Here is a 72,089-nt window from a genome sequence, read left to right as displayed (position 1 = left end):
GGGATACCCCAATCACTGATCCTTCTGTTGAGCTGACAACATCAGGCTAATATTTCCGCACATATAACCTTCCTTCTGTATGATGAAAACGAACTTGCAGTTCCAAAAGTGTCGTCTTTTCAAACAATATTAGAAGTTCAGCAGCAGAGAACAACAACAGCCCTGCATCAGCTCTTATTTAGCTGCATTTTATGCTAATCAGATAAACTCTGGCACGGCTCATTAATATCGCACTTATGAATACCCAACTAAACTGAAAAATTGCAGTGAAGCAAATTTTCGAATTAGCAATAACAGTAATTTGCACCAGGTTTAGAGTCAAGTTTCTATAACAGCACATCTGAACACTATGTGATCACAGAATCTTAAACTTAAAGAGGTTTAAATAAAAACATTTTTTCTTTATTTATAATTAAAAGTTTTGACCCACTGGGCTTCAGGGAAGAGTTTTAGAGAGACTGCCATGTTTAACTTTAGAACCCTCTCACTGATAATTCCTCTTCGCTCACTGCTCCTGTACCTTCTCTATCACCTCATCTTTCTGGACTGAGCTTGCACATGTAGGTCCATGCTCTCTCCTTCCAGAAGCTTCCTTCTTACTAACACACCCCCATCCCCTCCCCTCCTTGCTCCAGTGGTGGTGAAGGCCCAAACCAGATCACTCTAAGCCAGACCAGTTCCCTGATAGGTCCAGGTGGATGATGATGTAAAGCCAGGCCGACTAGGAGTGAGGGCTCATGAGCTGTAATCCACACTGAGATGTCAGAGAGCATACCCCACATTCCCACAGTTCAGCAGCACTCACCCCAGGACTCTGCCACTGCTACAAAACACCCCACCCCACCTCCCACCCTCCAGACCCCCTCCATGATCTCTCCCCTTGACTCCTTGAGGCTGCATGACTGCAGTAGTGAAACAGTACAGAGGGTTAAGTGCGGGGGGCTGCAGAGGTTTGCTGCATTCAGATTTACATCCGTCCCTGAAGAGAGATCAGTAACCTTTTATGTGGAAACTGTCAGAGATCTGTGACCTCATATTTCAACCTCAATATTGTCTAGTGCCTTTTTGTCACGCTGCAAAAAGTCTTGATAAAACCTCCAGTGGAAGTCAGCATATTACGTTCTGACAGGTGACGTGTGACTGTAGGTGTGTGTGCTGGGGTAAGGAGGTGGCATGTCAAAGAGGCTGAAGGCAGGGATGTGGGCTACAGAAGGATAGCTCAGTAAAAATTCCTCTGGGGAAAACACACACATGCCACTCTGTGTTTTAGCGGTTTTATGGCCCGACTTTAGCGCCGTGCTGCACGAAAGAGATTGATGTACCTCTCAGCAAGGACAATGTGCTATACGACTGTCTGTGTCAGGGAGTCGGGCTATGCACACCATACTGTAGCTGCTCCAAAGTCTGTCTATGTGTGTGTGTGTGTGTGTGTGTCTGCCACACAATACAATACTGTGCAGAGCAATCTGAAATGCACAAATGCATCTTCCAAGTTCTCAGTCTATTTAGGATTACTTTGTTCTTAAATACGCAATATATCCACTCTAAGTGGAGAAAGACTTGTTTTACTGGTATAATGTACTGTTACAAATATCAGAGCCCCCGTAGTGGAATAAGTACTCAGGCCATCTACTTAAAAGTACCTAATAGTGAAAATAGTAATACCACAATGTAAGAATACACATGAAAGCATTTCAAATCATAGTCAAAGCTGCATCAATATATTTCTCTACACTTGGGGGCAGCCCAAAAAGCTGTAAATGTTATCACCTTAAAAGTTTTAACATGAGAGTGGTGTGAGTGAACAAAAAGAGTAAAGTTGTAAATTAATGTAAAACAATGAGCTGAAAGATGCTAAAATGCTCCCTGTAGCTGAATAGATCTGCAGAGTTGAATCACTTCAGGTGAGTACTGTATTTTACTTGAGTTTTTCCATTTCTATTTTACTGCACCACCGTATCAGAGAGAAATATACTTTTTACTTTACTACAATTATTTGACAACTTTATTTACTAGTTACTTTGAAGATTCAGATTATCAATAGACTATTTCTACACTGTGGTATTGCTACTTTTATTTAAATAAAAAGTACTTCTTCCAGTGTTTCACATCACATGTAATCATTTCATTGTTAATATAAACATATGGATTAAAACAATTTATATGGCTCCTTTGAAAAGTGTTGTGTTGTTTTATAATATTGGACTATTACTGGTGCATTAGCATGTAAGCAGCATTTTAATGTTGTATCAGGTTGAGATTGAGCTATTTCTAACTAATGTTTTGGATAGATTCATTTTTAAAATACAGTACTTGCCTCCAAAATGAATTGCAGTAGAAGTATAATGTATTTGAAATGCCTTAAAATTGGGCTAATGTACAGTACTTGAGTAATTGTGTTTAGTTAATTTCCACCGCTGCAGAGATTCATAACTGTGCCCTTGTCCTCCATGAAGTTCAACCTTGTCTTTTAACTCTCTCAAAGTATCCCTCTTTGTTCTAAATGACAGACAAAAACTATATCACAGTAAACCACAATGACACTCAAAAGCAAGTATTTTTACAACCTACAAGCATCAGTGACCAAATCTAAAAGATTGGTTAATTCCGCTGTTGACCTGATTAGGAGCCGGTGGATGTGTCTACGAGAGGCAGCCAAGCCTTTTCAACTCAGCAAGGTGCCGGGGAGAGAGCGTAATGAGCTTTAAGCTGCACTGCTATGCCTCTCCCTGCCTTTGCTTCGCCACCTTTCAAGTCCAAGCTTATTTCGAAGAGGAGGCTCAAAGCTATAAACCCTCATAATAAGTTTTGTGCTCACTTTGCCAAGCGACTCTGAGGGAACTTCTGGATATGAAGTGCCGCATGTGATTTCCCCCCCTCTTGTTCTGTTTTAAGAAGGAAATCTTTTGTTGTTTTTTCTGAATCCCGTCAGAGCTAAAGAAGCCAACATTAGGAACACAGGGATAAAACTCAGGTTGAAACAGGTCACAGGATTTTTATTTAACGCAGAGTTCTTACCATCCTTCATTCTGTCCACATGGGTGTCATAAGTACAAATATGTGTGGCAGTATGTTTATCCATGTGTTTTATGCATATGGGGAGGTTTCCCTGTGTTTTGTATGTGTGTGATGGTGTGTATGACCGGACTCGCTAAAATCATAAACAGAACACGCTCCCTCCTCGCTCGCCAAGCGCGTTCCAAGGAGCCAACAAAACAATTGGGTTCAGTTGAATTTGTCACTCCAAATTGACCCTAAAAACAATTAAGTCATAGGGACCATTAACTATGTATTACCATCATAAAACATGTTCCTGCACTAGAAAAAGAAAAGGGGGTAAAACTGTGGTCACAGGAAATGAGGTAATAAGGACTGCACAGCTAGTCAACCTGTCTTGCCGCTGCACTGCCTCGCTGACCTGAGGGGAGCCAGATGAACTTTTTTTTTGAGGTGGGGAAAGGAAAGGGAAGGGTGGCTTGGAGGGGTGAAGGGGTGGCGGGTCAGTGGGTGGGGGTGAGCAGGGGGATTTGAGCAAAGCACGCTCTCTAATCTTGCACTCAGCCAAGCGATCTCATGATGCAGGAGGCTTAGCCACTGCAGTGAAAGCAATCTAATGGCCAATGAGTAATCAACACTATTGCCTGTCTCGACTAATATCCCTACGGCCTAGTCCGCTGAAGCAGGGAAAGTTCTCCATCCAGGCCCTGCTTTGCAGAAGTAAGGGGAAGAGGGGGTGGGGGGAGGGAGAAAAAGAGTGCGAGGCACACAAAATAGAGACATAAATATGCATTTGATTTACTTTTGGATGCGGCAAAGACTTCCTCTCCGACCATCAGGAGTAACATTTGTTTGGGAGACTCTGAGGAATTTAAAAGCTGTCACATGGTTGATTCATTCCCATAAAGCAGTATGTTTTGCATGCTCAAAGCCCCTTTCCCAGCTTGCTTAAGAATTTCAGCATAACCTGTATGACTATAATCAAGGGATCAACTGAAGGATAACAGAGAACATAATTCTTCAAGTCTCCTCTGAGCAAAAAAGCAAAACATGCACGGTGTCCACGTCTGGTTTTAGAAAAAGTCCTCTTCATTGTTTTTGGATTTCAGGTCCTGATTTTTCAGCTGTCCTGGCATGGCGCGCCGTGCGTGGCATGAGGGAGCACCGCTGAATCAGATGGAGTAATGAGAGAGGGGCTTGTTTGATTAGATTTATGGAATGCATTAAACAGCTTTTATTTAGCTGGACGGGGTTAGGTGCGCCTGGCAGCTGTGAAAGAACTCCTCTCCCCAGTTGTAATTTAACGTGCCAGCCCCACCCCTTCCATAGTGATGGTTGGATCCACCTGCCAGGTCAAACACTGAGCCAAGACCTAAGAATAGGTCGAGGTGGGGGTTAGGGAGGATACCTACTCGTGAATGTGTTTTTTATGGCTCTCAGAATCACTTGTACAGTTTTGTCGTCAAGCCAAAGGAAACTTGCTTCAATCTTAAATGTAACTCTTTTGGCTCCGTTTTTAGGATTGAATCCACACATTTAGCTCTTTGTGGGTTTGGCAAAGCTCAGACAAATGAAATGTTCAATTAAAAACATTTTGTCGGTTGGTATCTCAACCAAATCCAGAGTGATTCCGTTCTGCAGTCAACACTGTTCTACTTTTGACTTAAATGAGCGGAAGAGGCCTCAACAGTGATGGCTATAAACAACTGAAACTTGAGCAGAACCGTCTGCAGAGACCACCATTTCCCCCCCTCAGATCCATTGACTAGGGAATTAGTTGAGTTTATTGTACAATACATTTATACTAATAGACAGGAAAATATTCTCATGCCAGCATAGCAGTGGCTTTTATAATTGGTTCAGTTTGTGCTTTCCCCTCTAAATTCATCTCTCATCGTTACATTCATTAAGATTAGTTGCTAAAAGGTTTGACATGCCCATTTATCCCATACTCCCATAGTGACTTTGGTACCGCATAAAGGAATTTCAATGTGACATTATAACCCAAACTGAGAGAATTATGTTCCAGTCCAGGGTAAATATGTGGGTTCTGTTCCTTGCTAATAGCTCTATTGTTTTGCTTAATTCATGTTTTATTTAATGTTCAGTTAGTAATTTAGCTAAAATTGGCCTTGAGGTTTTGGTCCAGGATGAAGGGATTCAAAGTGGATCACACTACCAAAGCCAGTGACAGGATCCATCTCTCAGAGAGAAGAATAGCAGTGAAAGCGGAAGCCAGCTAACCTCTGTCAAAACTGCCATCCATCACTCGGCGTTTTAACCCCAGCCACACTGAAAGACAGCCAATTACTTGGGCCAGTGGATGAAATAAATACGTCCTCACATTAGGGCCCATTACCAGGCCTCTCTCTCCCATTTCTCCCCCTGGTCTGCGGAGGGACCGAGCGGTGGCTCGGCCCCAGACCATTATGTCTGTCTGAGATCTACCAAACTATACAGCCGTCTGTTGAGAGGTCTCCATCCACACGGCCGCTGTAGAGCACTCTAACCGCCGGGCAAATGGCCGAAACTACTCAATCTGGCACTGACGGAAATATATCCCTGCTACAGTCCCAGACATCAGAGATTTTTTTGTATTTTGTATTCTTTTTTTGGCTTCACTGTTTTGTCTCAATTTAATTTTCAACAATTCAAAATTTTTTATTCATTCATTCCTCATCTCACTATCAGATTTAACAAACTTGTAATTATATTAGTCCACTTGTTCATCGTGTCTCGTAAACTATGGTCTTAGATTCGAAATAGCTTTTACCAGTGTGTTACATTTAGGGGCACTCTATTGGCAAAAATTTAATATAATATTCATAGGTATATTTTCATAAGTGTATAATTACCTTAAAATAAGGATCATTGTAGTTTTGTTACCTTAGAATGAGCTGCATTTATCTACTAAGGGAACAGGTGCTCTTTAACAGTCCACAATGTTTTACCACCATTTTACTACAGTAACCCAGAATGGACAAACCAAACATAGGCTTTAAATAGGGACTTTTGCCTTTTTCAGGCACCGTAGTTTCTCCTACATGCACGGAAGTTCGAACAGTATTCAGTAAGTTGCAATCTGACACATTAATGAAATAACTAGCAAAACTCTTCACAGCATGTGAGCGAAACAGGAATTAAGCGAGAGCCCTGACTTGTCTTGTTGTGCCATGCTTGTTACTGTCGGCCATTATAAAACAGGCGGCAGAGTTCTTTGTCTAATAGACCTTTTTCCCAGCAGCCATTTTGGCATGAAATAGTAGGGTAAACACAGGTGTTATCAATGATACAAATTAAAGTTCTGTTCCATTCAGGTCAAACAGACTCAGGGTGCTGCTATTGTGCATGTTGGCTCACTGGAAAGCCTTTGCTACACTAAATGGAACGGTACCCTAATTAGTGTCATTTGTAACACCCGTGTTTACTGTATTATTTAATGTAAGAAATGTGCCGAGCACCACCTGTGGTCATGATGGTGAGTAATTAAGACTTTAATAGGTAATAGATTATAGAAGTGAACGCTGATGTATCCTGTGAGAGAACATAAAATGCTCTTTTCCTTCATGTCATAACTTTTAAGCTCATCTCTTTTCTTTAGCAGTGAGTACTATTGGACAAAGCATTGTGGCTCTTTTTATAACGGTCATGCTCATCCCCGAAAAAACCCCACAAAAAACGTTGTTGTAGATACCTGTAAGTCTGAATAACATGACAAATGACGTATTTCATGACTGAAAGGGGCTTATATATACCCAGTGTACCCACATATATGTTGACCTGATATTATGATAGATTAGCATTGGAGTGCTGCCTAGCTGCTACCATTAGCTATAATGTCAAGAGAGAACAGCTTTGACACTTCCCTATAGCGGCTTCTATCTTCTCTTCAGAGGGCTTGTGGAGAGGCTCTTCATCAATCCATTCACCACCTACGCTACTTAACTCCTTTTTGGTCCCATGGATCTGTATTTTAGTTGATTCCAGGTGTCCGAAGTTTATGGGCATCTATTTTTTTTCCTCCAGAACAATAAACTCTGAGGGGCTCAAGTAAAGGGGACCGAGTGGGGAAGGATGGGGGGGGGGTGACCGAGGTAGAGGGGCTCCGTTTATTAGACAGCAAATAGCCGGCCAGTGGGTTTATGATGTGGAAGGTCATTGTTGGTTAATAAGTGGCCACATGAGTGCAGGCAGGTGCTGTGTTAACACCTCCTCTTAACTCGCCTTTCCAGCAGAGGCCATTCATCAGCCCAGTGTTAATGAAGGCCATATAATTAATAGGTGGATGGAAGAGAAAGCCCCCTGAGTTAATCAATGCAGGCCTGTTTGAAGAGCAGGGCTAAGATGGGACACTGGGGGTTTCTAAAGGGAGGAGGGGGTTGGAGAGTCTGGGCTTTTTAAGAGACACGCAGGTCACTGAGACAGAGAGTGGGAACTCTGATGGCCTCCACTCCTAAGCTTTGTTCAGGTGTGTGACATCACTGCATCTGCATCCGTTCAAGTGATGTTTACAGAAATGGGTCGGCAGCAACTAACCTACATGGAACGTAAAGTGTTAAACAGTTAAAGACTCTGATAAGGAGTTTTAGAAGAAAGATGGAAGGAGCCGCAGTAACATACACACTGTTTCAATGAAGCAGCACAGCAGTTCAAATGATTTAACCTTTTTTTTTTTCTTAGCCAATATAGCCCAAACCGTTTTCCTGGCCCCATGCTCACTCCTTCACCTGCACCTTATCTCCACAAATGGAGTGTTGACTTTCTGTTCTTCAAAGGAGAAATACTGTCAGGCTGCTGCTAATGGGGATCAGGAGAGGCTACTGTTCTGGGACTTGTCAAGCCCTGTCCAACCTGCCATCCTGCCCTGAAGTGTGGGAGCTATTTAACCTCTCCTCCTCTTTCTTTCTCACATTCTCTCATTTTCTCTCTCCTCCCCTTCTGTGCATTAACTCTTCTTTCTCCCTTTCTTCCCTCACGCGTTATGAATTTCTCCTCTCATACTTGTTGCATGCCATCATATGTCATCTGATTACGCAGGCAATGTGAGTTTCATTTAGATAAGTAACTGTACTGTATGTGATCAGAGGCATGCATTTTTGTGGGATGATGCCACCCCTTTCAGTGCTGATCTGATGGGGAAAGCCGGTGGATTATCACCCCCCTGCAACCCACCTTACCTCAACCGCACACAAACACACACACTCTAGACACACATATTGTTGTTTCTTTAGAATAACCTAAAGCGTTTCCACTGCAACCAAAGTCTTATTTAGATTTTTTTATTTTCGTGTATGTGTGTTCGAGCATGTGTGCAAATGCATGTACATGTGCAATTGTGTGTGCTGCCCTGCTTGCATTCTTGTAATATTTCTATAGTTGTGCATGTATATTAGTGCGGGTATAACTGTCTAAGTGGATGTATATGTCCCTGTGAGTGTGCGTTCTGAATGCGTGCTCATATTTCTGCGCCCGTGCAGTTGTGTGTGTGTGTTTGTGTGTGTGTGTTTGTGTGTGTGTGTTTGTGTGTGAGTGTGTGTGTGTGTGTGTGTATGTGTGTGTGTGTGTGTGTGTGTGTGTGTGTGTGTGTGTGTGTGTGTGTGTGTCGAGGAAAGCTTGGTAGAGGGGTGGGCGAAGCTTTACAATGGTCAACTGAAAAGAACCATTCTTTTATTCAGCAATTAACCCCATCTGGGTAAATAATACGCTGTTGTGCAGCCGAGCCGTCACTGTTATACGCCGAGCCCTGAACCCGAGAGCACTTCAAACAGCAGCCGGTCACCCAAACGATGACAAGATGCTGCAGAAACCGCTTTTCACAAAGTATATAATGCAAAGTATTGTGTTTCACTGTACAGTTTTAGAAAAGCAGGAGATACCCTAGAAAGAGAGAGCGATGGCGAGAGAGAGGGAGAAAGAGAGGGGATAAGGGAGAGAACGAGGGAGCGGGAGGAAGAGGGCTAAAGCACCGGTGATATCACAGATAACAAGTCTGGATGCACTTACCTGCCTGGAAACCTGATCTTATTATTTTAAATTCTGGGGGCTCAGGCAATTATAAACAGAGAGCAGGGGACTCTGCAGCAGCAGGAGGGAGGGAGGGGGGAGTTAGGGGGTGGGTGGCGAGGAGGGAGGGAGGTATGGGCTGTCCCTCTGCGTGGATGTATGGTGTGAGAATTCAATTTGCTCATCTCCTGTTATCGTAACTCAATTTCCCCTTTCACACACACACACACGCTCACGCACACATGCGCAAAAGCTTGACGCACATTAAAGGCCCATCCAGTCATCCGACGAGTGAGTGAACTTCCTCGAGGAGGAGTACAGGTAATTAACGTCGATCAGGGCCGCTGCTCTCCAAATTTACGGTGAGAAGGAAGTGAATCTGATCCGGTGGACGTGATAAAGCGCAAGGAGAGGTAAGTCAACGGCGTGGAGGGGCCCGAAGCCTCATTAAACAGGGGATCTGATCTTTCTGCGGAGATCGGGGTCCATCAGGATCCCCATTACGGTTCTGCTCCTGGGGGCCCCGTTAACTTCACTCCCCCAAGCCTTTTGGAATGAGATTTGGTTTGAGGAGTGAGCCTCTTGTGTAGAACGCACAGCACAGGGACTTATGGACACACGCCAAACCACTTAGGAATGCAATATTGGTGTCAACTGTCACTTTACCTCCTCATATGCCAGCGGAGCTACAGTATGCACATTTCTTCACATGATATGTCTCTGTGTGTGTTCCTGGATCTACAGGTGAACTTATGAGTGAGTTATGGCTAGCAAAGATGCTAATGTACAAGTACGAGTTATTGTAATAAGCAAACAGCAAAGAGCAGAAAGAAAAGAAAGTTAGAAATCCCTGGATCGGTCTCACTTTATTAACATGACAATAGTCTATATGCTGCTTTTGTGAGGCATTGTATTGTATGTAGTATTTTTCTATTTTGGCACAATGTTTCAGACTTGTGCGTTAGACGGCTGTTAAAACACAATCAGAGTGCAGGCTTTACCCTGATCCCATGCACTGACAGTGCCCCCACAGACACACACATACCAGAGAGTTAGACTCACTGAGCCGTTAGCTTAGCTGCAACACAGGTACCACACAGAAGCTTTAACAAAGGGTTGTGACTGTAAACTCCTAGTGATGGTCTCTGTGTTAACAGCATGAATACAGAGAGTCTGACAGCAGCTGTTCATGGCTGGTTAGCTCTGACTACTAACTCGCTGTTCTGCTACACTGCTGTGGCCAGTCTGTCACTCTGAGTCGAGGCCACACCCCCTAAAGTGACTGTCCTTTGTAGGTCTCTGATGCATTTTTTTTACATGCTGAGTGTGAGGGAGCTAGCAGAACTGAGGGGTGTATACTTTGAAGGACCAGTGTGTAAGATATAGTGCCATCTAGCAGTTTAAGTGCAGACTGCAACTCCCTCGCTTCCCCTTCCCCTTCCCCTTTCAAGTGTGTAGGAGAAACTATGGTGGCTGCGAAACACATGAAAAAACGTGAATGGCCCTATCTAAGACCAGTGTTTGGTATGTCCCTTCTGGGCTACTGTGAAAACATGGGGGTTCAACATGGCGGACTCCAAGGAAGGCAACTTACAGCTCATTCTAAGGCTCTGGTGATTATGCACTAATGAAAACATTTGTATGCATATTAAATTTCATTTCTGACAATAGATTCTCCTAAATGTTACACACATAATGTTACATTAAGCTATGTAAACTCTTTGCTTAAAATAAAGTCAGTGTACTATCAATATTCACATCTAACCATTGCATTAAATGTCGAGAAAGATATTTGAACTCAACAGCCATGTTGGGGAGTTATGTTAGCATGTGTTAGATTTACCTTCCCTCACACTCCCACTACCCCATTTCTCATCCTGTTCTCAAGCACAAACGCCCCCTGTTGCTCATTGGCTGGAATAGTGTTGTGTGGCTTGGTCCTGTTTGTTTCCCGTTTACAGAGCCAGGGCTGTGTACAAATACCAGATTGTTTTAGCAAACACAGAATGGACAGCTTGCAGTCGTTCGCTGAATTTGACAAAAAGTGCACTGGATTAGAATTACTGACTGCACCTTTAACTAAGAGCTCCAGTTGTTTCTCTCATGTTTTTCTCCAGGCTTTGTTCTGTTTTTGCCTTTGTACATTCATAAAGTTGAGTCAACTAGAAAAGATGCCATTTTTATTGGCTCAAAAGCTTTCAGCTTCAGCAGACTCGTCTTTGTTTCACTTCATGCCACCCAGAATATACGTATTTCTCCCTCCACTCAAATCTCCTCATTGACTTTTTGTGCAGCCCTCAAATTGCACTTGATCTGTACCATACCTATCAACAGGTTTCAAATTGGCTGTGGGCATTTTGAGAATGAACATGGAGGACAGGGGTCAGCGGCAGTTGCACGATACGCACACACAGACGCACTAGCTCCCAGTTAGCGCACATTTGTCATTTGACAACAAAAATACATCAATTAAATTGAGCGGTGAACACAAAACCAAGAGGAAAGGGAATGGGATTATGTTACATGTGCTGTGGGAAGCGTGGCTGACTCAAACAATAATAACGCTAATTTATTTTTCTTTAATGAAAAATACTTCACACCGCATTTCGACATGGGGGAATAAACAACCGAGGGAGAGCTCTTGTGTTGAGCTCTCAGCTGTGTTTGTGTATTTCTTCTTGCCAAATCATGGTTGGCAGCCTGCTGGGGTTCTGTTATTACGCCGGAACTAATTGTCTTGAATCAGACATCCACAGAGATATCAAACACCAATGATTTGTATGTTTTACTTATCAGGTTGCAAAATCTGCTATCTGCAGCCGGCTCTCAACTTGTGTAATTCCTTATACAAATGGGTAAACATCCTGTGTTTACGAAGCAAGATAAATCCCTTAAAGTAGTTAATTCCATTCTTGAGAAAATAAAATGTCATAGATGAGTTGGCAAAACAGGCTGGATGTCAACACTTTAAAGGTCTTTAAAAAAATGTGTGCAGTGGTGGTTTATATCAGGCATCAAGCTCTTTAGCATCCTGACAGGACGATGCAGCCGCAAAAGCTAAAAAACAATCTCCAGCTAAGAGGCCTTCCCGACTGTTCTGTCCTCTCTCTTCATCCTGTGGTTTATTATCTAATCAGCTCGGCCCTTGGACACACAGCCACGCTCGATGGACCCAGACCACATGGCCAATAGAGTACCCAACAGACTGTGTCATCTCTGCCTGCTGGATCAAAAACAAACACTTGGGCTAGTGCGCTTTTTTGAGACCGGGATTAAGTAAGAAGACTTCCCTCCCTTCTGCGCCGTTTATTTAGCTTTGTTTACACTCCTTAAATCGGATTTATTCTCACACCTTGTCACTGTTTCGAACAAGTCGAGTTAACCACAGAAATTAGGGACTTTTCATGGTGTTTTTGACAGGGCTGGTGTTAGGACTGGACCCAGGAGCAGACACCCAGACAGTATGGAAGGTTTAAAGGGGGTTTTATTCCACGCACACACACACACACGGGGGGATGAGGGGCGGCCACAGCAGGAACGGGTGGGTGAGATGGCGGAAGAGACCGGAGACACTGAGGCACAGGTGAGCGGACACAGGAAGCCAAACTGCACAAAGGGACCCTGGGGCACGGGAGAGAAACGGTTAGACAAGGGGACAGGCACAGGGAAAACACAAGAGAGCTTGAATCGCTTAACTAAATGCTGAAGGGAGCCACGAGAGTTACCACCACATAGGCTGAAACAATCTGGCGAAGAATGGGAGGAAGACCGGGGTTCTTGAAGACTGGAGCATGATGAATGATTGAGAGCAGGTGAGACAGCAGGCAGCAGGTGAGGAGAATGGAGGCCGCACCCTCAGGCACACAGGGAAGGGGGAGGAGCAAAGGGAGCAGGAGGGGAGCAGAGCCATGACAGTACCCCCCCCTCAAAGGACGCCTCCTGGCGGCCTACCAGGCTTGTCAGGATGGGATCGGTAGAAGTCCGAAAGAAGGGAGGGATCCAGGATGAAGTGCCGGGGACCCCAGAACGCTCCTCCGGCCCGTACCCTTCCCAGTCCACCAGGTACTGGAAACCCCGGCCCCGCCGTCGGACGTCCAGGATCTGGCGAACTGTGTAGGCTGGGTGGTCGTCGATGAGCCGGGGGGCGGAGGGGGTCGGCCGGAGGGGCACAGAGGGCTGGAGGAGACAGGCTTCAGGAGAGATACGTGAAACACAGGATGCACATGTAATGACGGGGGAGTTTTAACCTCACCGCCACAGGATTGATGATTCTGTCCACTTCAAAAGGTCCAATAAATCGTGGAGCTAGCTTTCGAGACTCTACCTGCAACGGCAGGTCTCGAGAAGACAGCCATACCTTCTGACCAGGAGCGTAATCGGGGGCAGGGAGTCGGTGGCGGTCCGCCAGGCGTTGGTTTCTAGCCGCTGTCCGTAGCAGGGCTGCACGAGCCTCAGTCCAAATCCGGCGACAGCGGCGCAGGTGGTCCTGTACTGACGGGACCGCCACCTCCCCTTCCTGAGATGGGAACAATGGAGGTTGAAAACCATAAGCTGCCATGAACGGGGACATACCTGTGGCAGCGCAGGTGAGGGAGTTGTGAGCATATTCAATCCACGGAAGAAATGTGCACCAGGAGACCGGATGTCGGGCGGCGACGCAGCGCAAGGCAGCCTCCAACTGCTGGTTAGCCCGTTCTGTCTGGCCGTTGGACTGTGGGTGGTAACCTGAGGAGAGACTGACAGAGGCGCCCAAGGCCTGGCAGAAGGCTCGCCAAACCTGGGAGGCGAATTGTGGACCACGGTCTGAAACAATGTCCTGAGGGATTCCATGTAGGCGGAACACGTGGGTGACCAGGAGTTTGGCAGTTTCCAGAGACGAGGGGAGCTTGGGCAGAGGCACGAAATGGACTGACTTAGAAAAACGATCAACAATGGTGAGAATAGTGTCATTACCTTCAGAGGTAGGCAGTCCGGAAACAAAGTCCACAGCGATGTGGGACCAAGGGCGACGTGGAACGGGCAAGGGGGTGTAATAGTCCGGCTGGAGGCTGGTGGGAGGATTTTCCGCGGGCACAGACAGAACAGGCGGCCACAAAAGCTCTTGTGTCTCTCGCCATCGAAGGCCACCAAAACTTCCGCCGAAGGAAGTCCAGTGTCCGCTGGTAACCAGGATGGCAAGAGATCTTTGAGGCATGAGCCCACTGGAGGACCTGGGACCTGGCAGAGTCTGGAACAAAAAGCCGGTTAGGGGGGCCGTTACCTGGGTCGGGTTGTGGAGTTTAAGCCAGGGAAAACCTAATACTACGGGAGCGTTGGGAGAAGAAATGACCAGCAAACTGATCTCCTCACGGTGATTACCAGAAAGGATAAGAGTGAGAGGAACGGTTTGTCGGGTAATGTTGGCTAGATGTTTTCCGTCTAGGGCATTAACGGGTTGGTTGTCTGGGAGTTTGACAGTGGGGATTCTTGCCTGAAGCACGAATGCTGAGTCAATGAAACTCTCCTCGGCACCCGAGTCGACCAGAGCTGTGAGGGGAATGGAGTTTAACTGCCAGCGAAGGGACGCATTTAATTGCATGCGAGTAAGAGGGGTTGAGGTGGAAGTGGCGACTTGGCTCACAAGAGTACCACCATTCTCTGGTGAGCCTAATCTTTTGGCAGCTGGGGGCAGGCAGCCAAGAAGTGACCGTGCTGGCCACAATAAATGCATAAACCGGACCTAATCCGGCGTTGGCGTTCCGCCTGGGTGAGGCGGGTGCGGCCCAATTGCATCGGCTCCTCTAAGAGCTCGGGGGGTATCTGGCTCGAGGGGTGTTTGGATGGGGCTGCTAACTGGGGACCTACCGAGATGGTGGCTCTGGGTAGAGCAGGGAAAGGAGAGGCTTGAGGGCGCCCCCTCCTCTCACGCTGTCTCTCACGAAGCCGGTTGTCAAGCCTAATCGCTAGTGAGATTAGCTCATCGAGGCTAGCAGCGCTATCCCTAGCCGCTAACTCGTCCTTCATAACCTCAGACAGCCCATGCACGAAAACAGTCTGTAACGCCTCCTCATCCCAACCACTCTCGGCCGCTAAAATCCTAAACTCGACGGAGAACTCAGCAACTGAACCTGATCCCTGACGAAGATTCAGTAAACGCTTGGCTGCCTCCTTGCCTTGCACAGGATGATCAAAAACTTTTCTTAGTTCCTCAGAAAATCGCTGGAAGGAATCACAAATGGGGGAGTGCTTCTCCCACAGGGCGGTTGCCCACTGAGCTGCTTTCCCTGACAGTAGGCTAATCACAAAAGCCACTTGGGCGCTATCAGAGCTGTAGGTAAGCGGCTGTTGTTGGAAAACTAGCGAGCACTGAAGCAGAAACCGCCCACAAGCCCCCAAATCCCCAGCATACCGTTCAGGTGTAGGAACGTGTGGTTCCCGGGGCGGGGGGGGAGGAGAGGCTGCATGCGGCATGGCTGGGGAGGCAGAGGGAGTAGCTGCTTCAGTGGCGGTGGTAGGAGCTGTGGGAGGAGTGGAGACCTGATCGAGCTTGGATCCAAGGGCGGCCACACTACCGCGAAGGTCTTGGATGGCTGCCACGATCTCGTCGAGGACCTTCTCGTGTTGGCCCACTCGTTGTCCCTGGTAGGCCAGTGCGCTTCGGACAGAGTCTGGGTCCGCTGGGTCCATGCTGGCCAGATTGTTCTGACAGGGCTGGTGTTAGGACTGGACCCAGGAGCAGACACCCAGACAGTATGGAAGGTTTAAAGGGGGTTTTATTCCACGCACACACACACACACGGGGGGATGAGGGGCGGCCACAGCAGGAACGGGTGGGTGAGATGGCGGAAGAGACCGGAGACACTGAGGCACAGGTGAGCGGACACAGGAAGCCAAACTGCACAAAGGGACCCTGGGGCACGGGAGAGAAACGGTTAGACAAGGGGACAGGCACAGGGAAAACACAAGAGAGCTTGAATTGCTTAACTAAATACTGAAGGGAGCCACGAGAGTTACCACCACATAGGCTGAAACAATCTGGCGATGAATGGGAGGAAGACCGGGGTTCTTGAAGACTGGAGCATGATGAATGATTGAGAGCAGGTGAGACAGCAGGCAGCAGGTGAGGAGAATGGAGGCCGCACCCTCAGACACACAGGGAAGGGGGAGGAGCAAAGGGAGCAGGAGGGGAGCAGAGCCATGACAGTTTTTGTTTCCTCACTTCACGATAATCTGTGAAATCTGCTAATAGTGAAAATAGAATTGTTTCATTGCATCTCAAACACTTTTACTTTGACTTAAATACTACGTGTGGCATCTGATGCTGCTTTAGATTCCAAATAGCCTGCAGGCAAATCCCCACACATTCACACACACACCTCCAGATTACCTCAGAGCAGAGGGGGGACAGAGCCTGACAACATCACAAAACAAGACAACAGGCACAATTACAGAGCAGCCTGGAGACAATCCCACACTTTAATGAAAGTCCAGTTTCCCCTGCCCCAGGTAAGTGCTCAACGTGATTGTATCTGTGAAACAATTACACTGTCACAATCAAAGGAAGCTGCCTTTAAATGGTCTGTCAAGGCCCTCGGTGGGGCTAATAATCACTCATCTCTTTCCCACTGTGTCACTGAGGTGCTGAATCCTCCCTTTGTTCTGCACGTCACCTGCCTCTCAATAGACTGCTTGGTGTTACACTTCAGGCACTTAGACGGCCACGCTTTCAAAGGGGGGCCGGGGCCCTGAGGGTATGCGAGCTCTGAGTAGATATTCAGCAACTGGCGTTTCAGGATCACCCCTCTTTCTCTCTGAGACCAGCTCAGAATTGTTGAGTAAAGTTTTTCTCTTTTTCTAGCTTGTGTTTTTCTGCTACGCTTCTGTGTCATGTCTTTTCCAAGTTTTTTTTCTTTTTGGCAAGGAGGCCCAGAGGTAAGATGTAATCCTGCGAGCAGTCAGCTGCCGAATGGAGATAATACCCTCCCTAATTTATAGAGTTATCACATATCCTCGTCGGAGCATAAAGTGCATCCACTTACATCCAAATGCCCTGCAGATTTCCATTTTCCTCCTTCCCTTTAAGTTAATACCTGTTTCATGTTTAACATCAATTAAAGGTATAAGGGTAATTAGAGAAGACATGGGAGAAAAAGAGGGTATCCTGCAGTTTCTCTTCCACAGTTTAATGATTCGCCAGCAGCCCCGACATGTGGCATGTCTGGAATGTTTGTCCCTCCATTCAGAGCATGAGAGTTATTGTGTCAGGAGAGGGAAGAAAGGGATCTATGTGGCTATCTGTGTGCACACACACAGGCGCGCACGAGCAAATTGTGTTTGACTGTGTGTTTGTACTGTGTTTGTAGGCTTCGTGCCCACTGATCATTGTAAGAAAGGGTAAAGAGAGGGTTAGATGGTTTTAAATGATCCGCCAGTTGATCCGTGTTGCCATTCTTGTTCACGAGAACTCCTCAATGCAGCTGGTTTTAGTTTCTCTGATTCATCACTGTACAGAAACACACACAGTAATGGGTTCAAATATTATACCTTGTTTTCCCTTCCAGTCTCCTCTCCTGCCTGTCCTCCACTTCAGGGCACCAAATCCAACTTCTCTCTCCCTCTCGTTCCTACTCTTCATTCACTCTGTCCCTGGGACACCCCATTCATTTATTTTTTATTAAATTTCAGCGCTCTCTGAGACTCATTTCCTGCGGTTCCTGGTGGAACAGAGAGCACGCTGGGAGTTTCCCAGAGACTGGCAGGGGTCGGGAGTGATGCCAGAGGAGCAAAGCTGGGGGTTGGTTTGGTTTGGGATGGTGAAAGAGGGAGGGGCCATTTTGGGAGTGCCCTGTCATCGTGGAATTTATTAGGATGGTCGCTTTTGTCCATTAGAGAATGATTGTGTAAAATAAATAATCACCTGCTATTTTGATATTTTTTTTCCAACAAAAATAATGACATCAGTGGGCAGAAGATAATTAAATCAACAAGGTGCAGCATCCTGCCTCAACCATTTAAACCAAAGCTTGGCGGCAAAGTGATGGCTAGAAGGTGAATATGTCTTATGTAAACAGTCAAATGTCAAAACAGATTTATATTTTTGTTCTTCTTTCCCTTATTTAAGTTAAATGACAGTTGGCAAACATGACATAGTAAATTATCGCCGCCACCTGGTAAGAATGTGGTTGGATGAATAAATTAGTTTGACAAACATGGCTGGACGTTTAGCTTCTGTCTGATTTGATCAATTGCTTTGTTCTACAGTAAAGAACAGTACAGTCTAGACCTGCTCTATTTGAAAAGTATCCTGAGATAACTTCTGCTATGATTTGGTGCTATTCAAATAAAACTGAACTGAACTGAAACTGAATACAGCCAGACAGTTGATACAGGTGTTATTCAAATACCTATAAATATATTGATTACCTGCTAACCTGGATGCTGTATTGGTTTGTACCTGTGTAGTTGTCTTACAGAAGGAACACGTCAGTAAAACTTGTATTCTGTGATCCTTGAGTTGAAGGCTACAGGAACTGGCTTCATAGAAAAACTACTAAAAGGATATGTGTGAGAGACGTGCAGTTTTAGTATTCTGTGGTACTTTTCTTTTCTTTTCTTTTCTTTCCTTTTCTTTTTGGCTTTGCTTTGTTTTGCCTGCTTCATTTTATTGTGGATCTAGTGTCAATGTGTTATAATGGTGACTATATTATCAGCTGAAATTGATGTAACCACATTACGCTGCTGCTGTTTTCATGCCTTGAAACCAATAAACAGACTGGAAAGAAATCCATTCCTTAAGGGAGAATAAAACTGAAAATCAATGTAATTATTACTATATATCCTTTTTCAGACAAATAAACTAGATGTTGGGGGGATTTAGCATCTCCAGTATCAGCTTGTGAAACTTGAGGTTTCTACTCAGAAGTAAAAGATTCACACCTGCTCAAGGGAAGCATTGTGTTTAAAAATGTATTTCCTCTTCTCCTTTAAAGAATTACTGTCCATAATGATCTGTCAGATGGCAGGAGGAGGAGGAGGAAGACTGTAGTGGTAACAAAGACCATAGCTTAAGAAGACCTAGACATTTTTATTCAAGTCTTTTATATTTGTAAAAGTCATTTATTTATTGTCATATTTGTATAAGATAATTGGGTTATCTGATGTCTGTCTCATCTGACATTTGTCATTACCTATAATTTATATTTTATTTATCCAGGTTTTTGCCACAAAGTTCAGGATCTACTGTATATGACACATTGCTAACTGCCAAATGGACTATATTGTGGTAACTGCATGAATTATTACTTTTAATGTGAACAAAGTTGCACGTGGCTATATATGAAGCTGAAATACACTTGTGTGTGTGTGTGGGGGGGGTTGTGTGGTATGTGTCTGTGTGCACACGCATGGAGAGCATTAAGGCGTAACCTTAGCAGTTTTATGAAACATGTACAATAAGAAACATATAATGTTGTTTGCATGGTTCTTAAATGAACCATCTGGGTACTTGTTGGCACAGACCCCAGTTTTTATGAGGTTTATTTTCTTTGCTGAAATATTGTACATTGCACACTGGGGCAGAAACCTTTGACACAGGAGACCCAGACAAGCATCTGAGCAATCAAATTATCCCAGAAAATGGTTATATATGAAGTGCTTGGGGTATTGTTTGCAAATTAGTGCAATAACAAATGTATCAGTGTGACAGGCAAGCGGGTTCGGCCTCAACCCCCAATAAAACACTGCTGCTATGGAGTAAAGACTTCCAGGCCGGTTAGTGTTGGGTAAGCCAATTGCAAATAAAATAATTATGTAGTCTCTCGTTTATAATTCTACTCTATCAGGCATGACTCTGTGGTCTGTCACACTGATTGCATAACTATTTCTAAAGGCATCTTGATATTGAAAAGAACATTTCACAATTGTTTTGATGTACCTAATCAGAGGAACAGTTCACAGCATGTGTCCAGCTGTGATGAGTGAGAACTGTGGGTACAAACTTACACATCATTTGAAAATGTCAAATAAATCTTTATCCTTGGGTATGATATTGTACAAAGCCACAAGTGAATTACAAAACCACAAGTAAAGTACAACAATGCCCACCAAGGAGATTGAGATGTTTGAGATTCAGAATTAACAGAAGATAAAAATTACTAAAAAGAAAAAGGTAATATTACTTTGTTTAGGAGTTACATGTTTACAGGTAACTGGGTAAATTGTAAGGGTGTATTAGAAAGAAGAGAGTATGATATTCCAACAACACAATGCACACCCCCCTGCTCCCCCTTTCTGAATACCTCAGTATAACCTCCATCCATGACATGCGGTGCTCACGAGAGCATTCATCATGACACAACATTCTGACTTCCTGTCTCCGTGCTGACGGCAAGCTGTTAACTTAATGAGATGCATGCTAGGACTGAAGGTTTTTTGGGAGACAGATTGGGCCTCCTGCTAACCGGGTCCACCGCGGTCGGACCTCACCCTGGCAGCCCTGCAGGCGAACTGTTTGAGCAACCTGACCCTCTTTGCATAATTTAACTCTCTCAGTTAGCAGGCATACTCTTCGCAGGGCAAAACACAGGCTTATCGTGCAGGGTTCAGTGAAGGAGTGTGTAATAATAAGGTTGATTAAGGCTGATCAGAATATTAGAAAATGGTGTAGCCTATATTTAGGAACCCTTCCTTGATGTGGCTACAAGGGCCCTAAGCAACATGAAATATACTGTTCTTGCAGTATTCGTCCCAGTTTTTTTACCAGCAGTTAAGCTCAGCATGCATTTGTGGGTCTGTGTGGAGCTGGAGACTGTAAAAAGAGTGCTGTGCACACATGTTTAATAATGTATTAATAAATACAAAAGAATATATATTTTTCAGACATCTGTAGACACAGGAAGCATATTAAAAGCAAAAATGATCAGATCTGTGAAGTTGAAGAAATAATTGCGTTTAGTTCAGTAGTGAGTTTCTGTGGTTACCTTGATTTTATTTATTGTTTTGGTTGTCTGATGTTATTGTTTTAGGATATTATAATATTTTTTTCACATTCCAATTGCAATGTCTGAATATTCTTAATAATTTAAAGTTTATTGCTATTTGAAAGGGTGCTCCTGCATTATTATGCTTATCATTGTATCAGTGGCATAAAATGGTCCTAAAATGACAGTAATAGTGTTGATCGCAATTATTTCTGGGACAATATATCATCCAACAAAAGTAGTTATTGTTACAGGCCTATAAGAATAAATGTTGTAATTACAATCTTAATTCTCTAAGCTATTTAAACAATATAAAATACCTTCCTGGAACTAAATTATATCGAACATTTTCTATGGCCCTAAATGCTGACCTGAAGTGGAAGTCAGACATGGGAAAGTCCAAGTTGGCTTTGTTGTACTTATATTCTCATGCAAAAGCTACTACACCAGTGATATTTGGGAATGTTATCATGTCATCATAGAAGACTAAGAGCTGAAAAGCACAGCTTTACATATCCAATGTAAATGTTTAGCCATTTATTAGCCCACACAAGTGTTTTCATAGAGTTCAGCAAAACTGGAAATCCAACTTCAGCATTAAAGTATGATGTATTATAGTGTATAATGTCACTGTAACATGAGAGACAACTACAGATCCCTGCAGCTGAGAAAACTTGGTGTTGAATAGAAATAAATGAATCTTGCCTCCTTTTCCCAGAAGCTCGACTTGGGCTGTTTTATTACTTTCTTCCTAATTCCTAGTTCTCTGACTTCACACACACATCATGAAGTACGACTCAATCTGCTGTGGGGATCTAAGACATGACTTTCATCTTGATCCTGCTGATAAGAAATCACATGTAAACAGTGCTCCTTTGTTGAATTCAGAAGACCTTATTTTACGATAGTGCTGTGAACTAGCAGCTCAAAGTGAACAGCAATTATCCCTGTCCATTTTGGCTCACGTTTCACATTTTTCCTCCAATTAACTCTGGTGCTAACACGCTGCATATTGAGCAGCTTCAGCAAATTGTCTTTATTTTTTCTCAGCGATCTAACCCAAACAGGAGATTCCATTTATTTTCTTTCAGGGAGAGTGTATTCTCTGGGATATTCTCTGGCACTGGGATTGTTTGGAAAGGAGTTTCATTTTGAACCCCCCCCCCTTCCTCCTCCTCGCAGTATGAGAAGTGTCCAGTGGTGTGAGACCATGTCTGATTATTACTGCTGTGATTCTCTGACAGGTTTAGCAGCAGCAGCGATAAGCAGAGATTGTTTTATCAGTAGAGCATCTCACTTCACACTGATATTATCTCTCCCTGCGTTGTTGCTCTGTGCACAGTATCTAGACACTTATATTATAGACTTTGCAACAGTTTGATCTTTATGATTGTGCTGAAAACAGCTAGGATGACTATTGTAGGGTTCTGAACCTTTATCACTCTTAATCCCCCGTTAAGATAAGAGCTGTTTCTACGACCATAAAGGCTGCTGATAAAGGTAAAAAGATCACATTTTAAGGTGATTTCTATGTGGAGATTCTTACCTCATTGAGTCATCCTCATTGTTGTGTCCTCTGTGGCCCTCCTGCAAAAAAAGAATTTCTTGTATTTGAGTTTTCCAAGCAATAATGTCCTTAGTTCATGTAGGGACATGCATAGGAAAACTCTTGGACAAAAATATCTTGCGTTCATTTGTTTCAGATCAATGGATAATGGATGTTATTAACCCACAAATGTGTTATATCAGAGAGCAATCGCTAGCAGCTACAGAAACAACTGGGAAAACAGTGGTGGGGTAGGTGTTTATTGCTGCGCTATTTATTTTACAATGCAGTTTTTGTTTTAGAAATTGGAAGTCTGAAAGAGGTTTTGGAGGGGGAGATTATTATCGATGTTCTGTAATAACACAGCTCTCATCACAAGGCAAATATTTTCACTGACAATAACCATGAGTGTACGATTAAACCGCAATTAGATTCATTTGACCCTCTGGTTAAGGGAGGCCTCAGCCTGAGGTGGGACGCCACACTGAGGACATCGTACGTACTGGAACACCTCCTCCCTCCTCCAAACTTGTTCCAAAGCCTGTTTGAACCCTGTAAGCTCCCTCCTCAGTGCTCTTTTGATAATTATGAATTATTACAGGCCGGGGTTTTGTTAGTAACTCTCTAATTTTGAAGATCATAATTGATCACAGGTGTGGCGTGGGGAGTGTTTTTGAAGTTCTCTGCGCTCTCTCTCTCTCTTTTTTTTCCATCTTCTTCTTCTTTGCTTTAGCAGTGAACCGAGGTCGTCTCCCAGGCAAGCCCCTGTTGGAGAGCTTCCCCTTTTCTTAATTCCAGGCGTTCCTTCTGTGTCTTAGACGAGTTGATGTCCTTTCATCCTCCTCGGTGGAAAGGAGGACACCGCTAGCGCTCACTGTCAGTCCAGCTGGGATGTGGCGCAACTCGCTACATTCCTCTTGTTGCTCTGGTCACTCAGGGTGTGTGAACATGTGTGTGTGTGTGTGTGTGTGTGTGTGTGTGTGTGTGTGTGTGCTTCCCCTCAGCAGAGCCTCCAGTCAAGAGTCCTCACAGCCAAACCATTTTGGGAATGGCTGGAGAGGAGGGGATATTGGATTAGAAAAAGGCAACGGATATAAATCTCTCACTGAGGCTCTCCAGTCCATCTCCCATCCAGAGGATTTATGATTTTTAAGAGTCAAATAATAAAGAAGAGACTAAAAAAAAAGAACTTATGAAATTGTGCTTTTTTCTGAATCTCTCTGCCTCACTGCTCCGCTCCTTGATTGATTGTGAAGCCTACGATGTGTGTGTGCTGTTTTTCCCGATCCTCTTTGCATTACCTTGGAGGACACAAAAAGCAGGTGAGGAGAGGAGGGGGAAGGGGGCTAAATTGATAAACCCCCACTTAGATAAATGTGTGTCCGCTCTGGGTGGTGAACGGTGAGGTAACCGGCTCCTCCCTGGAACACATTTTGACCAATTTATGTACAACTAAATCAATGGTAAGTATTTCCAGTTTACCGTTTAATTGCAGTCAGCTGGAACATGTTGCATTTTGACACGGCAGAGCAGGAGTCACACACACACACAGAGGACATTCTGCGGGCGGCGTGAAGGTGCAGCAGGTGTGCTCATGCTGTAGTGTCTCGGTCCAATTCATTTCAGAGCCATGAGTCACATGGACTCAGTCTTTCCATCAGTTCAGCCTTTTAGTTCAGAGTGTGAACCTCAGTCTCACCTTTGCACAAATCTGATGTGACACACCAAAGACGTTTGAATGTAGGTTGTGTGTACGTGTGCCTCTGTGTGTGTGTGTGTGTGTGTGTGTGTGGCAGTGGTAAGCAAGATGCGGGATTTTAAAAATCAAGTGCCACAGTCAAATTCAATGTGAGCAGTGGACGTGATTTGTTAAAGGGGAGCTTTGCCCCCAGACCCCACAATGAGGTATCTATTACAGCAACTACCAAAGAAATGTTCTTTTAATTAGCCACATTTATCTTTTTTTTGCCGTGTTTTGACAGAAACTCTTACATAAACACGCATCAACAAAGGGAGACAGAGCAACAAAATTCATGGTCATTTTTATGTTTGACAGCGCCACTTGGAACAATAACAACTGTGACCCTGCTCCGGTATGTTTTGGTTGGTTACAGTTTTCAGTTTTACCTCTAATCGTGCTTTTGCAGCACCTGCAGTGGTTTTGAGGGTGGGGGTGGGGGGGTTGGGAAGGGAAATTTAATAGTCAGCTATTGCCAATCATGTGCACATCATTACCGGAGCTGCGTTTTGATTTGTTTTTTTCTCCTAAATGTTACATAAGACTTCCCACAGTCTGAAATGGATTTGGATGGTAATGTTCTGTTTTTATTTGATCCAGTTGTAATCTTTCTAACTGCCTCCATCTAAATCAATATGGTATGCAGCTGGAAGCAAATTATTTTGTTGACAATGGTTGCTTGTAAGTTTGTCAGCGTGATCATTCTTACAGAGCTGTGTGTGTGTTTGTGTGTGTGTGTGTGTGTGTGTGTGTGTGTTGTCTGTGTGGTAATCTGGCTAGTGTTTACAGCAAGCTGCTCTGCGGTCAGACAGCTGATCTTGGCCAGGAGAGAGCTAGCCTACAGGGACAGGCCTGCGTTTGGTGTGGTGTGGGCAAAGTCAGAGCGGCACAACATTAAAATTCTTGCTCGAACATAACGTTTTTGTCCTGTGAAGTGAGAGGGAGGGGAACGAGTGAGAGGGAGCAAGAGCCAAGGAGGGGAGGTGGGGGCAGATGTGATGAAACCCTCGCTCGTTGCGCCGCGGCCCTCATTTTTGTCGCCCCCACAGCAGTTGTCGCACCACTAGCCTGTTCTCCATTATGCCACATTTCCATGTAGTTTCCTGTCAGATATAAAAGGCTGGTGTGAATTTTACTGAACCTAAAACCACGTGTAGACATTTTTCCCCACCTGGCCTGAGCTAAAACAGTCAGCGAGGCGGAATGTGAAAATGTACGCTGAGGCAGGGGAGATGATGTGTTACAGCAAAGTGTTTCACAACAAACACTCTCACAGCCATCAGACTGTTAGCTGCGGGGCTGTTTGGGCTTCTTTACAATGTACAGGTGCTGAGGAGAGGAAAAAGGCGGCGGGCGGTGAGGTGAGGAGGAGGGCCTGTAGTGCCACAGACCAGGTCTGCCTGCTCACCATGATGGCGTAATGGGAACTGCCAGCTGTGGGCTTAATTACAACACACAGTGGTGAAGGAGATTGGTCCTGTTTTTCTTCTGGGACGCACAGCTTAACCGATGTGTAGAGTCCAATGTTTTTAAGGCAGATGAAGGGCATCGCTGAAAGTTCTGCATCAGTGGGAGGAGGGAAACACAACCTGCCTTAGCTTATTCATCACATGGAGCAATAACATACACCCAGCCATAAACTACCAAAGTAAACCCATCATCATTTTCCCACCTTTTTTTCAGGTTGATTTACATGCAGGATTGGGGAGTAATGGATTACATGTAACTGTAATCCATTACAGTTACAGAAAAAAAAGACGTAATCAGATACATTGTTTTTTTCTTTAAAAAAAACATTTTTCATACTGTCAAGGTTTGCATTTTCTATTTTTGCCGTTTCCATTTTCTTTTTTAAAGGTCACATTGTTCTGTTGTCTTATACACTTGCAATAGCCTACTTCTTACTGACATATCTGTTCACTTGTTTTTATTTGCATTTGTCAAAATTAACGGAAATATTTGAATAGGTATCAAGGACTGCCAAAATAATACACATCAGGCCGCAGACTCATATTTGATAAGATGTAGTCTCAGGGTTCCCTGATAAGATTTACTTATTCCATAACTGTATATAGTGTAGACTCGCAGATTAGCAGATGAACAGAATAGTCTTTCTTATACATTCTATCCTTGGGCTAACTTTTATAATAGTCAAATTAGAATATTCCCCATTTTTCTGGCAGTCCTCGGACCCCAGGTTGAGACCCACTGAACTAGAGTGAGACAAATCCAATGGTGTAATCAGTACATATGTTTTTTGCATGTAGTTTGGGGGTATATTAACAATAAGCTAATTTCATGGATGTCTATGAGATTAGTGCAGGCCTTCTGAAAGATAGGGAAATGAAAAATGAAAAATAATGTGTAATAAGAACCTGCTGTAATTCAAGTATTTATAATGTCACTAATATACCACAAACAAACAAATCGGATTATATCTCAGCCACAGCAGCGGCTTTAGTCTCATGTACACAGGAGGTGGATCAGCAGGTCTAAACTGAATGAAATTAATAGGATTTTGCATGTACTAAAATTTGTTAATGCCAGACTAATTAGCGCACTGCATTAAACACTCAGCAGCAGAGCTGAGTGTGTATTTAGCGTGCTCTGAGTGACCTGCTACGGATGGTAAGACTCAATGGAAGTGAAGAAATCGTGCATCGTCGCATCCGCCACTTCTTGCCTGTCAATGTGGGCATGTCAACACTCACAAGGAAGTAGCTTGCTTATTAAAAAACATTGTGTAAATAAGCAAAAAGACTTTCTTTCTATCTGTATCACCACAGCATCATTTTCAGCAAATCTTTTGACCCTGACTTTTATTCAGCCTTATGTCTCAGTCTATGTCCCCTGTTATTCTACATGTTTTGAGAAACGTGTAACAGCTATTCATATTACCAAAATATGAATCTGAATTATTTTGACACTCACCTTTCCCATAGCGCCACCATAAGAACAAACTTGGCTTTATAGATAAAATTATACTGTTTGTCCTATCCAAATATGTAATTTGTTCCAAGACAATCTGGGAAAACCAGATTGCCAGATTGCCGTAAAATGATCTGTGGTTATTCATGGTCCACAGAGGACGATTCCTAATTGCTTTTGGTGACCCTCGATCCCTCCTTTACCACATCCATCAGAAACAAAAGCTCAGCTTTAACTCAAGCTAATGGACAGCCATGAAATGTACTAAGCACTGTCATGCTCCACAGATGATGAACCAGTCACATTATGGACATTACAATGAGCTACGCTCTTTTGCTACTGTCAGGCCAAAATGTCAAGTCTGCATACAAAATATCTCATAATCTAACACACTGGTTTTTATTAAACCCATCTGACATCTTTACATTTTTAACCTAACTGGCTAAACTGTTTTAATGGCCTGTCATCACTATGCTGATTCCATTGAAAGCTTCTTATAGTATCATATTTGGAATATAAGTATTATTATGTATTGAATCTTAATGGTCAAACTACTAATATGTATGGTGTTTATTTAAGAAAATAAATAATTGTCAAGTATACTATTGTCTAGTTAAGTTTATAGTGTCTCTAATGATCAGTGTCTAAAGGTCAGGATTTATGTACATGGCTATATATTTATATTTATTTACTTTAAGTGATGGATAGGAAATTAGAGTATTATTTAACTTTTGTTTGGGACTACACACAATCAACACGGGGCAATACAAATACTTTTATAGCACTATCAACACAATCAATGCCAGAGTTGATTTCCAGGTTGTGTATTACCTTGTGACTGAACAAACCAGCAGTGAGCGTAGCCCTAGGTGGTAATGTAGTGCAAATGTAATGCATTGTGCTTGGCTGCCTCTTCTGAAACATTTCACTAATGGCATTAATGTTCTGAGTACTCCGGTCCTTCGCCGTGCCAACTGAGAGAGGAGGGGAAACAGGGAGACGGAGAGGGGAGAAGTTGAGCAGCAGTTGAATCTAAGCAGATGGCACTTGTTTTACTTTCTGCCCGGCCATCTGGAGTTTACTTAAACTGATGACTTCATCATCAAACACTGGCCCACCAGCCAACTATGGCACTCACCACACACATATACACACACTTACAGGATACAACAGCAGCCACAGAGCGAGTGTGTTATGGTGAAGTGCTTGAGAAGTGCATGCATATGTACAGTGTGTGTGTCTGGTTCTGTTTGGCAGGTATTGCCTTGCAAATACACACAAATGTGTTTATAAGTACCAGGCCTGTAAAAATGTCATCCCTCTGTCTCTTCAGTCCTCATTCAGAGTGACATAATACTGGCCTCAAGGATGCCATCATTAATCTAAATGTCCCTTGGCATTTTCTAGCTCCTCTGTCAACTACATAAAAACTTTAATCACCGCAGTCACAGAGGACTGATCCCTGTCCCAGCTCCGCAGTCTCCAGGAGAAAGTCAAGAGCAATCAGTTGACTTCATTTACTTGGAAAAGCCTGTTTGTGACACCTGCTCTAAGAGACGTAAGCACTGTAAATGTACAAAAGCAGTGCAAAACCACCCGTAAAGCTGCAGATTTTCCCTAACAAGTTTATAAAACCTGAGTGATGTTAAGAATAACCACCTCAAGTAGGTGATGTATTTTTTTCCAAAACACAACGGTGAGACGTGTTTGAAGATCGACACCAGTGTTAGTACAGTTGATCCTTTAATTTAAAAGGCCACGTTCATCCTTCCTTTATTACTCATTTTTAAGTACAGACCTAAATGTTTTGCGTCTTTTTTAATGTGTAAATTTTTTTGTTGACACATTTACTAACAACAGGCTTTTCACTAACTTGCATTAATTCCTGTCTTTGACTCTCTAAGCTGTCAGGATCACAAGGGTCATAGGATCATAGCATGCAACTCAAGACTTTCTTTGATTGCCTTTTGTCCATTAATGTTGGTTTACTCACTCAGAAAACATCTACACATATAATTTGCTCAGTTTAAGCCAATATGGAAGGAAAGCCTTTAGACTGAGTCGGATGAAACCGCTGTCTACCAAGGGTTGCTGCTAAATGACTTCCCATAATAAGGCAGAGAACAAAGAGGATAACAAAGGACGTGTAGATTCCTCTCGTCTTCTTTCTGGAGTTTTATAGACTAGCTTCAAGGCTAATGCTCAAACCCAAGCATAGAGGAATCTGTTTGTTGTGGTCAAGGTCTTTTCAGGTTAAAGTCATGATTATTCCACATTGTTCTGTATGTTTTTTCCATTGTGCTTCCATTTTATTTTTTTTTACATTTTGCAGATTTGTTGTTGTTACTCTAGAAAATTAAAAATTTGTGAAAAGAGAGTTGTAGTCAAGAATGCCTCAGTTCAGGTGCAAGGCATGCAGATGGAAGAAACTCATAATCTGTGAAGCTGTTCTTAATTTTACGTACTGTTTGAAAGTCATTTCCATTGTGCTTCAGTATGGCACATTCCAGGGATAATCTAACAAACAAACTGGTCTATAATATTTGGTCACCGATTCCACAGCAAATGTAAAACCTTTAATTATGTCAAAATAATGAGACCAAAGGTCCACTTACTAGCTAAAGTAAGTAAGCATTCAAGCTTACAGTAGATTATTTTGTTAAGGTCAAGAAGAAACTTTCATGTTTAAATTGAAATACCTTTTAAGGAGCCCTTTGGAGTTAATGACCACTAGTAGAACTATGGAACAATATCTTCACGAGTGGGTCCCCATTTATGTGTATTGTTCATGCATACATGAGACACAATGCACATTCCTGCTGCCTGTTTCACACTGTTCCGGTAAATATAAGAAGTCTAGCAATGCACCTGCAATGACAGTAAAGAGGAAGACTGCTACAGTAGCAAGTAAATGTGGATGATAATAACATTTAACATAATAAAATTGGTGAAAAGCATTGTAATCATGTTTCTGCACTGCACATCCCAGAGATCATATGACAAATAGTATGTAACAAAATAATCTAAAATAAGTACATTTACTTAAGCTATTTAGTGGACCTTTGACCTTAGATTATTTTGTTACATATACTGTTGTAAAAATGAGCTTCCATGCTCAAATGTAACGAAGCAGCTACAATACATAACAAAGCACATATTTTAATGTTAAAATATGTCAGGGATTATTACTTAAAAACCTCTGGCTGGATTCAGAAGTACAAGGAGTTAATCCTTTGCAGGAGCTTGTAGAGCAGCTGTCCAAGAGTGTGCAAGTTTCCCCTTACTGGCCCGTGGTGATGATGGTGAAGTGAACTGCAGTTTGCCAAAGCCATGTTCACACTTTTCCTGCCACATTAGGAGCTGAGAGCAGAGCGCCGGGGTCGACAGGGACAGGACAGGCGTGGGCTCCTGGTGTTGGATGCCCTCACTGCAGTGATGCTGGTTCTTTGGCTCATCCACAAGTTTAATGCTGGAGAGCAAATGTACAGCACAGGAAAAGTAGACGGCAGAGTTGATTATGGGCTGGCTGGCAGCTCCAACTGCAGCTGCAGCACATGAGAAGAGGTGGTTGTACTGGACTCTGAACTGGACAGACTGTTGATTTCTGCCCAGGATGTGGGTATATTATTAGCATAATTACCAGAATTTGTAGAATTTAATATGTATATATGTGGTACAGTATGTGAGGATATAAATACATTTACTGGAACTTCAGTTCAACGTGGATTAGAAATGACATTTTCGGTAAACAGATACTGTACACTGTATATTTGGTTTGGTACTCTTGTCAAACAACGCACTGCCTATAGATTTCTTCTCTTTCAATAAATACCACTTAACCCCCCTCCCATGCATTTTTCTTCAGAAACTTATATGATCTCCCCCAGCGTGTTTCTGGAGGAAGGGGTTGAGGTCGCCTCAGCAAAGAAAGTGAAAAAGCTTTCAAAAGCATTTCTCTTGGCCCACTCGCCCCTGAACAAAGCCTGCTGTCAACTGGTCAAGGTTTCACTTCCTAATTACCTTCTCCTGGGGCACAATGGCCAGGCCGTTGCCTAACCCGGGCCACTCTAGACCCCTAGCATTCTTTCCCAGACAACTGGCCCCTCCACCGTGGACCCACGGTCTCTAAGGAAGTGCTAGACACATGGTTAAATATGGCCGACTCGTTGTACATCTCATCGGAGAGGTTTGTTTACTTGGAGAAGTCTACAATGCTTGCAAAACAGTGACAAGAATGAATGACTCTAGTCGTAAAATCTGGGCTGTTGCTTATTGCCGTTTGCATTCTTTTGTAACAAAAAAGCACTTTGTCTGGCAATACAGTAAATCTGACCCGAATATGATTCTTTTTCATAATTCTAAGAAATCGGATTTGCATTAGATCACATTCTTGGTGCCATTTTCAAGCTCTTTTCCAGCACTAAGCTCATTCCTTGATTTGTGCACAACAAGACATTTTAAGACTGTCTTACCCCAGGTTAGAGGTTGTCAAAAGTTCACAGAGGTTCTCAACTAAGTCAGCGTTGCTTTCTCTTTGACCTTTTCCCCTTTCTACTGTAAAACCGTAGACCAAAAAGGAGACAAACAAGCCAGACAAAATAGAAATAAGAAATAAGAGTGATGTGAAATGCAGCCATGGCTCAGACTGGTTCCTTATTGAGTGGAGTGCTGAGTGATTTTCATTGACGCTCCTCTGCCACCCAGGTCACTCCCAGGAACACCCAGACGGGAATTCCACCCAGGCTTATCTCACCAGCTCATCGACCGCCACCACAACGGAGGAGGATAAGGAGCGGAGGGGGTTTGGACTGAGGAAAGGGTCAAAAGGGTAAGAGGGGGGTCTTCTCTGCGGCCTGGATTAGGGTTAGAGGAAACCTGTTGTTGGGGTAAGCAGTTCAGTCATGTTTACCAACAATTGCTCTGGGAGATAGCTGTCAGCGAACGCGAATCCTCACCCTAGAGGAAGCTGCAGGGGCCGGGCCGAGCCGCTGAGGAGCAACAGGTTGCAGGAGAGATAACGGATTAGACGGCCAAACCATCAGTCTGACTCCTGTGTTCCTTCTCACTCAAAGTCCCTCCATCTGGCTAGGGGAGTGCAATGGGGGTAGAGGCAGTGTGAGCTAATGCTTCATTAGGTCTTTACAACCATAAGCCAATGTTTTTCCAGTTGAGGAGCCACTTACTCACTGCTAAGATCCACTAAGCCCTTCATGACTTCAGGAGTGAACTAGATGAAGTCTGAACTATTAAACTTCTTTGTAGATAGCTGTACTTCATTCAGGCTGTTTAATACGTCTAAGGTTGTGACACCCCAAACTAAAAACTGTAAAAACTGAAACCATTTATTTAATTAAAATGTAAATGTACATCATACCAAATTAGGCATCTATGTATAATTCCAAGCTTTCCAAATATTGAAAATTCATCTTTCCATTTTGCTGTTTTTGGAGAACACTTGCTGTATCTTGATGTGGAATTGATAAAACAGATATACATCAACTGCCTTTATAAATGTATTCAAAGCAATATTTTGGGGCAGTGAAACAAGCTGTAAACACAGTCCTGACATACATGCTAGCAAGCAGTTGTGTATTTACACATCCAGCTGACACTAAGTGACATTGGCCTTCATTGGGAGTCATGTTTTTGTCCACCCAACAAATTAAATCCAATAATCATTTTCCTAGTAGCTCTTTTTTGGTCTCCAGCAACTCAATCTGTGTCTTTAGCTTCTAAATGCTACAGTATGTTCACCAGCTGTCTGTCTGCTGTTCAGCACTGGGCGGGCAGTGTACAATGAGTTAATCCAAATTTTCTTTTGCTGGAAACAGCTGTCTGCTGTGGCTAGAAACAGCAGTGATGAGAACGATGAGAGTGACCTGTAAAGTTGTAGGCCGTAAAATCAAAACAGTGAGCTGAAAGATGATAAAATGCGATTTCGAGCTGAGGGTTGGGCTGATAATTCTCTGTGGGTTCGCTATTATCAGTGACCTTGTGTCTTGAAATTTGCCATCTAGTGAACAATTCTACATACACATTCTCTCTTTCATTCATGCTTTATTTCACTTTTTTCTTTCTTTGTCAGCTCTTTAGGCTCAGAAGATTAGGCTACTTTTTGCACTCTCACATGGTCATTTCTTCTGGAACAGAATCTAAAAATGAAAAAAGGAATTAACCCACTTCCAAGTCAATGAAGAAAGATGGAAAACTACACACTCTAATGCTGTAAAATGACATAACTGACTGTACTGTGTCTTATCAGAAAACCAGAAAACTTGAAACAAATATGCATCTAGGTTGCCAAATGCTTTCACAGGCAATTTAAAATGAACTGTGAAATGGAAAAGCAATCTGTCATTTCAACTGCTGTGAAAACTAGCATCAGGAGAACTGTAACTTACAGTCCATCAGAGGGAATAGAGTAAATGACTAAATTTCAGAATCCAACAAGAACAAAATAAGAACAGTCTCTTAGTAACATCAGCATATGTAAATGCTTGTTGTACTCTTAAGTGTAAAAATAAGATTCTGATGGCGGAGACCAAATGTAAAATGGTCAATCACCAGCATCTACCCTCAGCCAGTCACACATGCATATACTTTCTTTTCTGTCTTTCTTCCTTTCTCTCTCTGACTAATTTAGACTTATACATTATTGTCACTCATCAGTCCCCCATTATGAACCACCTATGTTTGGCCTCCTACAGTTTCAGTGGGCCTCACTCCTTCAGATTTCAGTGTGAACTTTTTTTTTGAGTTAGATGAGAAGGTCGATACATCTTTTATATCTGTATAGTGAGTATGAAACCAGCCACTCATTAGCTTAGCATAGAAAACATAAAGACTGGTAATAGGGGTAACAGCTAGCCTGTCCAAAGGTAACAAAATCAACCTGCCAAACACAGTGACTTCTGGAGTCTTCTTGTCAATGTGAGGTAGCCAGACAAAATGGAAACTCCAGGAAGTCACCGTGCCCGGCCAAGATATAGTCCCTTACACAACCCCTTAAAAATCATAACATTTTTGTGCAGAACAAATGAGATATAATTTCTTATTTAGTGACCTTTAGAGCTGCTGGTACACATATGTTTTACCTTTGGACAGAACCAGGATAGCTGTTTCCAGTCCTTATGCTATGACTCCCTGTGCAAAGTGTCTCCTCATCTAACTCTTGGTGAAGTAAGCTGAAAAGGAAACCTAACCATATGCATGCATCAAGGTAAAGGCCTCTTGTAAATCTTCATCTGAACATTCAGATACATCATCTCTGGCCTATAAACACACATAACTGAAAATGATCAGCTATGGCTTTCAAGGGTCATGCATCCTCACCCTCATTCTTTTCTCAGTACTGGTACATGGGGTCACAACCTCCATTGCAGAAAGGATAAGGGTGGATTGTGTGTGTGTGTGTGTGTGTGTGTGTGTGTGTGTGTGTGTGTGTGTGTGTGTGTGTGTGTGTGTGTGTGTGTATGTGTGTGTGTGTGTGTATGTGTGTGTACGTGCGCCTGTGCAGTAACAGCACAGTGGGAAGTTGACGATGAGCGTTTCTGACTTTATAACTGATTTGCCCTTGTGTTCACCTTTAATCTTTGATGGACCTGGCCAGTGGAAGGGTCACAGAGTGGTACTGCGGGATTTAACCCAAAACGACTCAATGGTTCATCTAAATCCCATAGAAAATTGTGTCACTCACTCACAACTGCCTACTAGGAGTTTCCTTTATTCTCAAACTCCTTTTGATAGCAAGTTGACACAGAAAAAAGAAAATAATACAATTTTACTTTGGCTGTCATGGTCTAAAAACTGAGCATCCTGATATTTAAAGATATGTGATTTGGATACTGTAATATACTGTAGATAGTACTGCTACATAAAAGGAACACTGTTTGGTTATGTTATAAGTAATAACATGTGCTTTGCTGTAACTGAAGGAGTGTATTCATCAAAAGGGTCATTTAGACTATCACCTGTGGTTGCAGTAATGTGGGTATGACTGAGCACCAATGCTGGACACAAACTGTAGTTTTCTGCCATTCTGTTATTTTAAATAATATAAATTTCTGTCACAGAATACTGCAAACCATCATTTATGCTTCCTCTATCAGTTGACATCTTATAAGAATGTCAATGGTGTAGAACTCCTGAGTCACTATTAGTGAAAGGGGAAGTTGGTCAGTGTGTTGACAAGATGGATGTGGAGTGGAGAAGCCAAAAACAGCCGAGCAACAACAGACTTGGCCGTCCCATCTTTCCCTGATCAAAACCATACCATTAAAAGACAAGATGGCTTACTCCTTCTGGCTGGCGTGAACAATTCAAATCTAATTAATCTTCGTCGTCTCTGACTTTGAACGCTTTCATTTGTTTAATTTCCTACTGAGTAGACCATTGTGGCCACAGCCAAAAAAGAAATGTGTTATTCATCCTCATTGCCTCCCTTTTACTGTATGTTCCTCCCCACTTCTTCCGATTAGACCTTCCTCAAAGATTACAAAGATGTTTTGCTCTGCTTCAGGTTACAATCGGCTGCCGGTGGGATAGCCATGTTACACTGCTGCTGACAGTGGTCAGGTCTGGTGCGTTTGCCGCACAAGATGTTGGAGTTCAACAGCTTCTCCCAGTTAGATGGTGGGCCGTCGTTTCTGTAGGATTAATAATTTCGTGAGAGACTGATCTACTGGCCAGCTATATTCTCCAGGTGGTTGTAAGTTACAGGCCTCAAAATGGAAAAAAAAGTGCAACTCTGGGTTTCACAATGGAAGAGAAAATGTATTTGAACAGCTGCTATAGTTGCTTCTCAGCAGAATATCGATTGTTATTATGGGATAACAGGCGAGTTGTAGCATACAGAAAGCACACGCTTTGAACAAAAAAAAGCCCCCCGAAGGTTTGGATGAAGACTCGTGTTATGATTTGATGAGATCCCAGAGATTGGGAAATGTTCGTGTAAAATAAAGAGTGACAAATCATTTTACAGCTGATTGTTTCAGGAAAGATAGATTACGAGGGAATCTGCGTATACACAGATCTGCAGGTTTAAACGAGAAGTGCCATTAGGGTGCCGGTGGAGAAGTGCCACCTCTCCGAAAAGCCCTAATGGCCACGGCCCGGCCTTTCATGTGAATAATGCTGTTTATATTAGGCCTCAGCTCCTACATTAGTGTCCTTCAAACGTCTACACCCTCGCAGCCGTTTGGCATTTTCGAAATACTTCACAGGCTTCCTATGTAGAGTCTATTATCAGGGGCTGTGCACCAGAGGAGAGTGTGTATGGGCGTGTGTGTGTGAGTGTGTGTTTAAGTGCTGGAGTGCAGGAGTCATTGAAGGGCTTCATTAAAGAATGGAAAGTATGTAGCCATCTCTGCAGGCTGGCCGCAGCAGTCTTTGCTCTCACCTGCACCATATATGCCCAGTTATGGCCAGAGTCAGACCCTGTTGAGTAAAACAAACACTGCCCCCTACAGGTCTGGGACTGTCTCTGCAATACAGATTTGAATAAAAAAGTCATGAGCAGGAATCTAGGATGAGGTGGAAAAAAAATTCTACTTTTTTTTCTAAAAAGGGAAGTTTAGCTAGAATGACACAAAGCTGCACACTAGCACAGTTGATAAAAATAGACATTTCCTCATAAAACCACTTGTTTTATCATGTATCTAGCATAACAGCAAACCTGAGGCATTTCAGTGTTTCTTTTAAAACCCCACAAACAGATCTGAGTCCCTGCTTTGCACCGTCCCTCCCACAAATCTGTTTCCTTTTCATTCAGTGTTCCCAGTTTGCTCTAACTGTTTTCAGACAGAACAATCAGTCTTCACAGGGTCAAACACACAGGAGTCAGGCAGCCCTCCATCATGGCTGCCTTCCCAGAGTTTCTGATCACCAGATATGAGTGTGCGTGTCATCAGTCCCAACTTTTATAAATGTTTGACACGCAAGCCAAGGCACTCAGCGATGCTGACGGATCTGCACATGCAGATGCATTCATTCACAGTCATGTTCCTAATATCCGATTGCCTCTTCTTGTGCTTTTACTTTCGCCAACACAGGCCCTAATCTGTAAACGAAGCATGGGAGGAAGGGGATCGTTGCGGTGAGAGTTATTTAAGAACAAAGCGTGAAGTACATAAGCAGGCAAATGTTTTCAGGTCAGGTTTTGGATTGACAAACTCACAGTAGAGGTAGAAGTCCAGCAGCAGCAGCAGCAGGAGCAGCAGAGGCCGGAGAAACACCACACTGAGAAGACAGATGAAGAGAGGGCTGAGCAGCGGAACAACACGTGCAGGGCGTAAAAAAGCCCATCACAGTCAATCAGGCGTCAGCTGCTAGTCGGGGAGGAAAAGAGGGGAAACTTTACCCCAGCTCTGGCCCTCCTGAGTTGGCCTGCCGTGTGCAGCGCGGGGGAAATCCACTGGATGTCACATACATCTTGATTTTTATGAATGCTTTGATAGCTCCCCTAAAGACACTCCCATGACCAGGTGGAGGGTATTTATATAAGCGTGTCAGACAAGCAAAAACGAGGGGAAAGGATATTTGCTGATCCCCTTTGCTCACAGAGAAAAAAAATCTTGAGGTTATTCTAATTGCAACTGGAAATAATTATCTGGCTGTGGACTCTGGGAAGCGGGTCACTTGAACGCACCCTGCTCTGATCACCAGGTGTGAAGGGTGGATGGCTGTGACTGACATAGTGCTGTCCAATGGGAGAGAAACCTGCATTCCTACTATGAATATGTGTGTATTGGATGAGTGTAACACGTTTTTTGATGCATTGGAAGTAAACACAGAAACATCAACACTTTTAAACTTTTAAAAAAGGCCATCAGGATGGGAAAATTCTTCTTAATTCTTCTCTTCTAAAAGATTGATCTAAAAGAAAGGCTTACGTGACAATTTGTTCAGGACAGAAATGACACTGCTTGTGTTTTCCCGTCACAGTTAGGCTTTCATTTCTAGCAATGTCGCTGCATTCCCAACAGATCTCAACATTTAACTTAGTTTGTACAATATTATTACAAATGGAAATGATGGCCAAAACTAACAAACTAATAAAACCAAAGTTGTATTAAACAGGAATTATCATTTAAAGTGAGACTATGTAACTTTTGAAAGAAGAAATAACATTCCTTCTCTTGAAAAGTTAAATCCATAAGCAGTAAACTTGCACGTTTGCTCAGCAATTCACTCAGTGGTTTTTCTGCTGCAGACTTACTTGGTGTGGTAAGACCAGTAGCTTATAGTGGCTAATGTTGGCTAATGTTAGTTAACTTGAGCTACAGATTGCTTTGCAACTGAGTCAGTTTGCTGGCTTTATGACTCTTTTATCCTGTAATTGTCACTTAATCTCACTTAAGTGAAGTTATTGACCTGTTTATATATATATATTTATTTCCTATTGCTGGATTCAATTTTTCATTATCAAAACAAAAAGGATGTATTACTTCCTCTTGAAAAGTTACATAGTCCCATTTAATGCACTACCAATGTAGCTGAGTGTTCATCCTAAGATTGCACTTACACGTTTCAGAGAACGCACAAGTGTACGTGTGGTGAGACAAAACACAGCTGCCAGTCCAAGAGTTTACAAAAGAAATTTTCAAATACGCCTCAAATCAAACCAAAAAGCACACAACTATGCAAGCCAGTTCCCATTAGTGCAGTATGACCCAAGGCTTTATTGCTTCCAACACTGCAAACGAATTCCACGCATTGTAGTAGTCAGTGATAATTAGGATCTGTTGAACACCTTCAGTTTCCACTCAGCTCTTACATATTCAGTGTTACAGCACAATAAATGCCTTTAGTTCTTTAATGGTCTCTGTGCAACATGAAGAAGGAGGGTGGAGGAAGTTATAATCTGTAAGAATGCTCTGTGATGTGACCACAGCTCAGTGAACTGAAACAACACACCAGATACATTATTCATAGAAATTAACACCGCCGCTTAGATGATGAGAATAAGCTGGAAAAGTTATAAACTTCTATGATATGTAAGTAAGGAACACATGAAAACGGACTGTTATTTATGCATACAATGTGGAGTATTGACAGATTAAAGCTTTATCTGAGAGGCGAGGAAAGTGGAGGCTGAATAGGCATAAAAAGATCTCGTGAAATTTGAACTTTTTCTTTCTTCATCCTCTGTGAAATAACACGGGCACAAACTGCTCAATTTATGGGTTATTTTGTTTTGAAGGGCTCATCGGAGAGCAGTGAAATCAGCCTTTTAAATCTCAGCTGTGGAGGCGGAATGCGCATGAGCGTGCTTTTAAAAGCACAAAAATTCTGTTTGCACATATGCATTTTTCTATTTCCATTTTTTGTGCATGATGTGTGTGCTCATCTACAGTGTGGCTGAATGTTAGCATTTCTCTGCTCCCTGGTTTTGTAACATGGTAATTGTGCAGAGCGAGTACCAATGTGCCAGGTCTCAGTTTAATGAATCCCACCTGTAACACATTTGCACATTCATTCCTCTCCAAGGAGAAATCCTGTTGCCAAAGCAAAGCCTGAGCCGAGTGGAAGCTTGTGGCTCTGCTGAGTTACAAATCTTAATAGTGTACCCAAGATGGCTGCCGATTTTTATCAACCCATTTATTGACTTATGAGGGCATATGTATGAAATCTGTATTTGAGAACATTTATGGTGCTCAACATGTTCTGCAAACAGGCAAGGGAAGGAGGAGGAGAGGCCTATGGAATGTCAGAGCGAGTTGCCTCATGAAACCCTCTGGCATGTGAAAGGGATTTCACAAACATGAGTACATCGAATGATTAATTTAACAGCTAATCTCTCCACAAACTGTATACATACCAATATCTTAAAAGATTATTAGACCATTCATCTAAGGCTTTTCCATGACCTCAGTATAGCGCTGAATAACCACACTGCAGACTTTTTTTAAAATACATTTCTCAGGGATCTAGTGATGGTTCACCTGAATCTCTCATTTAAAGTGGAGCTGTACAGTAGATGCGTACGTTCATTGAATTAGTTATTGTTGATTGTCCTGCTGCATACATGGAAATGCAGAACAGAATGTAAATGATGTTGGGCATTTAAATAACCAGATGTGATCTAATTGATAATTTACAGCATATATTGGAGTTGGATTGAGACCAGCTTTGTACAGCTGGAGGGACAAGATTATGTCAGTTATTATTAGCTATGAGTTATGGTATAATTATTTCTGGTTCTGAGATCGGAAATCAGTAAAGGAAAACACAACATAAAAAAGACCACATCATTATAGAACCGCTGCTAATGGTTTTATGATGTTTCTATCTATAGGCAGGCTTTATTTTATACTGTATGCTGAATCAATTCCCAAAGAGCTTTTGAACCATGCTAGTGGCTTTGCTCTTGGGGTTGGCAATGTCGGCTGGTCCACCACTTTGGCCCAGACAGAAATATCTCAACAACTATGTCATGAAATGTGGTACAGATATCAATGGTGTCCAAAGAATAAACTTTAATAACAGTGGTAATTCCCGGACTTTTCCTCTAGTGCCACCATGAAGTTACCGTTTGTGGTTTTGATGAAATGTTTCGTCAACAATTGGATGGGCCCGCCGTGAAATGACATGTAACTAACACTGCAATATTGCTTACATGGTAATGCATCAGTAATAATCATCAAATCATATATATAACTAGAAAGGCACCCACAGAGCACAGACCTCCGCCAAGGCCAATAGTCCAGTCTTTAATTCTTCCATACAAGCTTCATTTGTTTAAACATTTATGTTTGATGTGGCTGTTGTTTGCTGCTGTTTTTTGTTGTTGTATGTTTAGTCACGGCACACCATTCACTTTCATCATGACGGGGTCACGCAAGTATTACAAATTCAGTTCATTTTGCCGTAGAAAATTAGAAATAATTTGTGTATCCGCCCCAAGCTTCGGATCCACTCCAAACTTTAATGGGTTTACTTTCATGAAAATTGGAGTCATTTTTCCGTAATCCTGCTGACGGACAAACCCAGAAATGGCACCATAAACATAACCTCCTTTTAATACTTTATTACATTTTGTTGATAATACTAAGATTTTGAATGCAGAACTTTTGTTTGTAATGCAGTATTTTTACATTGTAGTATTGATCATTTTACTTACTGTATGTAAAGAATCTCAGTACTTTTTCCACAACTATGTAATATACAGTAAATTATAATGATATAATTAGAAATCATCTGAGCCTGTTACTCAATTGTGATTAGTTGTTTTGGAGCAACAGCTGTTTAAAGTTGATACTGAAAATCCTGATAAATCATCTATTTTTGCCTCATATAGTACCCTTTGTTGCTCATTTTTGTAACAATTAAGTTCCTTGTTGGTTGTCAGGTAAAGCTGAATCAGTCATGGCTGCTGCAGCACTGTGCTGTTGTTGCTCATTTCAGTCCTGTTGCTCCCAGTTGGTGGTCCCAGTAATGAGCAGCGGGGGGTGGGCGGACCACATTGAATGGGATGCCAGAGATCTTTAGCTGCGCTCCTTCAGGGCCTTTTGCATTTAGTCACCCTGAGCTCATAATTGTGTGACTAAAGCAATTGTTCTCTTAATTGAAGCCATTCAGGGCCTCTACTGGCTTTTCCTACTTCCCTCAGGTGGAACTCAGGTGATCATCCAAAACTTTCAGGTGAGACTCAGGTGATCACTCAAAGGCACTGAGAGAAAAAGGATGTTTTCATGATTGTGTATGTTACAAACTGCAAGTGTATTTGCCCCGGAGTTGTTTTAAAAGTAAATATCTACTGGACGTAATTCAAAACTACACTACATAAAAAAACTGTAAAGAGGTTCAAGTGTGTAATTGAATGGTTATGACATATAATCTAGCTAATATCTTCATGTAATGCCATGTAATGTAATAAACTCATGTAATGTATTATTCCTTGGCATAATAAATGCCAGGAATTACTGCATATGGGCCCCTATTTTGCGCACCACAGTTATAATAGCTCATAATATGCATTGCTGGCCCATAAACACAAACAACTGCACACAGGTAAATGACCCGAAGACACAGCAGAGGTAAAAATCCCTACACAGGATTTACTGCAGCTCTGGGTATAGCCAGGACTTTTTTGTAGCCAATAAGAGTGAATGAATAAGCCTGAATAAAGGTGTTCCCCTTGTGTCTGTGTCTGGCGCTGTAATATGTGAAAATGTCTTTCTACCCCCTTCAAGATCATGCTTCATGGATGACAGACTCACAGTCTCCTTCTCATACTTTCCTAAACTTGATGTCACAAATATCTGGTGTGATGGATTCAAAAGCGGTTGTTCCACTTTTAGACGTCAACACATGTGAAACACTTGTGTCTGTAGAGCACCATTTCAACTTTAATTCCTCATTTTGAATAATTCACAAGCCCGAAGAGTGTTAAGAGGGTGGAGGAGCCAAAGGCGAGCATATGTGTAAGAACAGATGACACACAAAAAGAAGTCGCCCCAAAACTTGCAAATGGAAAATAAAGGATCTGCTGGGGCTACGGTTTGTTTTCACCTGAAGCAGTCATTTATCTTGGCCAGAGCCCAACACTAAACCACTGTGTATGTTTCTATGGTCTCAGTGGGTTTGTGTGTGCACCACAGCCACTTAAAGTGGTGGGGGGAACTGCAGATTTCAGTCCTAATCTAGGAATTGTGAAACCGCACCATTTCCTTACACTTGAGAAGTGCTTGGCATCTCATTTCGGCTGCTGAGGACCTGTATACATCAGCTCAGATGGAGCATGCAGATGAATTTAAGATGTGTTCATTTTATATCACTGTGGTGAACATGTGGAGGGAAAGAGGATGATAAGAAGGTTGTGGCGGCTGCATATTTCATCATCTCACAGCAGCAAGTAGTAGCTCTGAATAGCAATAGCAGGCTTGAAAATTTAAATTTGCTTGTGCATACCAGCCTAAATAGTGTTTGGTTCTGAATTGCAAAGAAAAGAGGTAAAAGATTTCATGTCAATAAGTCCAATTTTAACTGAACAAAGAGCTTGGCTTGGAATTTTAATGGTTTAATATTGATTCATCATCAGAATTTAAAGCTGTAATAATGTTTCTATATTTCTATATGAACAATGGAAAGAATGACTATATGTCATGTGAAAAGGGCATGGTGACAAACCAAAAATTGAATTAGACTATTACCCATCTCTGCAGTTGCCCTCAGCTCTACAGAGAGTTTTAGCATCTTTCAGCTAACTGGTTTTTGTTTTACGGATTACAATTTTAATATTTTGGTCCACTCTCATAAACCTTGTTTGTACCTGAAAAACCTCTGATAAACCCACTGCACACCTGCCCAGCACCAAACAGCAGACAGAGAAAGTAGCAGCTAGCTGGTGAACATAGTGGAGCATTTAGTAAAGCCAGAGCCAGATATTTCTCTCAGGAGTTGGTGGCAAAACAAACTATTGGACTTACAGTTGAGGTGGCCAGAAACGCAACTAATGAACACAGATGTTTCCCTGTGTAGGCAGCTGTTTGCCAACAGGTTCATGTTGGGGCGGCTGTGGCTGAGAGGAAGAGCAGGTTGTCCACTAATCAGAAGGTTGTTGGTTCAATCCCCAGCTCCTGCTGAACTGAAGCCTGAATTGCTCCTGATGCTGTGTGTTTGAATGTGTTAGTTTCTGTTCAATGGACACTGCTCACTGCTGTGTCTGAAAGGGTGAATGTGGCATGTAGTGTAAAAATGCTTTGAGTGGTCAGAAGATTAGAAAGGCGCTTTACAGGTCCATTCACCATTTATTACCTTATCCACTTTGTTAGATGACAATATGTTATTGTTGTATTTACAGCTGTTGTGCTGCCCCCAAGTGGCCAAAAAATCAATTCATGTGGGTTTAAGGGTTAATCTTTCAAAGCCTGAGCCAAGTGGAAGCTTGTGGCTCTGCTGAGTTACAAATCTTAATAGTGTACCCAAGATGGCTGCCGATTTTTATCAACCCATTTATTGAAAAAATCAATTCATGTGGGTTTAAGGGTTAATCTAGCATCTAATTAAAGAAATTATATTTTTCTGTCTGTGTCTCTGACTCCCCTACCATGTCTGTGGTCTAAATGTGTTAGTTCCCACTGAATAAGTAATTTAATAATTCCCAAATTTTTACTACTTAACTACTAAATAATGGGCACTGTAGTTTTTAGCAAAGGTTATTCAAACAGGACTAAATAGGGCATTTTGGGGGGACTCTTTTCAATCCACATTTTGTGCACTTGTTAGTATGTACAGCAGTTGTATGTGTATATGGGATTGGCTCAAAATAAACTCTAGTGCCTCCGTTCATCATAATGATGTGTCAGCCAGTGCAACTGTGTGGCTGATGTGTTTTTAATAGTTTTTGGACAACAATGGAGCTGTATGGTACAGCAGAATAATATATATCAGGCTGTGGATACACAGACTACTTGAAACTTGTTAGTAATATCAATTCATTGTTTTTTTTTTCTTATCATGGGATTTGTACTCAATAAGAAAAATAAAGAATATAATTCTTCTCTATTGTTGTCACACTTCAAATTTGAATCTGATAAAGCTGGTACTTAATCATCTAGTTCAGGTTTATGCTTTTGAGTTTGAAAAAGGAGGCAGTAGTAAGAGCTGTGTTTCTGTCTGTGCTTTACAGACAGTAATTGCAACCATCCATCCTCCTCTCAATTTCCAAACTTCACACAATAGACTCCACAATGACCAACTGTGTGAAGTCAGATTAGCACAAATTCAAAGATGTTACACAACATCAGCAAAAACAAAGTCCTCAAAATGGGGATTTATTGCCTCCTTCCAGTCAACAGCCCCCTTGGGAACACTCCTGAATGAATCCCAGACTGCTACGTAGCTCAGCTATCTTGCTGACCTGCCGTGCCACCGGCTACTTCAACCTGGAGCATACACACTCTCACTATACAGCCACATCCTGGCAATAAATCACTGGGTAGAGTGAACTTCCTTGGAATGCTAGTTGAGTTGCCAAATGATTGTTTGTAAGTCCAAGCAAGGTCCAAACCTTATCAGTGTTCAACACATCTCTGTGTTATCAGAGATGAAGCTGAGATAAAAGTGATCTCTGTAGCCTATGAATAGATTAGCATTCCTGCTAAGGTGACGATTATGCACCCTATATGCTATAACCTGCATTTCTGCTTCAGGTATGCATATTTATTCCATCACAGTTTTGCATTTGAATCAACATCGGGAACACAGGGTTTCTGGTGTTCACAAATGATGTCAGCAGTTGAAATAAATGCAAACTACTCAAGGCAAAATGTTCTCTTCTTACCCAGGATTTGGGATGGACGTGATGAAAAAATATTATTGCAGCCAATTCAACCGAGGAGCACTTCAAATCAAAGTTCTGATTTGCCGATCTCTGCGTAGCAACAGACTTTCTCACCAGAATACACAGCTGACTATCAAATGCCAAATCTAAAGCATCTTATAGGGACTATAAGACATTTAGAAACTGAGTTTCAGTCCCATTTTGTGATGTAGTCAGAATCATCAAGTGTATTTTGACATGCGAATCTGGCCTCGAGCAAGCTTTCAGCCGACCCCATCGGAGACTTGGGTGGGCTCCCGAAATACCTCCCTTAATTTGACATGACCTGATTTGGAGGATTTCAGTGTTATTACTGCTCTTGGACGTGTGGACTCACATGTGAGGCGTGAGGTTGAGGGAGGTCTTCCCGGAGCTGTTATGAGAGCTGATGTGAGACAACAGTGGGCCGTGCCTGGAGCAAAAGAGAGGTAGAGGTAGAAGAAGGGAGAGGAAAGAAGGAGCATTAGATAGAAGAGGTAAAAAACGTGAGTGACAGAAAGGAGCGGAAGGGGGAAAAAAAATAAGCGAATGTGGGGAATGTAGATCCAACCTGCAAGGGCCAAATCTGGTGCATATGAGTTGTCCAGAAGTGTCAGGTCAGCATCCACTACATCTTTTCTTCTCTCTCTGTCCTCCCAAGGCATCTAACTATTGTTGCGTTGGAAGTCCCTGAGTTTTGACAGCTGTGCTTGGAGTGCTGTGACGGCAGTCTGGAGGGAAGGGTGTGTATGTCTGGCTGTGTGTTGTCTGATGGTTTGTAGTGGATGTGGACACTTTAGTGTGCAGTGTCTTTGTATGCAAATATTGGTGTGTGTGTGTGTGTGTGTGTGTGTGTGTGTGTGTGTGTGTGTGTGTGTGTGTGTGTGTGTGGGCGACTCTTGAGATTAAGCCTTTAGGGTGAATACATGTGTATGTGACAACGATAAAAAAATAATAAATTTGATTTATGCTGCACTTTGTGGAGCCATAATGCAGCTCACTGTGCTTTATTAGTAGCAATTTGACATGTGGCTTTGTAGATAGGAGAGAAATGATGATAAAGAAATAAACGTCAACCCTAGCCATGCTAGTGGCTCTGTGAGGCTGTTTTAGGAGCAGAGTTGGGATTTCTGGCACAACAATCTAGTCTGAAGAGGTAAAAACTGCAGCAACATTAGTAGTAAAACAAACAACTATATTGTGAGACCCTAATGAAGGCCACAAGTATTGCTGGAGTTTTTACTTCTTCAGGTTGTCGGTTATTAGTCACAGCAGTTGAGGTAAATGCTAACATACTCATAGAGTGCTGCAAGGCCAACAAGTAAGCATCACCCTGGTTCCTTCAATAAAAAGCCAATGAGATTTTTGCATTGAATTTTGGATTATCCAATAATTATAGAAAAGAAGCTCTGTGGCAAACATAAATTCATGGTACTACATATTTTGTTCATCAAGATAATCTTCACAAATAAACACCACTTGATCAAGGATTTTTGAAGTGTAAATGCAATTGGCAGAAGTAAATAGCTAATGTTGGGCTAGAAACGAACTACGGCATGGTCACATGACTTCACGTTACCATGTTGCTTTAAATGTCATTGACAACCTCTGTAGTCTCATTTAGCCACTTCTTAACAACCGCCTTGTTCAGATCATAAAAGCTCCAATAGGAGTGAGATATTTACTTACGTATTTCATGTCATTGAACAAAACAGGAATATCTCTTAAGCTTGTGTTAACCACAGACTTTATTTCAGGCATCTAACCAGTAACCCATTCAAACAAATAAGACGAGGGAAGGACTCATTCCAGCAGCACTCTGTGACACTGCTGACATGCTGATGTTTCGTAAGTATAATATTTACCATGTTAACCATCTTAGTTTGCTAATTTGCATAATAAACACAAACAGCCAAAGCTTTTCGGAAATGTTAGTTTTGCAATTTGGTCGTAAGCTAAAGTACTGGACAAATGATAATGTGACCTGATAATGGCACTAGATGAAAAGTTAAGGATAACCAAAATTCATCCTGAATGTCCAAATACAATCCAATAATCATCGATATGTCTCACTAAAAACCACAAATATCAACTTTATGGTGTTGCTAGAGGAAAAGTCACAGACTCACCTTAGTCAGTAGGATTCATCCTCTGGGAACAATGAATATCTGTACAAAATTTCATGGCAATCCATTGGATAGCTGTTGAGATAATTATAGTCTGGACCAAAGTGGTAGACTGACTGACTAACAGAAGGACCAATATTGCTTTCCCTAGAGTCATGCTCTCCAGAAGCTTACTGTACATGGTCTATAAACGTAGCCCAATGTGTGAGTATTTAAGGGTCTGGATTCATGTCTGGGTGCACATTCATATTACACATACACATGCTTTTCACAAAATTAATTTGGCAAACTTTTCAATCCAGTGCCTTAAAAAAAAAAAAAAGCAACTGTGCAAGGATCCCATTTACTTAATGATGTTGCAGCTGGTATACATTTTGTCCTAACCAGTGTAGCTGATGGAGCTTGGGAATAAAGCTGGAATGTGTAGTGGGTGCTAGGCAGCTGGTGGCTGAGCCCCGCTGGGTCGCAGGGAGCAAGGCCAGGCCAGCCACATGAGCCTCAGCTGATTCACACTACCAATGCCATGCACACACACGGCCCAACCTGCCTGCCGGCATGTATCTATTGCACGATCAGAGGGCCAAAACAGGATGTGTGTGTGAGATGGTGCTGGATGATAATGATTATAAAGCACAGAGCCAAATGGAATGGTTATAATCGCTTGATGCTAATTAAAATAGACATGTTGTTAATCATCTTTAAGATGATGGCTTGTTCTCCAATGAGCTGCTCAAAATTAGCAATAATCACAAGGGTCAACAGAGTTTTCCCTGTTTTCCCAAAAGCAACTGTTCAACACAAGTTGTAGCTGGCTCCCAACTTAGAACTAATAAGGCAATTTGCATTATCACAGTCTGAGCAGAGTTCTTTCCAGCAAAGCGAGAAGTTATTATTTCTTACTGTAACTGACTCAACACCAATTAGCATCAAAACAACCAGCTGTATTACAGTAATGACATGGCAAGCACTCAGGTATCAGACTTATCAGTCTGCCCATAGCAGTGTCACGCCATAAAATACTTACACGTCCAAGGGCCGCAGAGCATTTACAGCAGGTACCTTTCCTCCTGTTTGCTCTGCAAATAAGGAACCTTATCAGCTGAGGAGGGGAATGCAGGAATATTTCAGGAAGAATGCCCTGCACCTCCACTTCCTCCTCATCACTTCTTCTTAAATGCAGGGGTTGCTTAACTAGCACGCTAGATTTAGATGAGTGTCAGTTTGTACCTGAAGGAGCTGAACACCCATTTTCTTCAGATATGACATCCTTGGGACCAACCTGACCTGCAGTGACCCTTGGAGATGAATGGCAGGGTAAAGTCCGTGTTTTAGGGCCCTGGTAGGGTTTTTTTTTTTTTGGGTCCTTCCCAGTTGTTTCCCAGGGACATGTGGTGAGTTGCTTTCACGTGCTCGAATCAGGAAACATTTTTATTTTCTCCACTCCAAGCTTCTCTAAGAAGCTCATAAAAGCACAGGACTTCCTGTGGTCATTTAATGACACAGCACGCATTGTCATCAACTGAGTCACATAAACTCTCCCTGACATGCCAGCTAAAGAATGTATGTGTCTTTTATCATTTGCATTAAATCTCTTATGAATTAAATGTTATTATGCACCTGAAAAACTGTCAAGAAAATTGTATCTGTAGTACAGCCAAGGAGGAAAGTGACAATATCTCCTTGAGTCTGGATTATTCAGAGGACATAAAATTATACTTGAAACAATATATTGCCCATAAATATTTCTAGTTTTATGTGGGAAATAACTAAACTAAACTAAATGAGGTATGGATAGCCAGCAGTTCAAATGACCTAGTGTATCTCCTCATACTCAGTGTATAGATTCTCCTCTGTCATCTGTTCTGTGACGCCCTCAACTGGTCACAGGCGGAACTTCCTGCTCTGCAAACCACAACTTCCTGCAGCTTTTACCGGCATTCATGCTGAAAAAGACACACAACAAATAAATATTTTTTTTGCGTGTTCATTTTACATCAAGCAAAGGCAAAATAAACAATAATTTCTGACATGAGCACAACGGGTACACCAAGAAACATTTTAACAAGAGCATGAAATTAGACCAGAACATGTGAGTCACAAATTACAAATTACTGGGGACTTAAGCAGCTGAAAAACATTTCCCTGTAAAAGCATAAAGGTCAACATGTTGACAGTGTTTTCTGATAGTCTGCTTTTCATTGAGGAATGTTAACAGTAATTGCCTGTTCATAATTGATGGAAATGTTATGTTTTGTGAATAAAATAGTCAATTAAAGCGCCATACTTGGGCAATATGAGCCGGCATATTAAGAGTGAACAAGAGTGTAATTAAAAATGAGGAAACTTAGAGACACCTCGGCTGTGTTCACACCAGTATGTATTGGTTTATTAATAGTTGCTATGATACCCACATCCTCTCTCCCCACTTCTTTGTCAGAGCCTCCTGTGATTTAGGGCACTATATAAACCCTACTGGGCCAGCCCTATGTCCTTTTCTGGTTGCCCTTATTGTTGCGGAGCACAGGCCACGGTGTTTGGCTGCTCCAGCTGAGAAGAGAGCACCTACTGGGCTTTTCCCATGATGATGAGAGCCGCTCTGCTCGGTCCAGTCAGCAGGCAGTGGATAAGGGCCCCCGAGCTGCTCCCACCTCCACTCTCTCCCCTTCCCTGAGGCCCCCCGAGCCTCCCCTCTCCCTCCCTTCCTCTAAGTCCCCTCAAGTCATGATCTGGCCCGTAAATTAGTACTGGGAGAGAAATAGGTTCTGTAAGATGAAACTGGGTTTCTGTGTGTATCAGCACACGACTCAGGGGAGACAAGAGAGAAGAAGCAGGCAGTAAATCCATTGGAGTCCACTGATAGCGCCTGTTTGCACAGCCACTGCCGCTTCCTTTGATCAAATGGCTGGGGGAGCGGGGGGTCGTGTGGCGCTGCCGAAGGTCAGCTATATATTACACTCCTAAAAGTGATTACTGAAATTCTTAAGTGAAACCATTCTGCTGCCAGGGTGTGCTCTAATCCCCTGCAGCGTTGTCTGGGCCAGGGCTGGGGCCGGGGCCTCTCTGTGGATCTGTGCGCCCAGCACTCCTTTTCCCCTTCCCCACTTGTGTTTTCTATCATCAGAGCAGTCCTAAAAAAGAGCCCCTACATGGAAACATGGCCTATCCAGTTGCAATATCAACTGCTGGGGCTCGGAGGAAAGAGAGAGCGCGAGAGAGAGAGAGAGAGAGAGAGAGAGAGAGGAAAGGTAGTGTCAGGAAACAGAAATATGCACACACTTCAAAGGCTGGGGCAGCAAATTAAGGGTTAGGCATTGGACACGACAGTAAGTGGCCTTTACATCAGAAACAGGGTAAACAATGTCTGGATTGTGTTTCGCTTCTTTCCTCTGTGTTGTTGCATAAAGACCCCCCGGCTCTCCATCTGCACGCGGGCTGTGCTGTAGGTAGAGCACTAAAAACAGCTCAATGACGTTTTCTTTTTTTCCTTTTTGACATTGAGCAAATCGTTTTCATCAATTGAGCCATGATGAAATGTTTCGTATCCATGCCACCGATGTGTGTAAATGAACGGAAAATCTGACACAGTTCTTGCAGAATGAGTGAGTATGTAATGTAGTGTAATAAAGCCTCTGTTAAAATTCCACAATTTATGACTGGTAGCTAATCCTTGCCACAATGTTACACTGTATCAAATCCATTACAAGCACGTATAAAACAGAAGTGCTGCTTTTAAGCGTGATACAAACAAGCTTCAGGAGAGAAAACTCTGTGTGTGTGCCTGTGTGTGTTGTGTGTGTGTGTGTGTGTGTGTGTGTGTGTGTGTGTGTGTGTGTGTGTGAGAACACATGGTTTCTACAGAGGCATCACAGTTGAGATTGAGCCAGCCAACATGATCTAAACAAGAATTATGTGAAGTCATGCTCTATGAAACTTTATACACATTTGCTGATCATTACCTAAGATTGCTTTGTGTTAACTTTGGCAGACCAACTCTTGGCTCTCGGACTGAAAAAGGGATGATGTATTTCCTCTTATTTATTATTTGCACTGGGCTACTGAGAGTGAAAGGGAGGGGGGAGAAAAAAAGAGAGAGTGTGAGTGGTATGCCTGTGACTGGTGCATCGATGCCAGGAATAACAGAATGAAACTTGCTCCTCAGCCTCATTAGTGTGTAGAAAACAGTTCCCAGGAGACACAACAGAGTGTAAATACATTTAAAACTCTTTACACTGCAGGATGCTACATGCCAACTTCTCCCTATTTCTGCTTTTTTTTTTTTACCCCCCTTAAAACGAGAATGTAAACGGCATCGAGTGCTGCAAGTGCGTAGGCTTCAAAAGAGTTGCAACCCCATGTTGCACGTCTCATAAATTCTAGTGAGGGAATTCAAAGAGAAATTTATCGAGCATGGCATTCACACATGTTGACAGTAAAGAGGGCCAACTGCACACCGGGTCTTGGGAATTTGTAGGAGCACATGGCCCCTTTTTTTGCTTTGAAACACCCTCTTTGACCCTTTGTCTGCTTATGCAATGTCTCTGCCCTTTCCATTATGAAGAAAAGATAGGAAAATTTATATGAGACACAAAAGCCTATCGCAGTGTCCTATAAATTAGAAATGTCAGATATAGTGTTGTAAACACGGAGAGATTTATCTATTGATATTACATGATCAGAGCTCGTGATACAGCATTTCATGGACACTTCTTCAAGCATTACCCCCTGAAGCAGGTGCACTGTTATCCCAAATAAGGCAATGTGCTATAACATCATCATTTCCCAACATTTGTTTATAATATGAACATGAAGTCCCTGCCATCTGCTTCCTCCCTGCACTGCCTTTTCTTCAGTTGTTTGTACAGTAACGGAGGTGTTTATCGTCTTTGGATGTTGCCAGTTTCACTAGAGAGAGGACCGCAGAGCACCTATGGGACTCAGCATACAGGACCACACTTTTGGCTCCGCTGCCTGTTGACACAGCTGCTATCATGCTGAAATGATCCAATTCAGGGGTGGTGAACATATCCTCGCACACTTACCTACACGCACACAAAAAGCACATGAAGACACGCATAACATGTTTGTCTTTTCCTTTTAAATGTCATTAAGTGCTGTTCAGACACAGCTTGATATTGACTTTGGTGGAATAAGGCCGCTCTTGCCCTTTTGTTGTTGCCTGACTTACGGTGGTTCATTCAGAGGGTGCCTCACAGGATGCTACAAAGTGTGTGCTTCCTCGCTATCAGCTGCTGCTGCGAATCATCAAAAGAGGTCTTTGAGGTTCATTTAAATCTCTGCCTGCCACGTCCAAGATGTACAACCCTGAGCCAATGAATAGGAGAATGGGATTTTTTAAATCATGTTTTCATTTTATTTGGACAACTCCACTTTTCTAGTTTTTTTTTTTATGATGTGCAGAGTCATCTGGTTACTGTACAGCTCCTCGGCAGAACTGTGCAGGTCCTGAGTGATGGAGAAAAGCTGAGAACGGAGAGTGAGAAAGTAAATAAAAATCTGTATGATAATAAATTGCATCACTAGTAATTCTATCCAGTGCTGGTCTGTGGTGCGCTGCAGTGTGCAGAACCCCCTTTATATGCGGGGGCCCAGGGAGATCTGCTGATAACATGGGGATTGATGCAGGCCATTAAAGGAGCGTGTGTGCTGGGCTGAAGGGGTGCGTTACATTTGGCCCCCACAACAGCACTGTATATCAGCATGTTGTCACCTGGGCTGATGTCACAGCAGGTCCTTCGGCTAAGAAAACACACTCTCTGTCCTGGGTGGGTGACCAGCACAGACTCACTCACTACCCACTAATGTGCTACTCGTGCCGAGGGGCGTGCGTCGTTTCGGGTTCACGGCCTTTCCAAATGTAATCCATAACCAATTAGGCATTGTGCGTGTGTAACTATAGAGACCTTTCAACAAAACAAAATGATGCGGTCCAGCATGTGGACGGGAAAAAGTGAAACAAAGGCTGCTTCAGGACCAGACATTCCTGTAATAGTCCTGTTTTTATTACGTGGATGGGGAGGTTATGAAGCTGCACGACAACATCAAAACAAAAAAACATACTAGGGTTGTGTTTAGGCAGTCAGGGCACTGTGGAGAGCTCATGGCCATCTCACCATGGTGCTGTAACTCTCATACTGGAACACTTGTGTGCGTTTCATACACTACGCACCTTGAAACTATCTGACAACCAGTTTCAGTGAAGGCAGTCTGTCCCCCCGGTGCATCCACCCCAGGGTCACTTCCTGTTTATCTTTTCATAATCTCTTTCTTGCCACCCCCACCTTTCCCCCTCCTATTGGGAACATTGTGTTTTTCAGGGATGTAAAAGCAGCAACAGGCTTGTCATTACAGGATCATGGATCTTTGGATTTAAGTCTGTTAAATCAAAGGACAGTGTTAATTCACTGCACCAGCTGGGTGTGATTCATTTTACTATGGTAAATAACTGTTTTTTACCCTGTCAGCTATTTCCATTTCTCTCATTTTTCTTCTGATTCCATCCTTGAAGGACCAGGTGTACAGCTGCATGCCATCTTCATACCTGGGATAACACACTAATCATACAGTTGGCTCCTCATTTAAATGTGACGTGCAGCGGGAAAGGGCTTGGACCATTTGATAACATGTCCAGGAAGAAATATTTATTTTATTTTATACTTAATTCCATAATGGTGTAGCTGGAGAGAGAATATCAAAGCGTACAAAAACTAGAAGTCATTCTCGCACTTTAAATACATATATTTCATTTTCACCTTTATTTATTCAGGGGAATGTCATTGAGAGCAATGCTCTCTTTTCCAGGAACGCCCTGACTCACACCTGGAAGCTGCCCAGTACAACCAGTCTGGATCTGTTGTCCACTGAGCAGCTCCACCGGGGCAGTTGGGGTCTTGCAAGGGAACCTCAGTGGTGATAATGAGGGAGGGGTCGTGTACCCACCCAGATTTATCTTGTTGGTCCAGAGAATTGAACCGGCAACCTTCTGGCTCGCTTGTCTAACCTTCAACACCACTGTGGTCCTCACAGACAACATATCAGGATTTACTTCTATAGATTCACTAATAGATCTAATTTCACCTTGAAATGAACTTCATACACTGACCATCTAAATTAAACAAGTTAGTTTTTAGTCAGTTGCATTAATGATATTTTTCAGGATTTACTTCACGGGTTGCATCATAATGATACCAAATACAATCATGCAATCAGTAACTATGTATCCACTCAATACCACATTAAAAAAACAATAAAATTACCATTTAAAATTAGACTTGGACCTACAATACTAACAATCGGATTAAGTGATATCATTACTGTATCGGCAGATTCCCAATTATAGGTACCAGAAAGGAACTGAAAAAAAAACTCAGCAGTCATTGTATTTCTATTTAAAACAAGAACTGCAACAAATGTTTGAATGAAGAGAATAAAGTCAGGACAGTTAAAACTTCTATTCAAATATTATTATTATTGTTTTGAAAGTCCACTCAAGTCCAACAAATCAAACGCTTTATTTAAATACCATATCTCATACACGGAGGAACTAAATGTGCAAAGTAAGTGCATTTACAAATACGTGACAACAGTAGCAACAGAATTTGTAAATACATGCAACCAAATAGCTAAGCGTGTATCAGTATTACACTGAAAATTCAATTTAATGAAAAGGAAATCTTTAAAATTCAAGTAAATCAATTCATTAAAAATATTCTTTATCATGATAGTATAGGCAAGTTAGTGGTCTAAGGAAATGTTAAAATTAGGTGGCATGCTGAGCTAAAAAGGCTCTTATTCTGTGGAGAAGCTCTTTCTTGACGCTGTCTGGCACCAAAGCTGCAAGAGAGAAAGATATCCATGACTAGGACTTATTTTTTCACACAGATACAATCTAATGCAAGTGGTGCTGCAAAACTCCTGTATATACACTCACACCACACACCATCATACATCCATTACTGGAAACATAACATCTTGTGACTGCATCACTTTCTACTGAGGCTACTGTGAACTAACTGGCATCTCTGTGTCCTCTTTGATGGATGAATAGCAAAGCCTAAGTGTTCTGTTTGCAATGTAGCGGTGTGTATATTACTTAAACATGTATTTAACAATGTTGTCTTTTAGGATAGATTTCTAGGAATCAAGCGTGGTTAGCAGTGAAAATGAGACGAGCATGGCAATACAAGCTGCACAAAATCTCTTCAGTTCTTCCAAATAGTCATGTTAAGATACCTCTTCCTTTAGGAGTGATCTCTACCACCAGGTCCTCCACAGTGACGTGCTCAAAGCCTTTTTCTTTGATTACTTCTACAGACAAAAAGTGGATGATATGTTAAGAATGCTTAAAAATCACAAAACACACAAACAGCACTGCTCCATGCAGCGTGTGCAGCCTAATAAGAGTTCCACAGAAGGAACCGCTGCACTTAAGTTTCAACAGTCAAATATGTGATATACTTTATTATGTCCTAAACAGTCTCTGCTCTTAAAGCTCTGAAGGAAGTTGTGATTTGCTCAGTTTAGTTGTAGAGCTGACTCATGCTTCAATGGCAGAACAAAGTGAGGAAATACATATCAGTCATGTTATTGATAGAACTTCTGTTTACGTTCTAGACACATGGCACAATAGGGCCTTTTCACAACATTTCCATATGCCACATAGAAAAAACACAGGTGCAAATAATACAATTTATGATGGCCGAATTCCATTTAGCTTCAGTTTCAGGCTCCTGATATTGTTCACTGCCACAACTTACAGGGACATCTGGATAGATCAGAGATCACCATCATTCATTTTATTTTTTGCACCTGTGTTTTTCCTACTATGAAAAGTCCAAATGTCTGCTGGGAAAAGGGCCTGTTTGACTTTTAAAACACAGTTCTCACACAACACAGCTTTTTGAAGTATTGCAGTAATACTTTTGATTCCTGTGAGTTTGTTTTGCTCTGACAGACCAACAGTTACAGTTGATACAGATATGTCTTAACATGTGAAACTGCATCACAATGTAATAATCTAAACTGGAACCTGTTATTATGGTTATACTTACTGATAGCTCTGTAAACACATTTGTTATCTCAGTTAAGTCAGTAACAATTCATGATGCTGTAAAAGGTCTGTGTATATCAATAGTGTGTAAAACAGACCTATATTTTGACTTACGATCAGTATAAAAATGCAGAAAATGTAATGTATGTAATATAATTTAAACTCTTTAAATATGACTTAAACCTCAAAGTTATGTACGCAATAAACGTGCACGGTCCTTTAAAGTGTATATATATATATATATATATATATATAAGGTTCACAAGACGGACAAGTAAGCAGATGACAACATCTTTCGGTTTGTTTGGGAGTCAACCAATAGCAGCAAATCAATGACCATTTACGTTATGTGTTTTAACAACAGTACTGTAATGTGTACCTTTGCAGTGAGCTTTCATCTGGTCCTTCCATCCACACTCAGTGAGTTTGGCCCTCAGTAGCTCCTTCAGCCTGTCAATAAGATGCAAACGTGTGAAAGTATAGCAGGCACGTGTCTGTCCTATGCTGACATAGTCAACAGTGGCATCCTGAATACAACATATCCTCTCTCACATTCTCTCTGTGATGTTGAGATATGCACTGTTCAGATTATGCAGAGTGATGCGTCTTTGTGTGCCAGAAAAATGAATCAGGGATTGCAGCAGCAGTCTCCCTCCTAGCCTGGAGGAGTTATTTGACGTAGGCCTGAAGTATAGTCTGATATGTTGAGAATATCAAGACATACATGTGCAGTATATTTAAATCTGACAGCTGAATATCGTCCCTATGGCCTGGAGCAGCTACACATATTCTATATTCATACAATATGCCAGGTTAGTTCCTCACGTCTTTGCTGAACAAAAAGGAATAAAGTAGCTGATAACCCTTCACAATACTACAGAGGTGTGTTATTGCACATCTTTAAACAATATCTAATGAGAAATATAGTAAAATAGACACCTATCTGAAGACAGAAAACGTATTTAGCTGTAAAACAATGGCTTAACTTTCATCAGCAGTTAGTCACAATACTGACGCAGCATGTAGGCGGATAATAACACACAGCTATTTGACGTCGTTAAATAGCATTAACGTTAACTACTTATTAAAAACAAGCTGTTTGTTTATCTCACCTCTCTCGTTCCCCCATCTCTGTCAGCTTCTGGTTTATCGTTGCCCTCATTCTGGACTCTTTACTCATAGTCTTTTACCTGCAAGGAGAAAAACAACAGCGAACTATAACACAGCCTAACGTAGCTAGGGACTAGCTACGTTAAACTAGCTAAATCTCTCATAATAATATCACCTATTCACGATTTTAAATCAGTAATTAACTAGTCTTTACTGGCTTAAATGCTATATTAGGTCAATGTTTACTTACACACTAGAGAAGGATGAAATAAAGAGGTCTCACTCCTCGGTTTTACCACAGTGGCTCTGTGGCGTACATGGGAAAGTTACGATGAAATAAGGTCAACTGGCTCTGAAAACACAGCAGACACATTCAGAACAAACATCACAAAGTCCCGCAGCCACTATGAGCTAAGATATACGTCTCATTTACGTTTTTCAACTGTTCAAAACTGTACTTGATATGTCGCTAAAGATAGCACAGGCTTTTTGATTTTACGGGCTTTACCATCAGCTTTCACACTCCGACAGGAAACACTGATTGTACATTGGTACCTACCTCTATTTAAATGCAATACTCTGTTGCGCCACACAGCGGCAGTGTCGGTCAATACATTTAATCAAAGCCAGTCCTGCAGCAGACTTTCACCTCCCGCCTCCCTTTACGAGGATTTTATCAGTTCTTGTTGGTATTTTCTGCATCCTACACTTGTTTTATGAGCTTATATTTCATATTGTATTATTCTATTGGGTTTGACTCTATCCCAGTGGGTTCATTTCATACTTTATTGCAGTTTTAATTCATTTATAAGAACATACTACTACCAACTAACCACTAACTAAATGTGTAATTGCTTCTGTTTAGAAAATGTTAAAGAATGAATTGGATTATGTATGTTTTCAGTTCAGATGGGTAGTCAGTAGTGTGCAGTACTTTGCAATGTTTAAAATTAGTTTTACGGTGACGACTCATACATTTTACACGTATTTATAAATATGTTCTGACTGAAGCAAACACACTCAGAAAATTTGTTTATTTAAAGTGAGGTGGAATGAAGTGTTATTTACTTTGTGACCAAATGCAGTATTTCCAGGCCTCTTCCAGAAGTACCACTTGTGAGTCCCTGCTACTAAGAGCAGTATTTAGATTCGCTGGAAAACACGCTCAAGTTTGATGCCAAAGAAAGGATAACATGCTCTAATGCTGTGGAGCAACTCTTCATCGCCATAAACCACCTGATGAGCCTCAGTGGCATTAGTCATTAGTAAGTGTGTGTACATGTTTTTCAGAGAGTGTTATCCATGTCTGACAATATGAGGCTATTCATGTTGAATCTGAACTGGTCTAAAATGTTTATTGTATAATTGCCACCTCATGTATTTACCTTATATATACAGTCAATGGTATTTACTTGTTTCTAAATGAGGACTAAGAGTTTAATTTGGAACCAATGATATGATTGAGATTCAAGAGCATACAACTGAGATTCTGGCGTGAGAAACTGTGGATCAAACAGGGCTGCCAGTTTCCCTCACGTTTCAAGAAACATGGAAATTAAGACATGGCTACATGTATTATAGTGAGAAGAGTTGTCACATCCGGTAAGACCTTGCTACTCTAAATCCCTCATCTAATCATGAAAAAAAATCAAAACAACAGACAGTCTGTTTTGTTGCTGTTAAGCCTTTAAAATCTCTGAGTCAAGTTCTCTGAGTCAAACAGCTAGAGGTTTACACTTTACATGCGAAAGGCTGTTGCACTTCTGAACAAAGCTGACAACTCTCCTTGTATTCCAAAAATGTCACACCTCTGATCAAAGTGTATGTAAGTGTAAAATTAGGTTGAAGGTTTCCGCTTTGGGTATAATCATCTGGATCGCAACAGCATCAAGCTGTGAGCTGCAAAAATGTCACGCTGGCCAGAATATCAAAGTCTTCTGGTAATTTAAAAAATAAAATCCATATTACCAAGTAATGAAAAGTATCAAAGTGAAAATGATAGACATCATTTATAGTGTTGCTGTAGTAAACAGAAAGGGAAATTGGATGCAGCAGGATACGTGGTGGGGGTTCAGTGATGTGGCATGATGTGAAACTGAAGCTGTTCCTCCAACTCAAATGACATCAGCCAGTCTTTTGTGGTGCAAAGCAGCCAGGATGAATTGAGTCATGGCGATTTGTTCTTCATTCATGCTGTCTTAACGGTATGATGCTGATCCTGCCTGCCCTTGATAATGTACTACAATGCCTGTATTCAAGCTGGTGCAAGCAGATCACTAGTAAGGGAGGGCTCTCAGGGTTCTGTCAATTTTATATTAAAATCCTGCTGAAGTCCAAATCATAACTGCAACCTAACCAGCTAACAGCCAAAACAAAGTTATTGCTGCACAGGAATGATGGGAAAACAACAATGTTGATGTCCTGGAGAGGCAACATAAGAGTTCAGATGGTCGGACTTGAAAATGCTGTTTATTCACTGAGCCATGCACTAGGCAGAGTTGACAACACAAAACCAAGATAAATATTTGTCCCCCTGTGACCTGGGTAATGCATGCCACATGCCACCTTTTTATAGGTCTGCAGACCCAGGTAACATTGGCACTTTCATGCTCTCATGACTACTGTATTACATTAGTAGAAGGTTTCATCTCCAGGTCAACATTGCAGTTTGAGCCCCCTTTTTTCTCCCCCAGAGACTGCTGCTATAAAGTTCAGCTTTCTATCTGATATCAACACTTTTTCATTTATCTTCTAACTTCAGCTGAGCCTCAGCAGCATGTCAATACTACTTATAATCAATTAGGACTGTGGCAGTAGATCATGTCTGTTTAGTCACAGTGGCGTACTCAGGCTGTCCAAATATAAAGGGCACCAGCTGCATGCGCCGGGGCACCAGGCCATTTAGTTAGTTAACACATTTTATAGGGCAACATTTTACAGCCTATATAGGCTCATATAGCCTACATCACATTTTCTCTATTTTATAGGGCACTCTATGAGGGATTTTTTTTTTTTTCCCAATTTAAGGGCACTCATTAGTGTCCTGCATCCTGTTTTCTACACTGAAAGGACACCATAGAGGGTATTCATTACGTTTTCACCATTTTAAGGACACCCATTAGTGCACTGCGTGATGTTTTCTCCACTAGAAGGGCACCCTAGATGGCACTTTATCATGTTTTTTTGCACATTGGGCCACTGTAGAGGGCACTTTATCATGTTTTAAAGATAGAGTAGAGTAGTAGAGTCCACCAGTGTTCAGGCACATACCATATTTGTGGATTACCTGGATCAGAAAGTAACTTTACCTACCCAGATTAAATGTCTTGGATTCATTAGGTTTAATGGATTAACATCTCGTCAAGGTAGCATTTATATTTTTGTTTAATGTTAGGAAACTGTTGTAGTTCAAAAGAGTATTTGTGTTTTATCCTGAACTGACAACAGACCAAACTACTTAAAAATTTCAAGGCTGAACTGAGGTCAGTCAGGAGCAGTGCATTAGCTTTGTGTATCAGTGTCCCAAATGGACAAAGTTCCTTTCTTGTACGCCCATAAAAACTTTCAGTGCAACAACGCAATAGATTGTGTCAGCTCAGCTGGGATCTACACAGGGTGACTGCCTGGAGTCGACATTTGAATGTCGGCACTGTCACTCACCAGCGAGGGGAGCTCTGATGCAAAAGCTACTGATTCGGTCATCGAGAAGATTGCCATTGTCATTCATACATGTACTGAACACCTTTATCTGAGACAGCGATGTCCCAAAAAGTTTGGATCCATTTCTGTCAACTTAGATTGGGAATGACTGATTTGAAAATGTGATTCTGTTGAAGGTTCGACCAACATACATCATTCAAACTTGCCTTCTGTTGCTTGTTTTGCATTATTAAGCACTGCTGAACTCATGAACTACACTGTAGCTGTCTGGCAAAGAAATGCTTAAACCTTCATTTGGTGATTACTTCAACAATGCTTCCAGTTGTCTTTTTGAAATGAACTGTAAAATGTACTTCAACTTTTTATTTTTATTTAATTCCATGCCAAAGGGCAAAGCATCACACATTAATGTCTATCATTTAACTTTCATCATCATTTGAAAGCAATATTTCTCCTTTCCCAAAGCAGTTGTATCTTTTCGACTTCAAAACTTGTCAAGTCCTCTTGAGTCCTGTCTCGTTACAGGAATACTCTCTGCTGTCTAGGCAGGGCTGAATGGTGCAGATCACAAATGGATTTAGCTTTATTTAATGTAGGAGACAGTAAAAGCCTGCAGATGCAGCTCCCTAGAGCAGATATGCACTTTACTTTTAGAAATGAAGTTATAACACCTAGATGTTTTGCACATTTAATTGAAGAAACCAAACGTTGGTGTTAAATATTAATGAAAGGTGAAATCTTGCAATGCAACATTTGTAATTGTAAGAGAAAAAAAAAATTCCGAAAACCTAGATTCATGCCAAATTAAGTTTTCCTCTGTTTCAGTCCAGTGCACCAATCGCAATAGGTGATATGAGTTCTTGTCGTACACAGTTAATGAGTCAGAACTTCACTGAGTCTGAACAAGTCTTCAAAACTCAAGGGCCAAGCCTTATCATGAAGTGACCCTGTGACACGGCTACCACTCCTGTTCTGCTCAGTTGCTCTGTTTAATTAATCACTTTACCGACTTCTGGTTGCTGGCATAAGTTTAATTGCTTCTGTTTCATTTACTTTCCCTAAAATCCAGTAGGGTCACATTTAGCTGCAACTGACAGATTCTTCCTGCAGGACAGCCAGGCTGCCCAGGACTTTAAATTTCATTCCAAAATAGGAGAATCTGCCTTTTGAAGTCTGGCCAAGAATTACTCCCTGTCTGTCTGAGAGTGGAATTTAGTAGGGCTTCCTCTCATGTTCAAGTGGGAAATGCCTCCCCCTGCATCACCTCATGACAGACTGATTGATGCCCTATACCTGCTCTGAACGGAGTAATGGCCTTCAATGTGAGTGCAGGTCTACATGACACAGAGAAAACCTGTCTGTGTGTGGAGACTCGGTTAATTTTCTGGCTCTCTGCTGACAGTTGGTCAGCACGATGAGGAGAGAGTGAAAAGTTAGAAGGGTTTTATTGCTGATGGTGATTGTTTCTACAGCTGAGACACAATCTGAGGTGTTTATATCTTTATTTGGTTTAGAAGACGTGTTCAAGCAGATGTGCCTTTGGGGTGAAAGGGTAGGGCATCAGTGCAACAAGGTATATAAAGAATTTCCCTCCCACTTGGAGCTTTTCAAGCACTCTTTATCTGCTCCCCCTCCCCCTCTACAATTGACACAGAGCCTATTACCACAGTTATCTTGGCTGAAGCAGCCCAAGGCAGCTGGACAGCTAGAGGTGTTGCACTCCAAGCAAAGCAACAATCCACAGGGATCCTCATTTAAAGCCTTTTTTTTTTTACAATTCGGTTACCATAAACCCGAGATTTAGCACAGTGCTGGTGTTTTTTCATGAACATAGCATGAAGTTCTTCGCTTTGTTTCATGTGAAGTCGCAATTAATTTCTCAGCAAGAACTTGGAAAGAGGAGCATGCTGCATTAGCGGGAGAAAGCACGAAGAAAGAGAGGATAATCCCTAGACTAAAAGGCTGATGATACTTCAGTGAACTCTGCCTGTGGCCATGAGCCTTGAGACCCCCTCCTAAAACTTTAAATTGGATGTCCACATTAAATTGGCTGTTTTTATGGCTTTGCCCTCTTGCTGACAGCCCTTCCCACCCTAGGAAGTCAATTCGGTGTCTGATGTGCTAATAATAGATATATGGCACTTCACACTTGGCATGGTTAGCAGGGAAAATTCTTAGATGCAACAGGAAATGTAGGGGTGGGAACCACCTGCATTCACCCAACAATAACTAGTTCTCAAATTACCATTTACATCTTAATACGACGACATATTAATGGTGACTAACAAAGCGCAACTAATTCGAACTATTGTCTTCCACCAGGAAACAGAGATTTCTAGGCAGTAATTATCTTTTCCTATGATATATTTTTACATGCATGTCAGTGCAGTGTGGGAAGAAAGCAGCACCACTGTAGGGACAGAAAATCAGTGCTCTTTTATCCATCGTACAGTATTCATCATTACTTTAACTATTTCCGCTGATAAATTAACATTTAAGCAGAAATATTTAAGACTTTCCATTTTCTGACTGCGTAGCCTCCGGTGTCACCCAAGTTTAGTCTCTGAGTGATCATTTCCAATTGCCAGCTGCTCTTCCAACTTTGCCAAACCTAGACAACCAGCATTTTTGCAGAGGCCTCCAGTGGATGGTAATTTGAAGCACTCTCACCACTATGTGCCCCTCCTCACTCCTCTCTATAGGCACTGAACAGATTGCACTCTCTATTTGCTGGTCTCCATTACACTACTAACATGAATACAGGGTTGCCATTTACAGCAAATTCTACCAATGAAACACCCTGGGGAAAAAATAACTTGTTTGTTACGGACGCTGTAATAAAATATAGTATAAAGTGCTCAGTATGGTTTGTCTTCGTCTGTGTCCTAGAGGTGCACACCTGTGTCTTTTTCAGCAAACACAGCGGTGAGCCAGATGCAGCATTAAATGGCATAATCGCTCATGGTTTGGCAGTTTGATAAGCCAGAGGATCATCAGTATGGGTGTGTGTAAGAGTGTGTGTGTGTGTGTGTGTGTGTGTGTGTGTGTGTGTGTGTGTGTGTGTGTGTGTGTGTGTGTGTGTGTTGCATTACATGGAATGAGACAACGCCTCTGCAGCTGAATAAAAGGGTTATTTATCTGTGAGGTTGGGCCAGTGGAACTCTTCATGTTCTTTGTCTGTTTATCCAAGATGGCATCATCAGCTCCAAGTTCTTCTTCTGCATCATTTTTAATCTTAGTTTGACCAAAACTTGAATTGAAAGGGTAATTTAATTACTTTTGCTATTGTTAGTAGGTTTTTCATTACTCAGGACAACTCTGTCAAAGGTACCATAGGCTACATCCACACTAATTATGATTTCATTTTAAAACAGTGGTTTAAAACAAAAATCTCCATCCAAGTGTTTTAGCAGCATTTCAGAAATAATGTTCGCCCATACCAACACGCCTGAAAATGCATATCACATGACACATTATCATACACTGGGCATGCGTGTGCCGGTGTGTCCCAGATAATAATGCTGTTTTATTTAAAACATTTTCAATAGCATTCTTTTCCATCATTGGATTTTCAATCGTCTTTCTAAATAGAGGACAATATCTTCCATTCCATCAATGTACAAGATCAAATATTGCATAATATAATAACACATACTTCAAGGTCACATTTGCCAATAATGCTTACAAGTACTCTTTTCGATGGGCTATTCTTTTAACTGCATATTAATTGTATTTGCTTTAAAGACAATTTAGCAGGTGGTTGGACTGTGAAAAATGACAGTACTTATCACTCGATGAATTAGCTCTGAAACTGTTTCTGAGTTTAATGTCTAAATTGCTAGTTTCAGGTTTTCTTCCATACAGCATGATGTTCATTTTGTAAAATTATGGTCCCATTTTGAGTAAAATAGACGATAAAGTAAGATATGCTGTGGTGCGTGGCTACCTTGTGATATACAAGCCATTCTCAGTGAGTCTGTCCAGAGCAGCACACAAGACTTAGATCAAACTGTTAAACAAGGCAGTGCTAATCAAATATGGATCAAGATTATTACTGCAGTGACTCATTCTCGCTTACAATCTCTTCTGATACAAATTTTTGTGCCATTGTTTCCTACTACAGATGATTTGCACTGAACTGCTCAGCCAATGAGCGCATCTCAAATCACAGTACATCACTGCTGTTTATTAAGTCATAAGTCTTTCGCATATAAGCGGATGCTGAGCTGTTAATCTTATAAACAGTTGTGGTAGATCTAGTTTTGTATTGCACTGATGTAATAGCTTGAATATGTTATATATTTCATCTAGGAATTGTAGGCAGTGATGTGTTCACTTACGTAAGTACATTTGCACTGTGATGCATTCATTTACTGATGCTGCACATATTGTCAATATAAAGTAACTAATTTATTAAGTAACTCAATTATTACCACTTAATTAAATGCATGATTGCAAGTTAAAAATTCTAATATACTGAAGTTGTGTTTAGTTGTGTCGATATGATAATGTTGGTAATTAAAGCAACTTCATATTGTGCATAATTTGAACTAACATTTCTGCGTTAATTGGTTCAAAACAAAAGTCAATGTAATAACTTAATAAGATTTGCTTAATAACTTAATTTTTCTCCACCCTGAGTTCAGCATTTCAAGTCCCCTCCCCTAGCCACATCACATGCCTGGGCTAATTCAGACAGTTAAGGACCTGTAGGCTGAGTGAATACGATATACAAAGGACATGTTTGAGGTGAGTATCATTTTATTTGCAAATAAATTCTTACAAGATTTTGGGCATATTCTCAATTGTGATTTGACCAGCAGTGGACTTGTGAATAGGCTACATCTGTTAATACAGTTAATGGTATATGTTGTACTAATAAACATAGTTAAGGCTAGTCATATTTAGCAGCGTAGTTTAGCCATCCTACCCTTCAGTGTAGCATAGCAGTGGATACAAATTATTAAGTTTTATTTGGCAAATCGGCTAAGCTTGAGAGAGCTTTTTATTTGAGCCATGTAGAGGAATAGAATGATACTTCTTATGTGTTTAGCTGTAAACTACGCTGTTGTTTGTATGTATTAAACTGGATAAATATTAATAATTTAGCAGGGTACTTGACTGGCCCGTCTTATTGCCTGATCTTTGGTTCCAAGTTGCCCCTATGGAGAGCGACTACTTGGAACAAAATTCTGAATCCTCCGTTTGTGTGGTCTACAGATAAATAAAGAATTCCAGAGAAAATGGCCAGACTTGACCATTGCACATCAAAAGTGATGGATGTTGTCTCATCAAGGACAGGAGCTACAGGAGTGACAATCAGACATATAAAAGACATGCTTCTCGAGGTATGGAAATTAGATAAATAGGTTTATCTTTGTTGACAGTTACCAATTCAGATTATATTTGGTAAGTTACTTTCTTTTGATACTTTTTTTCCTTTTTCTTAAATAGCCCAATACAACTGAAGTACACAGAGACGTAGCTATCCACTGCCTTGGAGAGAAGGAAGAGGACCGTTTTCAACGAGTTGAGTAAGTAATTCAACATCTTGAAAGAAAATGAAATCCACATTGGGCAGTGTAAATACAGAGGGCAGAAATCTGCTCCTTGTCCATTAAAGTTTTTAGTATATTACACTTCTGGCCAGACCACGATCTGTAATATCATAACAATGGTCTGTTCAGATAGTTGTTGACAACAATGGCATGGGAAAATATTTTCAATATATTAATAAATCAATGTATTTTTCCTTTTAATTTGCTATACAAGGACACAGAAGCGTTTAAGGCAGGCCTGAATATACAACTGATGAAAACTGCCGCCATCAGTGACCGGCCCACCCAAAAATCTGACCATATGACAGCAACCATCATGGTAGGCAAGGATATCCCAAGGTGCTGAGCTTTGCTGACGGGAATCTGAGCTATTGGCACCTAAATGTACATTGATAGTGACAGAGTCTGCTGCTGTTTGTTACAGTTTTTGTAAAACTCTATCTTTTTTGTTTTTCTTTTTTGTAAAATCTAAAAAGTCTTTCCTATAATGTGTAAAAAAAACTACAGGACCTTGAGAAGATTGGTGGCCATGTATGGGACAATTTAAATTTGTGTTGTTATTGTTTCTAAGTTTTAAATATTGTATGTTCAAACACTGTTGAACTGCAGTTAAAAATAAAAACAGTTAATTGTCAAACAGTTTTGTTATCAAATGAATTAATTTAAATTTAAATTTAAAACCTATTATTATAGTAATTAAGTACATGACACTTAAAATGCCTTTTAAATAATGTAGGGAAACTATTTGGAACAACTTAATTTTATGAGTAATCAACTTAAAATCTTGTGTTCAAGCTACCAATTATTAAGTAGGTGGTAATTAAAAATACTTTTCACTGTAGAGGAAAAGCTAATTCGCTTTACTTAATATAGTTCATTGGTTGAACAACTCAAAATTAGTTAATTTTCTTTGTTGAGCCAAGACATTTGTTTTTAGAGTGCACTGGTTGTTATCTTTAATCTTGACTAACTTTTACATAAGATGAACAGAAATGAATAAATCTATTCTAACTAAATTAACATTTACATAAAATGTTAATTTCATCCAATTCATCTCTCCATCTTTTTAAACCGTTTTCGGAAAAAAAGGCTCTTGAGATAAATACCCCATAGTGATTCATAACCTAATAGAAACCCATAATGACCCTTTCTTTCGCACTGGCATTCATTTTCCGGTGAGTGGGTTGGAGGAAATTTTTGGTTCTCAAATGTTGGAGTCCACATTTTAGAACCCAAATCCTCTCCTCCTTGTGCGACTCACATTACAAAGATATGCTTATGTCCCGTGTCATTACTGAGCTCTGAAAAACCCAGAATCGGGTCTGAAATGAGAATGACTTTGAATTGCCAGCGTGCGCCACAGCTGCTTCTTCACTTCTAAATGATGTGGCGCTGAGGAGTCTCTTTTGTTGTCGGTGAACAGTCGGGGAGATGGAAGGAGAGGGCAGTCTGAGGGATGTGATCACTCATGCTTTCCTGTTTATCCATGTTGGTGGGAGAGGAGAGCTCTGTGTGCTCTGAGGCTCCCTGACTTCATTAACTAGAAGGGCAGCCGGGCTTGATAATTGGTCCACTTGGTGAGAAACATTTGTCACCTCACTCACAATATAACACACGCAGTCATGGAGTCATGGAAACACATGGCTATACCACACACATACACATAACACCAACAGAAAACACATGGCTTCACACTTACTCAAAAGGAAACTTCATCCACCCAAAAAAAAACCTAAATAGAATGCAGCCAGTGCTCTGTCAGAACAGTTTTGTCATGATAGCTGTTTCGGGGAGACAGAAGCAGCAATCATGGTGTCAGTGATGAAGGAGCTGAGCTGAAGTGTTTGCTACCAACTGGATACGCTGTCACATCTCTGCATTCATCATCACATTGATGAGCTTCAGAGTCTAATGATTCACCACCACTAATGTGTGTGGGAATGAAAAATAAGAATCAGTTACATTGCTTTTCCACTTTGGAGTGAGTTGGCACTTCTCCTTTGTTGAATGTGCTTAGCTCACCAGAATGCCCCATTATTAAATGTCAATCACGCCTGCCCTGTGAAAAATGGGATTTGTGTTTTTTTTGACTGGAAATGTTTTGCATACAGCAATTACCACGTCCACATAGTCCAATGTAAGACAAGTGTATTCTTTTACAGTATCATACCGTAGTTTTCAGGAAAAGCACCTATTTTTGTCAGGCAGCTGGTAATGAGTTTGTGAGATTCTGTCAATCGGCCAGCAGACAGATAAATCTGATGTGATTGCAAAGCATATTTCTGGTGGAGTCCGGGATGCTTGGACATTGATCGATAACTTCTATGAGGGGAGACAGAGGATATAAAAATTCTGTCTGGCAAACAGAAATGCCATTAATGTGCTAAACGGCTGTGGGTAATCTCACCGTAATCATATTTTTTTTTTCTTTTACACATGACAGCATCAGTCATTATATCTACCCAAAGGCCCCTACTCTGCTTTCCAAACCAGATTTATTACTGTAGTTGTAGCAATCACTGCCTGTTGCATAAGCTTTTAAACATATTGGTTATGTAGCTAATTATATGAGAGCACAAGTAGATATCTTACTTTTTTATATAGGCTTCGGGGAAATTTGAGGGATAATTGAGTTTTTAATTTGTGCAGCTTGTTTCACTAAAACTTGCAGTATGCCATTGTAAACACAGATTTATAGCTACATCAGTGAGCTGTATCAGATCACAGTCATCTAGAAGTTTTAAAGAATACAGCTGTGAAAAGAAAATGCGTTCAGGCTTGTCTAATTTCCTCGTTCATCTTGGTATAGGTCGAATTTCTGCATGAATGAGTTTTAGAATTGGGCTCAGAATCATTTGTCCATGAAATACTATGTTCAAGGTGGACTGGGTCACAGGTTCAGTGGTATCTACCTTGTTACTGAAAAGGTTGAAGTCCAACATGTGGAACAGACTGAATTTAACATTTAATGTCACAGAGAACATCTCTCATGCTTTTATCTCCTTACACCTTGATTATTATAGTTTTCCTTTTTACCAGGTAAAGACTGTAAAAAACTCAGCTGCAAGGCTTTTTACTTAAAAGGTGTGACCACATCCCACTTGTATTATTCTCCTTACATGGGCTTCCATTATGTTTTAAGATGGTTTGTAAGATCGTATTTTTAAGGTTTTGTGGCGTGTTTGCTGTATTTGTGACCTTTTAGTCAGTATTTTTGTCCGCATGAGTTCTCTTACTACTTCTTCTTACTGACTCAGACCCTTTTTTACGAGTGGTATACAATAATAGTACAATAAAATAATTGCCTAAAAATACATTTACTCTGATGAATACCCCCCAAACCATCTTTATCCTAGCAAGTTTATTTTTTCTACAACCCTGCATACAGCAATGCTGGTGAGGTACTCCGAAATGCCTGCGTAACTGTGTCTCCACGTAAACACAGGCTTTACACTAAGAAAACAGCACTGAAAATGTTTATATGTTTATAGTGTGTTTAAGTTTAGGATTGTGCTGAATTAGGGTACTGGCTCCTTTTTCTGGCTCCAATTCAGGCACAGCTTTTAGACACATACAACCAGTGGCGTGCACAGACTTTTTGAAGGGCAGGGGCGGAAAGAAAAAAAAAAGGGCACATAGGAAATACATTCCAGGAAGTCCCATTGGAATAACAGATTTATCTGTTTAAAGGTGACTGTCCTCCCAAGGACAACGACAGGCAATTCGAGCACAGTGAAATTATAGGAGGAAGGGAAAATTGCAAATTGATTGCATAAATAGCAATCTTTTTTGTATGATTCATTAAAAATCAAAGGCAACTGGTTACAGAGAGAATAAAATTGCTAGTAGTTTGGTGATGTACTGTATGGCTCAACATTTTGTGCTGCTATCATTTGCAAGACTCGAGGTAAATGATTGGTTAGATTTGCATTAACTGGTGCGATTGCAACATTACAATTTCCTGGAAGCACTGAATTAGGTCTATTGGAGGGTGGTACCCATATAGGTCAAATCTTCTAAGAAGACACTGGTTCCAACAAAGCTTTGCTTAAAGTTTAACAAAACCGAGTCACACCAAAAGACACCAAGGGCTGGACACAGTCAACCCATACAGTAAACAGTGGCCTTTTCTGTGTTGACATAGTCAGATTAAAGTGGGTTCACTTTACAGTCAGGCACTTTGACTGTAGCCTGATCTATGTGCTTCTAGTATTTTTATTTCAAAGTTTGTTGTTTCCATGCGGCATACCGGTGATTATTTTCTGAATGGGCGCCACTGACATTAACAGAAAGGAGTTTAGAGCTTGTGGCTTTTAATTATATGAAAATTACATTACACAGCCAGCAGCCTTTATCATCAGTGCATTTTCCAAATGTCCTCCTTATCATCATCATCATCATCTCAAAGCTTAATATCTGAGTTTCTCATCCACACACAAACACCCAGCAAGTACATTCACTTTGCTTTTTGCTGTGATCCTTCCTACTCTCCATCCACAACTGACTCATTTTAAAATGATCAAACTACCCATCACTCAGGTTGCCGCAGTAACTAGTGAGTGGATGGCATTACCGTGAATGGAGTGCTGCCGGATGTTGTACAGTACAACGCATTGTGCACTCTCTGAAAAGGTGTCACTGAGTATCCGTCATTATTCAGTATCACAGAAAAGGTTAATGCACTACCTTACTAACCCCCCCCCAGACCTATTAAGCCATGAGATTTGAAGAGGAGGTTTTAATGTCACAAACAAACATGAGAGTTGTCAACAGCTAATTTCCTTTTCTAACCCTGCTTACATTTTCTTATAATGTAAATTAAATATGGTATGTTTTTTCTCATTAATCTGTCTGTATACAGGAACATTTCTAAAGCTCCAGTTCTTTTAACTTGCTCTGCAGAGAAAAAAATCCTACATTTCATTAGAACATGAACTGCAAAATGAGAGGCAGAAAACACTGAACTGGACCACTATGACAAAGTTATTAGAAATTTCAAGGGAGAGAGGCTACTTCAGTTCAAGAACACAGAGCACATCCCATCATTATTGCTCTGCTGTATTGTTCTTTTACCCTAATGGACCAGCTTTTAACATTT

The 72,089-nt window shown here is 41.6% G+C and overlaps 1 protein-coding gene and 1 long non-coding RNA gene across 4 annotated transcripts; both read right to left on the bottom strand.

The window, feature by feature from the left end:
• Nucleotides 1-12,466: 12,466 nt before the first annotated feature.
• Nucleotides 12,467-13,137, bottom strand: LOC127367560 (uncharacterized). Its single transcript, XR_007885501.1, has 2 exons — nucleotides 12,726-13,137; nucleotides 12,467-12,621 (listed from the first exon to the last, which is right to left on the bottom strand). It is a non-coding gene; the product is annotated as an uncharacterized LOC127367560 (long non-coding RNA).
• Nucleotides 13,138-55,106: 41,969 nt separating this feature from the next.
• Nucleotides 55,107-58,325, bottom strand: eny2 (ENY2 transcription and export complex 2 subunit). 3 transcript variants are annotated; one of them, XM_051407405.1, is made up of 6 exons: nucleotides 58,282-58,325; nucleotides 58,024-58,125; nucleotides 57,776-57,853; nucleotides 57,043-57,113; nucleotides 55,847-55,921; nucleotides 55,107-55,447 (listed from the first exon to the last, which is right to left on the bottom strand). In XM_051407405.1, exons 3-6 carry the CDS (start codon nucleotides 57,841-57,843, stop codon nucleotides 55,374-55,376), a joined length of 288 nt encoding a protein of 95 aa, XP_051263365.1. In that variant the 5' UTR covers nucleotides 57,844-57,853; nucleotides 58,024-58,125; nucleotides 58,282-58,325; the 3' UTR covers nucleotides 55,107-55,373. The 3 variants fall into 3 exon arrangements, with proteins under 3 accessions (XP_051263365.1, XP_051263367.1, XP_051263366.1); XM_051407407.1 differs by having other exon boundaries at nucleotides 58,207-58,316; XM_051407406.1 differs by having other exon boundaries at nucleotides 58,024-58,309.
• Nucleotides 58,326-72,089: the final 13,764 nt, after the last annotated feature.

This window comes from Dicentrarchus labrax, unplaced genomic scaffold (genome assembly GCF_905237075.1).
Source record: "Dicentrarchus labrax unplaced genomic scaffold, dlabrax2021, whole genome shotgun sequence".
NCBI lineage: Eukaryota > Metazoa > Chordata > Actinopteri > Moronidae > Dicentrarchus > Dicentrarchus labrax.
Note: the sequence above shows the minus strand (reverse complement) of the source record. Positions and strands in the feature narration are given on the sequence as shown.

Bases quoted from the DNA above. Each gene is read 5' to 3' on its own strand.
- eny2 (XM_051407405.1), bottom strand. From the start codon at position 57,843: ATGAGTAAAGAGTCCAGAATGAGGGCAACGATAAACCAGAAGCTGACA. The intron at 55,922-57,042 runs GTACACATTACA...TTTTGTCTGTAG, and splicing joins GATGAAAGCTCACTGCAAAG to AAGTAATCAAAGAAAAAGGC. The intron at 55,448-55,846 runs GTATCTTAACAT...TCTCTCTTGCAG, and splicing joins GATCACTCCTAAAGGAAGAG to CTTTGGTGCCAGACAGCGTC.